General features: G+C 48.2%; 1 protein-coding gene across 5 annotated transcripts; it reads right to left on the reverse strand.

The window, feature by feature from the left end:
- Positions 1 to 2,811: 2,811 nt before the first annotated feature.
- ZNF496 (zinc finger protein 496) lies at positions 2,812 to 39,604 on the reverse strand. 5 transcript variants are annotated; one of them, XM_053905357.1, is made up of 9 exons: positions 39,513 to 39,604; positions 37,591 to 37,695; positions 36,813 to 37,239; positions 36,355 to 36,538; positions 32,540 to 32,616; positions 13,385 to 13,517; positions 12,643 to 12,750; positions 11,530 to 11,643; positions 2,812 to 6,005 (listed from the first exon to the last, which is right to left on the reverse strand). In XM_053905357.1, exons 3-9 carry the CDS (start codon positions 37,200 to 37,202, stop codon positions 5,269 to 5,271), a joined length of 1,743 nt encoding a protein of 580 aa, XP_053761332.1. In that variant the 5' UTR covers positions 37,203 to 37,239; positions 37,591 to 37,695; positions 39,513 to 39,604; the 3' UTR covers positions 2,812 to 5,268. The 5 variants fall into 5 exon arrangements, with proteins under 5 accessions (XP_053761332.1, XP_053761363.1, XP_053761351.1 ...); XM_053905388.1 differs by lacking the exon at positions 39,513 to 39,604 and adding an exon at positions 38,881 to 38,994 and having other exon boundaries at positions 13,385 to 13,496; positions 32,564 to 32,616; XM_053905376.1 differs by lacking the exon at positions 39,513 to 39,604 and adding an exon at positions 38,881 to 38,994 and having other exon boundaries at positions 32,564 to 32,616.
- Between the last annotated feature and the right edge of the window lie 21,344 nt (positions 39,605 to 60,948).

Below are 60,948 nucleotides of genomic sequence, written 5' to 3' on the forward strand. Positions count from 1 at the left end.
TAATTAAATTAAGGTTTTTGACATGAGACCCTCAAGGATTACCTGGGTTGGTCCTAATTCCAATGAGAGTTTATAAGAGCAGAAGATGTGAAGAAGAGGCCTTGACAAGACAGAATTTGGGCTGATGTAGTCACAAGCCAAGGGATACCTGGAGCCACCAGAAGCTGGTATAACCCATGGATGTCACAACAAATTATCACAAACTGGGTGGCTTAAAACATCCAGAATGTGTCCTCTCACAGTTCTGGAGGCCAGAAGTCTGAAATCAAGGTGTTGAAGGCTCTAGGGTCTGATCATTTCTTGCATCTTCCAGCTTCTATTGGCTTGAGACTTTCCTCAGCTTGTGGCTTCTCACTCGATCTCTGCCTGTGCCTGATATAGCGTTCTCCCATGCGTCCCCCCTGCTGTGTCTCTTAAGAACACCTTTTGGATTTCAGGCCCACACACGTAATTCAGGATCATCTATCCATAAAATTTTTAACTTCATTACATCAGGAAAGACCCTTTTTCTAAACAGGTCATGTTCACAGGTTCTGGGGGTTAGGACATGGACATATCTTTTTGAGGGACAAAACTGAGCCCTTTCATCCCCATACAGTTTCCCAGTGTTTTCTCTTACATGGGGCCATGTTTTGTTTTTAAGTTTTTATTTTAATTTCAGTTGGTTAACATGCAGTGTAATATTAGTTTCAGATGTACAATATAGTCATTCAGCATTTCATACAACACCTGGTGCTCATCACAAGTGCAACCTTGATCCCCATCACCTATTTAACACCTGGGGCCAGGTTTTAACTCCATTTTATATGCAGTTTGTTGTTATCTTGCTTATACCAGATTCTCAGGAATCCTGAATGACCGTTCTTTCTCCCAAGACTACTTACTCTAACTTGGGATTTCACTCCTAACAGTGAAACCTATGGAGCCTCAAAATTAACAACTCAAGAAATAGGTGTTGGCAAGGATGCACAGAAAGGGGAACCCTCTTGCACTGCTGGTGGGAATGTAAACTGGCACAGCCACTCTAGAAAACAGTATGGAGTTTCCCCAAAAAGTTAAAAATAGAGCTACCCTAACATCCAGCAATTGCACTGCTAGATATTTACCCAAAGGATACAAAAATGCTGATTCGAAGGGACACATGCCCAATGTTTACAGCAGTGCTATCGACAATAGCCAAGGTATGGAAAGAACCCAAATGCCTGGATAAAGATGTGTGTATATATATACATGGATTATTACTCATCCATAAAAGAAAACCTTGCCATTTGCAACAATGTGGATGGAGCTAGAGTATTATACTAAGTGAAATAAGTCAGTCAGAGAAAAGTACCATATGATTTCACTCTTATGTGGAACTTAAGAAACAAACATGGAAAAAAGAGAGGCAAACCAAGAAACAGACTCTTAACAACGGAGAGCAACTTTATGGTTACCAGATGGGAGGCTGGTGGGAGATAGCTTAAATAGGGGATGGGAATTAAGGAGAGCACTTGTAGTAAGCACCAGGTGTTGTATATTAGGTATTGAATCACTAAATTCTATACCTGAAACTAATATTACACTATGTTATCTAACAAATTTAAATAAAAGCTTAAAAAAAAAAAAAAAAGGAAACCTATGGAGCCTCGCTGGTTAGTGAGGGTGAATCTTGTGGCTACTTTAGGTACAGGGAGTCCCAGGAAGAGCATTCAGATGTGACCACTGGCCCAAATGGTCCTGCACTATGTATCAGCCACTGGGGTCTTGCTATCAGAACCCTGACCAGGGCGTTTATGAGTCTCACATTCTAATGCTCTACTTGCTGGCTCTCCATGAGGCAAACTCCTTTTTTATCTCCTTCCTACTATTTCTATCCCTTGAGACTTTTAATAATGTGTTCCTGTGCTTGGGGATATGCTGAAGGTCTCGTTTCCAAGGGTTTTGTGGATAAACTGTGACTTGAAAATGTGTTGGAAGACCTGTTGCCTGGGAATAGGAAACTGAGTCAAATAGATGAACTTTGGCCTAACTTATTTCATGTCCTAAAAGCTTCTGTACCTTATCTGCTTCAGAATGAGGTGCTAGACAATCTCGGACTCTCCCTGAATCTCCTACCTTTCCTGTGACTCTGCTACTTGGTAGAGAGCTTTGTGCAATGTGGCATCACGAAGATTCCCCAGTACTCCTTTCCTGGCCAGCCTGCCTTCATGAGCACATGTCTTAACATGTAGTCTTGATGCAAGGAGCACCAGTGGGCCGCACCATCACTTTTAAGACAAAACAGGATCAACTTTTGTTGCCAAAAGACAACGTGCCTGGGCTTGAGAGGATTGGGGGTCATCCAATCCCCTACATTACACTGCAAATAGAAGAGCTTGTGCATGGTCCAAATTCTGCTTTTGGTGGAGGAAGGAAACCATCTCAGGGAAGAAGAGCAACTTGGACCAACGTCCAAGTCCAAGTCAGGTGTGGACTTGCACCTTCTCTCCCATCAGTGTTACAGCGTGACTTAGGAATGGCAAGAGTTCAGGAGACAAAGGATGCACTAAAAAATGGCCAAAGTTCAGTGAAATAGCTATGGTGTAACCAGGAGTGCAACTTACCCTTGGTGTAGAGAGAGTGGCTTCCTTTCTCTTCCAGAGAAGGCTCAGATCAGGTGACGGAAACTATCTGAGACATAAAGGTTTCACACGTGGATGTCTGATGTCCAGAAGGAACATTTTCAAGATCATTATACCTGAAGCCCTACTGTTCTGGCCTGTTGACTGACCATCTCTCCCAGCTGTGCATTTTACTTTTTTAACTAAAATTAAAAGTCTAACACGAATATTAATTCAGTGAGTTTTTATTATGCACCTGTTCAGTTTGTGGGAACAATGCCAAGGGATCAGAGGAACAGAGAGGGCAGATGCTTCTCAGACGAGAAGTCTCGTCTTCTGAACCTCCATGGCCAGGTAGAGACCCCTCACCTGCCTGCCCAGTGCCCACAGAGGGAGGGAGGAACCAAGTGGGCCAGCCCTCCTATTACCTGCAGCTTTCCACAATGCAGGCAGCCCTGGCTTCTTCTGCACAGATGAACCTGGGATTTGAGCTACATCACCCATGACGGTTCCCAGGAGCAATGTCAACTCCTGGTTTGCTGGGCGCCTTGGTCAGCTTTGGGTCAGGGAATCAGAGGCTGCCTCACGATGTCTGATTGATACTCAAGAAACACACAGCCTCTCTTTAGGTTTCAGTTCTGTTACATTCCACTTGTTCCTTACTTACAATCAGATTTCACATGTAAAATACACCAGGTAAGTGAAGCAATGCTCCTTGTAGACGTGTCTTAAGTGGGTGGGTTAATACACTCACCAATGGACCTTTGGGCAAAAGCACAGCTGGACGAGACAAATGTGCACAGCGTCTGGCTTCTATTTGGAATTTTCCACTTTCTTATTAGCCTTAAAAGATCTGGGGGGTTTATTTTCCCCGTTTCCTGGCAGATTGATACAAGAGGCAAATTCTTCTGAAACAAAGAGCCCCAATAGTTTATTTATTACTGAGGGTACGACCAAATGGTTTTATGACACTTACTGTTCCTGGGTATGAAGCTGCCCTTACACAGGCACAGCCATCATTTAACTGTAGGACCTTGGGACTCTCTCATTGGGTCTGGGGGAGTGGTGTCTTGACAGGACAATGAAGTGAATGACAAGGAGACACTGGCAGGTGTATAAATAATACAGAACACCTGACCGGTTGCTGGCTTTTACAACTGGCCACAGCTGCTCACCAGTCCCCAGGCCTTCTCGTCACTGGGCCTAGTGGACATGGTCAGTTCTCCCAGAAGCATTAAGACCACAGCCATCCATGACTGAGATTCCACTCCCCATCCAGAATGCCAGGCTACAAACTTTGAAGGCTCTTGTGCAGAGGACACCCCGCCCTGAAAGCAGCAGCTTGGGTCTGAATCGTGCTTCCGGTTGAAGGAAGAGCTAGCTACAGTGTTTGTATTGGTTCTTGTGTGGATTGGGGATGAGACCATTACGTGACCATGTGGTATTGTGGGCTGAACTGTGTCCCCAACCCCCACAACTCTAACCCTGGCACACTGGAGTGTGACCTTCTTTGGAACTGAGGCCACGGCAGGTGTAATTAGTTAAGATGGGAGTCTACGGGAGTAGGACGGGCAGACCTTAGATATGGATGCAGTCCTTCCAGAAAGGGACAGACACACACACAGAGCACCATGTGAGAATACAGCAGAGCTAGGGTGATGCTTCTGGAAGCCATGCAGTACCAACAATTGCCAGCAAGCCCTGGGATGCAGGGACAGGCGACAGGCGACGCATGAAATAAACCCTCCCCTGGGAGCGGCCACCCTGATCTTGGACTTGTGCCTTCAGAACTGAGATGATGCCTTTGTTGTTTAAGGCATCTGGTTTCTGCAGGAGCCCTTGCAAACGACCACAACCAGCACACTAAGTCACATACGCAGAGCATGAGCATGACTTCACGTGAGGTTCTGTTTTCCCGGCTCAGCTCACCCAGACAAACACAACAGGACACCCTCACTGGGGGCTGAGCGTCCCCCCCTTCTTGGACTTGATGGACTGCACGTCCACCCAAAACCACCTATGGAGACCCTTCAAGGGTACAAGGAAACAGCATTTAGGGGCGGGTGTGCTACAGTTTAAAATGGGGCTTTGCCTTAGATAAGCTCCTGTTCCCTAATAAGCAGACACCATCACAAATAAAAGGGTAGGAGTTTCCCTTTTGCAGGAGCTATAAAGCCCCCCAGCACGGTTTGAGCCTGAAAAGGGCTGCCTGATAGCAGTGGGTTGTTTCTATGGGCCAAGAGGTGATGGAGACTCAGCCTTCTGATGACAGGATGTGGCCTGGTGTGTTTGGCCCTGTGGTCACAGGCCCACAGGCCCTGCCTTATTGCCACCCTCAGCCCATCAGCACACCCCAAGCTTCTTGCTGCCAGACAGCAGTGCAGGTACCCCCAGACCTCAGTACAGGGGAAGGGAGTGTACTTGACACTGGCTGGCAAGGGCCAGACCCCGGGGGGGTGGTCCCATCCCTCCCTGCCAGGGAAGCTCTGGAGTGACTGTTCTCTAGGACCTGCAGAGATGAAGAGTCACAGCTGGTGGAGACGCGCCCTCCCTGCTTTTTGGCACGGCCGAGACAGAGCGCATGCTCAGTCGGCCACTATCTCATTTCTACCTGAGAGCGAAGAGTGGGAGGACGGAGCTTCTGTCCCGGGCAGGTGCACCGCGGGAGGGGCCAGGCCGGGCCGCCTCAGTAGGAGTTGAGGGCCTGCTTGGAGCGGCGCTTCAAGTGCAGGCGCTGGTGGCGAAGCAGGTCGCAGTTCTGAGAGAAGCTCTTGACGCAGTAGCGGCACTGGAAGGGCTGCGCCGTGCCCCGCAGGTGCGCGCTGCTGCGGTGCCGCGCCAGGTGTTCCGGCCGCTGGAACGCCCGCCCGCAGTCGCAGCACTGGAAGGCTAGCAGGCCGTCCGGGCCCCCGCCCACGGCCCCCGCCGCGTTCGGCTCGGTCTTCGCCACGGGCTCCAGTCCACCCGTCGGCAGGTGTATCCGCCTGTGCGACAGCAGGTGCGAGTTGAGGCGGAAGCTCTTCCCGCAGGCGCCGCAGCGGTAGGGCTTCTGCGCCTCGTGGCTCTCCAGGTGCCCGTCCAGGTCCTCGCTGTCGCTGAACAGCTCCCCGCACACCGAGCACTCGTGCGGCTTCTGCTCCCTGCGGCTGCGCAGGTGCCGGATGAAGTTGACCCTCCAGCGGAAGATCTTCCCGCAGTTGGGGCAGATGTAGGACTTTTTGGATGACGTCTGCACCTCGTCCCCGGGCTCTGCGCCGCTGCGGTGGGAAGCGGGGAGGCTGCGCGGCTTCTCGGCCGGGCCCCGCGGCTCATCAGTGCAGTAAGGGCCGAGCTGGGAGTCCTCGTCTCCAGAGCTGGACAGGACGATCTCGATGGTCACCTCCTCGTCCAGGCCGTTCTCGGGGGTCAGCGCATCCCCTCCGGCTACAGGGAAGCCACGCGGAAGTTCAATCAGTGCTGCTGCCCATGCCACAGCTCTGCCCATGCAAAGGCTCCCCAGGGAGGTTCAGAGTAGATTCTCTTCCCCTTCCCTGTCCTGATCCCTTAAGGCCCCATCACACAATTCTTTCCTTCCTCCTTTTCTAGGCAGAGACCCCTACAAGCTCTAAGGACTTTGTATTTGTCAGTATGAAGTCTTGGCCATTTACACATCAGTTAACACCACTTACCTAATGTCATAGGGCACGTTAAAGCTGTCAGGAAAGAGAAAGACACCATATTCTAGAAAGGCAGTGCCAGGAAGGTACCAGCTACCATGTGCTGAGCACTGACAAGCTCCAGGGGCTCTGTGGCACTTGTGACATAAACAGCCCTGTTTATTCCTGGACATAAATCACTCATGTATTATTTGCCAAATTATATACACACGCAAACTTGGGTGACACACTCTGGGCTCAGGGTTGAAGGGGAGTCAGGCTCGTTGTGCTGACCTCAGGGCTGTTCAACAGTACCCTACACCCAGGTCAGCTTTTCCTCAGTGTCACCTCTGACACCTGCCAGCCGCCCCCAGTGGTGATGGGTAGAGCTGCTCTGTACTTTAGACTGCAGTGGGCAGACTCCATGAATCCTGAGTCTGTGATGTTGGAAGATGGGTGGGGAGTGGGGTGAAGTCGTAGCCCCAGGCCCACCACGTAGCTCCCCATCTGGTCTGTTTCCTCACTGTGTGAGATGTGGGACTGAGGTGGGGCGGCGGGGAGTGCTGCGAGACCCCCTTGAGGTCTTAGCAGGAATTGAGATGTTAGCAGAAATATGCTGATTCTGGATTTAGTCTCTGGAGGAAGGAGCATTCTGTGAGGTTAGGGAACCTGAGGGTGGGTGGAGCTGGAGAGACAGAAGCAGGGCAGCAGGACCCAGGAGCCACAGAGCATGGGGCAGACACCAGGCAGCAGCAGGGCCATGAAGCACTTGTTCCTAAGGGGACTAGGGTAAGGGGACACAGCACAACATGAGACTGGGGAATAAAGACTTGAGAACCTGGAAAATTCCCACTTTTATCCACACTGAAAAAATTACAAAGTATGCTCTGGAGAGAATGCCCAAGTGGCCGGATAACCATTTGGTAAAGGGATTCTGGGTGTAACCCACGGAGGGGAGGCAATCCAGGGAAGAGCTGTGGAGGACCCTCTGGTCTGGTGACCTGAATGCCTGTGAACTGCACTGTGAGCAGGGATGCTGCCAACTCAGACTAAAAAGCAAGAGACCTTAGGAAGGCCGTCAGACTCCTGGGATTCCACAGAGTAGGCCAGCAGAGCTATCTGGAGACACATGGGAGTCAGCCTTGATGAAAGAGGGCTGGTTCCAATGGCCGTCCCCAGGTAGACAGGATGCTACAGTGGCCTGGGGCCCAAGGGCGATCAGAGTGCTGGCCAGAGATTGATCCCAAGCCTTAAGTTCAAGTTTATTTATTTTTGAGAGAGAGAGAGAACGAATGAGTGTGCACATGAGCAGGGGAGGGGCAGAGAGAGAGAGAATCCCAAGAGGGTTCTGTGCTGAGTCAGCACAGAACCCAACTTGGTGCTCAAACTCATGACCATGAGATCACGACCTGAGCCAATATAAAGAGTCAGACATTTAACACACTGAGCCACCCAGGTGCCCCAAACTTTCTTTTTTTTTTTTTTAAATTTTTTAATGTTTATTTTTGAAAGAGAGACAGAGTGCAAGCAGGGGAGGGGCAGAGAGCGGGAGGCACAGAATCTGAAGCAGGCTCCAGGCTCTGAGCTGTCGATACAGAGCCCGGCGTGGGGCTCAAACTCATGAACCACGAGATCATGATTTGAGCCGAAGTCGGACCCTTAACCAACTGAGCCACCCAGGCACCCCAAGCCTTAAGTTCTAATGGAATTTGCCCTACTGGGCCTCAAACGTGCTTGGGAACCTTTCTTCTTCTTCCCAATTTTCCCCTTTTGGGATGAAAAGGTCTATCCTGTGCCAGCCTGAGGACTGCACTTTGAGAAGTACAGAACTGGACGTGTGGTTTCACAGATTCACAGCCAGAGAGGATGTGCCTTGGGTCTCACCTCTACCTGATCTACAGGACATTCAGATAAGGTTACGGATGCAGAGCTGGTGCTGGAAGAGATTAAGGGATGTCCAGAGAGGGTGAATACACTTTGCATGGGAAGAGAACATGGACTTTGCAGGACACGAGGGTGGAATGAGCTGAACTGCAGCCCCTTAAAAACCCATAGATCCAAGTCCTGACCCCAGTACCTCTGAATATGAGCATATTTGGAAATAAGGCATTTCAAGAGGAAATTAAGTTAAAATGAGGTCATTAGGGCAGGACCTGCTCCACCAGGTGTCCTTGTAAGAAGATTGGGGCACAGACACTCAGAGATGGATTGCGAGAAGACACAGGGAGACCGCCATATACAAGCCAAGAAGGGGGAGGGGGGCTCAGAAGCCCACCATGCGGCCACCTTCATCCTAGCTGTGCGGCCTCCAGAATTCTGAGAAAATCCACCCTTGTTTGAGCCTCCCGGTCTGTGGTATCTTGGTATCGCAGCCCTCCGACACTAATAGAATGCACATGGGAGGACATCCACTCAGATCAGAAAGTTAACAAAAATAGACGTGGAGCTTCTGAAGAGGGAGGAAGAAATCAACAGTAATGCTGTTGCGTGTCATCAATACAACAATGTGAAGAATCCCTAGTAGGTAACATGAGACTCCGAGGTGTGCCCAGAGCAGCAGGAAGAGAGTAACAGGGGGGCTCTTGGCTCAGCACTGATGAGTAACAAGGTGTGTGGGGGCGGACGCAGGGGCGCTGAACTGAGTAGTAGGGTAACGGTGGGGTAACAGGCAAGAATTACTGATCTATCTACGTGCTTTTACATGAACTATTTAATCCTCAACAACGAGTCCATCTGAGGGCACCCGGGGGGGGTGGGGGTGGGGCTCAGTCCTTTAGGTGTCCAGACTCTTGAATTCAGTTCAGGTCATGATCTCATGGTTTGTGGGTTCAAGCCCCATGCTGGGCTCTGTGCTGACAGTGTGGAGCCTGCTTGGGATTCTCTGTCTCTCAAAATAAATAAATAAACATTAAAAAAAGGAAAAAGAACCATAGTAACCCCACCTGGCAACTATGATGATTACGCCGTTTGGCAGGTGAAAAATTTAAAGCAGAGGGAGAAAGCAGCCCTGGCTTTCAGGAGAGCTGTGGCCAGGCTGTGCTGCAGGCAGGAAATGGCCAGACCGGCGTGTGAGCCGGGAGCAGAGGCACATGCCTTGGCTCGCAGCTGACATGTCCTGAAGAGCACTCTATGCACTAGAAATGAACAGACCCCCAAGAGCCAGAGGGGCTGAGGGGCAGCGTGGACTGAAAGTAAATAAAAAAAAATAAAGGCATTATAAAAAACATATTCGTAGAATGTTAGAATGGGGAGGCTTACTTACAAGACAAAAAACCAAACAGGAGACGATGAATAAATTTACATTTTTAAAATGCAGAACAAGAATCACAGGCTGAAAGACCTAGAAAGTTTAAAAAAAGTGGGAAGAATCGTGTGCATATATGTAAGAGGCCCTTAATGTTGAGTTTCTATGAAATTCTCTCAGAGAACACCAGCTTGGTAATGTGAAGGGCATAGCCCAGATGTTGTGCATCTGACCACATGGCTTCATATCTGCAGTGCAGGGTGTTCCTGGGCCCCTGACTTTGGACCACGTGCCCCAGATGCACAACAGAGACATCACAGTACCTCTTACGGGCTAGATATCTGTCTCCCCCAGTACTCATACTTTCGAGCCCGCGTTAGGCAGTGCGGCCTTTGTGGGGGGTGGGGGGTGGTGGTGGCTAGGTTTAGACAGTGGGACCTAATGGTATTGGGACCCTTGCGTTGGGATGAGAGCCCTTACAAGAAGAGGAAGAGACAGGACAGATCCATGCTGTCTCCTTCCAAGAGCACACAGGGAGAAGGCAAGCGTCTACGAGCCAGGAAGAGTCCTAACTCCTTACAGGATGTGCTAGCACTGCCATCTCAGACTCCCCCCACCTCCAGACTGTGAGAAATAAATCCCTTTCGTCTAAGGTGCCCCATCTACACTGTCTTGCAGAATCAGCCTGTGCTAAGACAGTATGCATCTTGGAAGGTGCCAGAAGGACCCAGTGCACACAATCTCGTTGAGAACTTACAGTAGTGCTGCACTTGGGCCCTAAACAGAGCTCACCAAATGTGAACAGGGAAAAGCCAACAAAAACAAGGATGAATGAATATTAACTAGTCGACACACAGAGGAAACGTGGGAAGCAAAAAGACATGTTCCATCTCCGTGCAGCACTGAGACGCACTGGTGATTGGCACGAATGGACGGGCCCATAGCATCTTGCGTGGGCACGGCTGTGCAGGTACAGACCCTTCCCCTGATGTCACACAGCATGGGCCACCAAAACAAAACCAGTGCCTGTTCCTGGGAATCCAGCACCTCCCCAATCTCAGATGGCAACCTTGGATTGTGCCATTTCAGAAGAGACTCTGTGTCAGGACCCAGGAAGGGGAGTGGAGGTGAGAGCACTCCATGTTGGTGAACATCCGTCCCCCTTGTGAAATGACGCCGGTGGGGGTGAGACACACTGTGGGCAGGGAGGTGCCAGCAAGGACCCAACATGCCTCTGGGGGTATTGCTGAAGCCTGCATGAACGATCACCCTCAGCACACAGATTTACACAAACACACACATAAATGACTGTGGGCCCTGCATGAAGCTGCATGGAAATACCACAATCCCACGCAAGTCTTGCCTCCAAATGCCACCACGGGTCAAAGAGATCATGCGTTAGCCCGTCTTCCTAACTGAGGGAAATCTCCATGACCCAGTGGGCTCTAGGGAGAACCAGAGCTTGGGTCTGATGTTTGGAAGAAGGTCTGAATCCCGAGACCAATAAGGCTGGCTGTATTTTAGTCCTTGCTTCTGCAGGTGGTGACTTTCACCATCACAGCTCAGAGTGCATGCTGGCCACTCCTGTGAGGCTCTGCCTCCTTGTCCAGAGGGCCCCTCAACTCGGCCATCCCAGACCTGGTCTTAATTCCTGGACTCAGATCGGGGACTCTGACCCTACATCATAGCCCTGCTTCAACCCGCAGAGGGAGGGCAAGGAAGGGAGTTTCTCCAAACCTGAGGGATCCAGGCAGAACAGAACCAGCCCAAGCAGCTGCAGCTGGTAGGGATCCCGAAGAGTCCAGTTCCTGACCCCACCCTACCTCCCAGCCGCACACACGCACCACACTGGACACTACACACACGTGCACTTTCGCATGCCTCACACCGGATACCAAGTGCACAGGCATGCACACATGGACCCCACCACACAGCACACAGGCAGGTAGACATGTGCTCACGCGCACCACACTACACACCAGCACACACCATGCTACAACCCCTACCATGTACATTGTTGCTCGCATACACACTGCACACCGCCCCCCAGTCTCCCCACCCCCTTTACCTGGGCAGGTGCTCTGGGTGAGTGCCGTCTGCTGGCAGGTCTGGAACTCGGGCACCTGCAGCTCATCCCGTTTCCTTCTCTCTTCCACCTGGAATGGCTGGAGACCTGGGAAGTCTTTCCAGAGAAGAAAATGGAGAAAATGATTTGCCCTGCAGTTGCCAGCCTCACATATGCCCTGCTGTGATCTGGAAGCAGCCCTGGGCAGCCGCTTGGTAAGGCAGAATGGCCAGCAGCAGGAACATGGGTTCTGACACCAGACAGAATCCGTGTGGATGTGGATGCCGTCTGGTCCTGAGGGCATCCCTGTGCTCACCGCCACTCTGTGGTGGGGTTTGTGCAGGCTTCAGCACGGGGCCCTGCACCCACAGATACAGACCCAGCCAGGGCAGAGGGAGCACAGGGGCCGCCGCCTCCATGTGCCAGAGAGTCTGCACCTCGTCCCAGCTGGGGGTGGTGAGCCACAGCCTGGTCTGGTTTGCCAGCTTCAGGTCCCAGAGGGGCTGAGGTGTGGAGCTGCTGCCCATACTGTGCAAAGCGTGTCTCCCTGAAGGGGTGGACATCTCATGGCATCGGGGCACGGAGTTCTGGTGACATGGACTGCCCCAGGGCAGGGAGGTTGTGGGAAAATGCTGCTGAGCTGTGCTGCTGTCCACTAAGCCCCAGCACCTCTCTGTGCCTTGGTTTCCTCACATAAACCAGACTGGCCAGGCATTCAGAGGTGCTATGCCTGGTGCCTGGCCAGGAGAAGCTATGGCCTCCTCCTCCTCCTCCTCCTCCTCCCCGGCCTCAGTTCTGGAGAGTACCTGACCTCACATGTGGGAGTTGGGGGCAGGGGGGCACCTGTTCGGCACAAACCAGCACTGCTTACAGTGAGAAGAAAGACTTCTGTCACACCCTGGACTCTGGCTGAGGGCAGAGTGATCCCCACACCCAACAGAACTGAAACCTCACAGTGTTTCTGGAAGAGTCAGGGAAGAGGCCAGGCATGTTCCAGCAAGACAGAGTGTGGGATGGGGGGGAGGGGGAGGGACACTGAGCTGCAGAGGGAGGCTGGAGAGGCTGGCCTGCCCTGGCCAGCAGCAAACTCCCCCCAGCTCTGCAACCATCACTCACCCAAGTAAGAAACCTGGGGCACGTCCTTCCCTTGCAGATCCTGCAACTCTGGAACCCGGGGCTCGTTCTCCTCTCCCTGGGAGAGATGCAGCTGGGTGCCCGGGTCACCTGTTCGTGGAGAGGAGGACACAGTTGTCACTGAGGTGTCTGCACAGGAGCCCAGGCCAGATGGAGGGGGGGGAACTCCGCATCAGGGCAGACGCACCCGCAGGGGCCATGAGGGGCCATGGGGCACACAGGGAGGGAGCAGGAAAAGGAGCACATGAAAGGAAGAGCTTTGGGATGAGCGCATATCCTTTGGGGCTGTCAGGAAATCAGACATGAAGACAGCCATAGAAGAATGACAGAAAACCAGGGGTGCCTGCGTGGCTCAGGTCATGATCTCACGGCTTGTGAGTTCGAACCCCGCATTGGGCCCTGTGCTGACAGCTCAGAGCCTGGAGTCTGCTTTGTGTGTCTCCCTCTCTCTCTGCCCCTCCCCCACTCATGCTCAGTCTCTCTTGCTCTCTCAAAAATAAACAAACGCTAAAAAAAAAAAAAAAAAATGGCAGAAAACCAGACACACAGGAAACATGTTGCATTTGGTTTTGTATGAAACAGCCAGGCGAGCCTGATCTACATGTAGCAGACAGAGGGTGGGTGATGGTCAATCTGCAAAGTGCCCATGAGGTCTGGGGGTGAAAAGCAATCAGATGCTGGCCCCCCCAGTCTCTGGCCTCAGGAGAGAGGGGGGAAGTCTTACTTGGAGGCAGCGAGACCCCACAGTCCTCCCCGATGATGAACTCTCCATAGAAGCCCGTCTGCGCAGGGTCTAGAAGGGACCAGTCCTCTTGGGAGAAGCAGAAAATCATATCCTTGAAAGGAGAAACCCGGTTCTGAAACCACAGGGGGACAACGAGGATGCCTGAGTCCAGGGAAGCTCTGAACCAGGGGAAAGCAAGCTGGGATGGAGGGCAGAGCCCCTCGAGACCCCAGCCGCATGAGCCCCAGGAAGGGAAGGCAGAGAGGCTGCCCCAGCTGTAGCCTGAGATGACCTCACACGGATCGGGTTCAGCATAATCCCAATGGCAGATGCCTCTCGGGGACAGGATGGCCACGGATCATTCACTGGCTTCCTTGTCAGTGCTGGGGCAGCCTGACACCTTCAGCTCCGAGGTGGGTACACGGGGGGGTGTCCAACTGAATCACCAATGCAGACATTGCATTTTTAGAGTTTACGCTGCATATGTGCAAAGTACAAGCTTGTTCACTGCAGCATTAATGATTCCAGGTGACAGTGAAAGAATCCGACATCTGTGCCCAGTGTCACAGAACTAAGCTACTTCCCAGCAGGAACATCACACACCGGTGAGGAGGAACGAGGGCCTGTCTGTACCAAGAAGGAATCCCTCTAAGGGATTCACCCATGGAAAAAGCACCCATGTGGAAGGTGGTCTAGATGGTCCCCATGTGCCAAGTGTCCAGAAGTCTGGAACGCTGCCTGCTGCTATAGAGGGGCCTATGGTTAGTGCTACGTGGAGACTTTGCCTTCTTTCTTTCTTAAAAAAAAAAATTATTACTGTCTTTTTAAATTACATAGGCTCCACACCCAAGGTGGGGCTTGAACTCAGGATGCTGAGATCAAGTGTTGGATGATCCACCGACTGAGCCAGCCAAGTGTCCTGACAAGGAGACTTTTCTTATACTTTGAGTCATGAACCATGGCAATTTTTAATTTAAAAAGTGATAGCATATGCATATAATACCAGGATACCATAACAATAAAGAAGGGCACCTGGGGGCTTAGTCGGTTAGGCGTCCGACTGCAGCTCAGGTCGTGATCTCGCAGTTTGTGGGTTCGAGCACCATGCTGGGCTCTGTGCTGAGAGGTCAGAACCTGGAGCCTGCTTCAGATTCTGTGTCTCCTTCTCTCTCTGCCCCTCCTCCGTTTGCACTCTCTCTCCCTCTCAAATATAAATACAATAAACATTAAAAAAATAAATAAATGAAGATATCCTCTGCAAAATGGAACTACAAGATCTCTGCCAGCTGAAGCATGAAGTGAGGGTTTCAAGTTTCCTGTGAATGTTACAAGACAAATGGATGGTAACAATAAATGTCATGTAAACATTGTTCATTTTGGGGGCACATGGGTGGTTCAGTCGGTTAAGCATCCAACTCTTGGTTTCAGCTTAGGTCATGATCTCACCGTTTGTGAGTTTGAGCCCTGCATCAGGCTCTGTGCTGGCAGCTCAGAGCCTAGAGCCTGCTTCAGATTCTGTGTCTCCCTCTCTCTCTGCCTCTCCCCTGCTCATACTCACTCTCTCTCAAAAATAAATAAAACATTAAAAACATGAAAGAGAATTCATAGTATTTCTTTCATTATTAATTTTTTAATGTTTATCAACACATTTCTGAGAGAGCGACAGCATGAGCAGGGAAGGGGCACAGAGAGAGGGAGACAGAATCCCAAGCAGGCTCTGCACCATCAGCATGGAGCCCAATGTGGGCCTTGAACCCATGAACCATGAGATCATTACCTGAGCCGAAATCAAGAGTCGGATGCTCAACTGATTGAACCATGCAGGTGCCCCATAAACTCTTTAAAGGTCAATCATCAGGAATATAAGTGAAATTTAACAGTCGTAGGTTTACAATTACTTCTTGGTTTTTCTTTGCCCAAGCAAAGGTTAAATCTGATTAAAAAGATTATAAGTGTTATGCTCCTCTGGGTCCTGGAGGGTGTAGGAAAACGGGTCCTCACACGTGCTTAGCAGAAATGCATGTTTCTGGACATTTGGGAGAATGCTAACAGAAGCACACCCATTCTACTTCTGGGAAATTTTCCTAAGGAATCCTCAGAGATATATGCAAAAATGTGTGTGAAACAACATGGAACACGCTGTTTGGGAGAATTGTGCGAGGATTCTTTCATTCTGCACACTTTTCCCTAGTGGCTGAAGACTGCCCTGAGCGTGTAGTATGTAGCTAGCTCTAGGACATGGACTTATTTCAGAGTATGGTTCTGTCAATAACGTTCGGGTTTTCCCCAATTCTTTGCCACTAAGAGCAACGGTCCAATGAACTCCCTCATCAGTCTCCCTGCCCACGAGCAAGTGTCTCCAGGGTCGACATGAACACACCTCTTCCCCAATATTAAATATTCCCACATCGTTCTTCCAGTGGGGTACCCACAACTGTACTCCACAGGCAACACACCTGTACTGTTCACCCACACCTTTGCCAACACCTGGCAAGGCCACGTCTACGGTTCTAATGACACTGTGGGCAAGGAGCAATCAGCAGTGGAACTACCCTTTTCTCGATGAACATTTTTCTCATGGGTTTATGGGCCAATCTGCATCTGTCTTCTTTGAAATCCTCGTGTGTTTTCTTTGCACGTTTTTCTATTTTCTCATGGTTCCTTTTCCTAATTTTTTTAACCAGCTTATTTAAAATTGCAGACATATGTGTCTCTTATAAAAGAAAAATATTATTTTAATTTTAAAATTAAAAAAAAATCCAATGTGTTGCATTAAAAAAATCAGTAATATTAGTGGTATAGAATGAACTGTTTGAAAAAACAGAACAAAACACAAAAACCTCACACCTCATGACAAAAACACAAAACAAAAAAAACCCCAACCAAAACCAGAAGAACAAAAACAACAAAATCTTGAAATGAATCAAAGACCCATATGGAAAAAATCACAACTATAAAATTTCCAGAAGAAAATTCTGTGTGACTCTGGGGTAGACAGATTCGTTAGGACATAAAAAGTATATATTACAAAAGAAAAACATGGGACCTCTGATGTCCAATCTTCATAAGACATCAAAACACTGAAAAGGCAAACTGTAGAAGAGTGATAGAAAATATTTCCAATAATACATCAAAGGACTTTTATCCAGCATATATATATACACACACACACACACACACACACACATATATATATTTTTTTACAAGTCCTTTTTAATTTAAAAAAAAATTTTTAAGTTTATTTATTTATTTTGAGAGACAGAGACAGTATGAGTGGGGGAAGGGCAGCTAGGGAGGGAGCGAAAGAATCCCAAGCAGGCGCTGTGCTGTCAGCACAGGGCCTAATGGGGGGCTCAAACCCATGAAGCCGTGAGATCATGACCTGAACCGAAATCAAGAGTTGGATGCTTAACCAACTGGGCCACCCAGGCGCCCTAAATTTAGTTTTTATTTGAGAGAGAGAGAGAGAGAGTGTGAGCAGGGGAGAGGGACAGAGGGGCAGAGGGAGAGAGAATCTTAAGCAGGTTCTATGCTCAGCACAGAGCCTGACACAGAGCTCAATCCCATGACCCTGGGATTATGACCTGAGCCGAAATCAAGAATCAGATGCTCAACTGACTGAGCCACCTAGGCACTCCTATTTTACAAAGTTCTTGAAACACAGTAAGATGGTGGGGGGGGGGGGGGAAGGGCGCCTGGTTGGTTCAGTTGGTATGCATGCAATCTCAGGGCCATGAGTTTAAGCCCCACATTAGGTGTAGAGCTTACTTAAAACAAAACAAAAAACTGCAGTAAGCAACCCAGTAAGCAGGGAAAATATTTAGGCACTTCACGAAAGATTAAAAGAAATGATCCACAGCACATGGAAAGATGAAAAACCTCATTAGTCAACAGGGAATTGAAAATTAAAACCATAATAAGACACCTATTTTAATGGGCAAAATATACACTTTTTCTTAAAAAAAAAAAAAATGACAATACCAGTAAATGGTGAAGATGTGTAGCAAAAGGAACTCTCATTCATTTAGGTAGGAGTGTTGAGTGGTAAACCACCACAGAAAACAGCCATTTCTCATATAATCAATCACATCCTTACCCTACAATTCCACTTCTGGATAATCGCCCAAGAGAAATAAAAACCTGTATCCACAAAAAGACATATAAGTGTTCTAGAAGTCTCACTCATAATGGCCAAAGTGGAAAGGACCCAAATATGGGTTGACAAGTGACTGGGTAAACCAGCTGTCAGTGTACAATGGAATACTACTCAGCAATAAAAAAGGAACAACTGATAGACACGTGAGTGATGCTGAAATCACTGGGCTGAGTAAGAGAAGCCTGGCACAAAAGACCACGTGCTGTAGGATTCCATTTACAGAAAATTCTAGAATGAGAGAAAATCATCTACAGTGGCAAAAGGGAGATCATGGCTGGCCTGGGTGTGAGAGCAGGACTTGCAACGGGCACAGGGGAACTTCTGGGATTTGATGGAAAGGAGATGTTTTCTATGTTGACTGGGGTCATAGTTATGTGAGTGCAGACACTTGTCAAAAACTATCCAAACTTGGGGTGCGTGGGAGACTCAGTCAGTTTTTAAGTGTCCAACTTCAGCTCAGGTCATGATCTCATGGTCTGTGGGTTCAAGCCCCATGTCGGGCTCTGTGCTGTAAGCTCAGAGCCTGGAGCCTGCTTTGGATGCTGTGTCTCCCTCTCTCTCTGCCCCTCCCCTGCTCATGCTCTGTCTCTCCCTCAAAAATAAACATTAAAACATTAAAAAAATAAATAAATAAACTAATAGAGTATTTCAAAAATGTGTGAAGTCGAATCAGGAGTTTGAAACAGGCTTCTCAAACTCACATATGCCTACGAACCACCTAGGCATCTCAGTAACGATGCACTCTGCATCAGTAGGTCTATGGAGGAGTCTGAGAGGCGGCATTTGAACAAGCTGTAAGTGGCTTTGCTCCCAGAAGAGGTCGGTATGATGGAAGCCTGTCCTCCCAAGACGAGTTCCACAGGATGGAAGATGGAGCTGAGAAAGCCATGGGTTTGCAGGACAGAATCTGATGTTGGTTTCAAAGGGGATTAGAAGGTCCATCCCAAATACACCACTTTGGCATTAGGACTTTCAGTCAACTGAGAAACAGGATCACAGAGAAAGTTCTCTACTCAGGGCGCCTGGGTGGCTCAGTTGGTTGAGTGACTCTTGACCTCAGTTCAGGTCATGATCTCACGGTTCGTGGGTTCAAGCCCTGTGGAGGGTGTGTTCTGTCAGTGCAGAGCCTGCTTGAAATTCTGTCTCTCTCTCTTCCCCTGCCCCACTTGCACAATACTTTTCTCTGTCTCTCAAAATAAACATTTACAAAACAAAAGCTCTCTACTCTCCCCCATCTGCCTAAATGAAGGACATGAAGCTTCCCTGTGAAAAGCACCCTGGTCTCCTACCCGCAAGGGCAAAATTACTCTTTATCTCCAGAGAGGACAGAACTGGACTCTTACCAGACCAGAGACAACAAAACACACTTGACCAAGTAACCCTTGTTTTCCATTACTCTCCAAATACTTGCCTTCCCATAATTTACCAACGCTCTGAGCTAACAATCCCTTTCCTCTGTCTTGTCACTTCTCTGCAATTACCGCCTTGGGTTAAAATGGTGCATCAGTCAGCCTGCGGATCTGACTGCCTTCTTGGGGTTTTCATTTCATTTCTGTGAGGCAACCCACAGGCACAGGAAATAAATCTTTTTAATCCTGTGACTCTGCATTGTGTCAATTCAATGTACAGGGGGCACTGAGCCTAACAGAGTGGAGGAAAAAGGTTTTTTTTCTCCTTGAAGGTGGTAACTGCCCCTGTTGGTAAACAGTTGAGAAATCAGAGCTCTCAGGGGCACCTGGGTGGCTCAGTCGGTTAAGCATCCGACTTTGGCTCAGGTCATGATCTCACGGTTTATGAGTTAGAACCCCGCATTGGGCTCTGTGCTGACAGCTCAGAGCCTGGAGCCTGCTTCGGTTCTGTGTCTCCCTCTCTCTCTGCCCCTCCCCCAGTCACACTCTGTCTCTCTCTCTCAAAAATAAATACACATTAAAAAAAATTGAAAGAAAAAAAAGAAATCAGAGCTCTCAGATGGCAGTGTGGTTCTGGTTCTGCAGATTCTGAAGACAAAAGTGGAGGAGATGTAGAAACTGCTCACTTTAGCCTTGGATGGGTGTCTGGGAACAGACCCCAAGTGGAAATAGGAACTAATCACAGTGGACAAAGTTAGCATCATGGAAGCAAACCCCAGTGCCAGGGCCAGGTGGTGGATCTGTGATGCTCTACTTGCTGACAGAGTCTGACACAGTCTGACACAGCCACCCTGGGACCCCCGGGGACTTCTGTCTCATATGGGGAAATGCTCACATGTCAGGGAGAAGCAAGGATGTACAGCATAATCCCTGCAAGGGAGAAAAAACTGGCACAGGTAACTCTGGGCGCAAGTTCAACAAAACATTTGAAGATCTTCACAGGAACTGGGAACATGTAACACACTCCTGTGCTAAATCTTGCTCATTCTTCTTCTTCTCCTTTTTTTTTTTTTTTTTTTTTTTTTTAGTGTTTATTTTTGGGAGGGGAGAGAAAAACTCAAGCAGGCTGTACACTGTCAACACGGAGTATAATGTGGGGCTTGAACCCATGAACTATGAGGTCATGACCTGAGCCAAAATTGCGAGGGACGTTTAACCAACCGACCCACTTAGATGTCCAGTCCTGCCAATTTTTATAAGGAGAGTGGATGGAGTACATAAATATGTCAATTTAAAAACAGAGCTACTTTTCCCTGATTCCTGCCTCTAAGAATAGCTAAAATCCCAGCCCCCTGATGCATAAAACACACATGGGAGTCTGAATGGGGAGAGGAAGAAGGCTGGCGTGGACCCTGAGGAATCTCAAGGTGACGAGCTCTCTCATTCTTTATGTCTCATGCATCCCAACTTGAAGTGAACGCAGAGAAGCTGGCAAGCCAGAGACACCCCCCCTCTCCCCACCCCAGGTGCAGAGAAAAACAAACCCGAACAAAGCTTGTGGTCTCAGCCACAAGACCAGGAAAGGAGCAGCTGAGCCAGCCGGCATCACTGTTCTCCTCTACCCAGCACCGCAGAAAACACCACAGCCCCCAGCCTGCTCCTGTGGCAGAGAACAAACACCCTCATGAGGCTGATGCCAGGCATCCTGACACCCCACTGCTGGGTGTAGTGGCCTCCGAGAGGGCTGAGCAGAAGCCAGGGCTCCTGTCCTGCTGGCTGGAACAGTTCACCCCTCCCCGCCCGCCCCCACACCTGTGGTCATCTAGGGAGACCACGTGGTCAGTTGGAGCTCTGCTCCAGTCAGGAGCCCCCCTCCCTGGCAGGAACAGGACAGGACAGCCCACCCTGAGGGGTCTTCTGCTTAAGCAGGGGTCAGAGTGAAAACCCACCTGAACAGGTTTCAAGGGGACCCAGAGTGTCATAACGTAACATAGAAAGTCAAGGGCACCTGGGTGGCTCAGTTGGTTAAGCATCTGACTTTAGCTCAGGTCATGATCTCAAGGCTCCTGAGTTCGAGTCCTCTGTCAGCTCAGAGCCTGGAGCCTGCTGCGGATTCTTTGTCTGCCTCTCTCTCTCTCTGCCCCTTCCCCCGTCCCCATGCTCGCTCTCTCTCTCTCTCTCAGTCTCAAAACTAAATAAACATTAAAAAAGAAAGAAAAGAAGAAAGAAAGGAAGAAAGAAAGCAAGAAAATCACTGGCAACACCAAGAACCAGAACGATCTCAAAGTGAGTGAAAACGGAAGATATAAAGAGCAAGTAAATGGAAATACAAGAACCGAGAACCTGAGAGCTCAGGGATGAGCTCAACAGCAGAATGAAGGGCACAGGACAGTCTGTCAACCTGTGAAGACAGGAAAAGCCAACTGTGGCGGAGATGCTCTAACAGTCTCCGGTGCCTGTGGGACTGCAAGAACATGTCCCAGATGGGCACACAGCGTAGGGCCGAAAAACGCCTCCAAGAAACCAGGCCTCAATAATTCCCTTCTCTGGAAAAAGACGTTAGACCAGCTCATTCAGGAAGCAGAGCCAACCCCAAACAGGTAATCCAAGGAAATCCACACCAAAACACATCCTAATTAAACTTCCAAAAACAGAATCTGAAAAGTGGCTAGAGGAAAATGACAGCTTCCCCACATGAGGGAAGAAAATCCCCGTCTCTGATGAGAAACCACGGAGGGCAGGCAGAGGGGGGCCATATGCTTCAAGTACTGACAGGAATCGGGGCAGTGTGGGGCCCATGTCGGGAGAAAACACCTGCAGGAATGGAGGGATCCAGGCATTCTCAGATGGATCACAACCAAGTCCATCTTGACCAGCAGACTCGCCCTGTAGGAAAGGCTGAAGGAAATTATCTAAGTGGAAAGGAAGCCAGAGAAGGAACCAAAAGGAAGAAAATGGTAAGCAAAAATAGGAGATGCACTAGGCTTTCCTTCTCCATTTAAGTTTTCTCAATAACTGACAGTCTGATGTAGTTCTAAATGTATCTTGGGAGGCGCACTTGGGGGCTCAGTCAGTTGAGCACCTGACTTTGGTTCAGGTCATGATCTTACGGTTCATGAGTTCAAGCCCCACGTCAGGCTCTATAGTGATAGCTCAGAGCCTGGAACCTGCTTCAGATTCTGTGTGTGTGTCTCTCTCTCTGCTCCTCCCCTGCTCGTGTGCACACTCTTTCTCTTTCTGTCCAAAAAAAAAAAAAAAAAAAAGTGTCTACAGGAACTAGTTAAATCACCTTTTAAAGAAACTTTATTTTTTTATTTTGGAGAGAGAGCACAAATGGGGGAGAATCTCAAGCAGGCTCTATGCTCACTCAGCACAGAGCCCGACATGGGACTCAACCCCATGACTCTGAGATCATGACCTGAGCCAAAATCAAGACTCAAGACACCCAATCAACTGAGCCACCCAGGCAACCCCTAATCACTTTTAATACAAAAGGGGGGGGGGATGAAGGGATGTTAAGGGCTGTGATAAGATAAATATCTCTCTATATATCTATATGTATAATATAGAGGTATATCTGGATATGGATATATTGATTTCTGGTTTGAATCAATAAAATCAATACATATACATCTGTATACATCTATATGCACACAGATATATACATATATATGTATATATATAGATAGATAGATACATACATACATACATAATTTAATACCCACAGCAATCACTAGAAAAGCTGCATGACAGATTCTTTGATTGACCAAACTTTAGTCAGGCTCCCGAATCTTCTGGGGCCATCTGTGGCCCTCCTATAAGGCACCTCCTTATAAAACACACATTTTTGGACACCTGGGTGGTTCAGTCGGTTGAGTGTCCGACTCTTCAATTTCAGCGCAGGTCATGGTTCGTGGGTTCGAGCCCCATGTTGGGCTCTGCACTGGTGGCATGGATCCTGCTTGGGAGTCTCTGTCTCCCTCCCTCTCTGTCCCTCCTGAGCTCACGCACACGCATGCTCTCTCTCTCAAAATAAATACATATTAAAAAAAATAAAAACTCCTTTAAAAGCTTTTTAAAATTGTAGAATATAAAACAAAACGCATGTTTAGTAAGAACGCTGATAAGTCAGTTTAACCAGAACCCCAACCCTTGATACCTGATTAGGTTCCTTATTGTCCATCATCCCTAGGTGAAGTCTGATCTCTGTGGCCTGCCTTTGGTGAGAATCCTGTTAGGTCAGTTTAGCTGGAACCCCATCTTATCCCTGATGTTTCCTCCTAGTAATGTTCTGTCCACAGACCTCCCTACCCCATGCTCCCCGGCTGTAAACTCCCACTTGCCATTGCTGTATTTGGAGGTGAGCCCCAGCTCTCTCCTCCACTGCACGATTCCTGTCATGTTCCCTATGTGGTCCTGAATAAAGTCTGCCTTATCATCTGTAACAAGTGTCACTGAATATTTTAACAATATAAAGACATATACTTGACAACACACTAGGTAAGTCAAGATGGAAAGCTACAGAATGTTCAGGTAACCCAGAGCAAGGCAAGAAAAAAAAAAAAAAGAGAAATGAAAAACAGAACAAATGGGAAAAAAGGCATGTCAATAATTACATTAAAATATAAATGGTCTATGGGAATGCAAACTGGTGCAGCCACTCTGGAAAACAGTATAGAGGTTCCCCCCCAAAAATAAAAATAGAACTACCCTACGACCCAGCAATTGCACTACTAGGCATTTATCCACGGGATACAGGTGTGTTGTTTCTAAGGGACATGTACACCCCCATGTTTATAGCAGCACTATCAACAATAGCCAAAGTATGGAAAGAGCCCAAATGTCCATCGATGGATGAATGGATAAAGAAGATGATAAAGATACACACACACACACACACACACACACACACACACACACACACACACAATGGAGTATTACTCGGAAATCAAAAAGAATGAAATCTTGTCATTTGTAACTACGTGGATGGAACTGGAGAGCATTATGCTAAGTGAAATTAGTCAGAGAAAGACAAATATCATATGACTTCACTCATATGAGGACTTTAAGAGACAAAACAGATGAACATAAAGGAAGGGAAGCAAAAATAATATAAAAACAGGGAGGGGGACAAAACATAAGAGACTCATAAATATGGAGAACAAATAGAGGGTTACTGGAGGGGTTGGGGGAGGGGGGATGGGCTAAATGGGTAAGGGGCATTAAGGAATCTACTCCTGAAATCATTGTTGCACCATATGCTAATTTGGATGTAAATTAAAAAAAAAAATTTAAAAAATATAAATGGTCTGAATAAGACCTTTTTTTTTTTTTTTAAAGTAAACTCTATACCACACATGGGGTTGGAACTCAAGACCCTGAGATCAAGAACTGATGCTCTAACAACTGAGCCAGTCAGGTGCCCCTAAATTCATCACTTAAAACACAGCGATTGGCAGAGGGGATTAAAAAACCTGATCTGGGGCACCTGGGTGGCTCACTCAGTTAAACGTTAAGCATCTAACTCTTGGTATTGGCTCAGGTCATGATTTGTGAGATGGAACCCTGAGTTGGGCTCTGTGCTGACAGCATGGAGCCTGCTTGGGATTCGCTCTCTCCTTCCCACTCTGCCCCTCCCCCACCAGTGCTTTATCTCCCCAAATAAATAATAAAGTAAATTTTTAAAAAATTTAAAATATATATTTAAAATTAATAAAAAACAAAAAACCTGACCCAAATATAGGCTATCTAAATTTTTTTATGTTTATTTATTTTTGAGGGGGAGAGAGAGAGAGAGAGAGAGCGAGCGCACAAGTGGGAGAGGCCCAGAAAGGGGGAGACAGAAGACCCAAAGCAGGCTCTCAAGTGAGCGCAGAGCCCCACGTGGGGCTCAGTCTCACGAACCATGCTATCGTGACCATGAGCTGAAACCAAGAGTCAGACGCTTAACCGACTGAGCCACCCAGGTGCCCCTAACTATATGCTATCTAAAAGAAACTCACCTCAAACATGATGATTTGGCAGGTTGGAAGTAAAAAGATGGAAAGTATATATTACATAACCATTAATCAAAAGGAACAAGAGTAGGTATATTAATACCAAATGAGATACAGCAAAGAAAATTACTAGAGATGTTATATAATAAAAGGGTAGTCCGTGAAGGCATAGCAATCCTAAATGTGTATGTACCAAACAACAAAGCTGAAAAATATACAAGGCAAAAACTGACAGAACTCAAAGGAAAACAGACAAATCAATTACTATTGACTTCCATATCCTGCTCTCAACTGACAGAAAATAAGAAGTAACTTGATAGCACCACGAAACAAGAGGTTCTGATCAACTTCTATAAAACACTTCACCCAACACCAGCAGAATATATATCCTGTTTTTACGTGTGCACAGGACTATACCAAGACAGACCATACACTGGGTCATCAAAATCCTGGAGGGAGAGGAGAAACTCCCAACAAATTTGAAAGAAATACAGAGTATATTCTTGGATCATAATGGAACCAAACCAGAAATCTATAAAAGAAAATAAAGGGAAAACCTTCAAGCCTTTGGAAATGAAATACCACATTTTAAAATAATCCTTGGGTCAAAGAAGGCTCAAGAGAAATTAAAAAATACACTGAAATAAATGAAGGTAAAACCACATCATACTGTAACTTGTAGGATACGGCCAAAGTGGTTCTCAGAGGGATATCTACAGCACTAAAATGCTTATATTAAAAAATGCTTACATTTATTAACAAAGGCAAAGCATGGAAAGAGCCCAAATGTCCATTGATGGATGAATGGATAAAGAAGACATGGTATGTATACACACATGCACACACACACACAATGGAGTATTACTTGGCAATTAAAAAGAATGAAATCTTGGCATTTGCAACGACATGGATGGAACTAGAGGGTATTATGCTAAGTGAATTAGTCAGAGAAAGACAAATATCATATGACTTCACTCATATGAGGACTTTAAGATACAAAACAGATGAACATAAGGGAAGGGAAGCAAAAATAATATAAAAACAGGGAGGGGGACACAACATAAGAGACTCTTAAATATGGAGAACAAACAGGGTTACTGGAGGGGTTGTGGGAGGGGAGATGGGCTAAATGGGCAAGGGGCATTAAGGAAGACACTTGCTGGGATGAGCACTGGGTGTTATACACAGGGGATGAATCATTGGATTTGACTCCTGAAATCATTATTGTACTGTATGCTAACTTGGATGTAAATTAAAAAAAAATGCTTACATTTGAGGGAAAGTCTCAAATCAATAATTGAAGCTCCCACCTCAGGAACCTAGAAGGCAAACAGTAAAATAAACCCAAAGCATGTAGGAAGAAGAAAAGAGTCAAGATGAGAGCAGAAATCAATGAAACTGAAAACAGGAAAATAACAAAGAAAAACCAATGAAACAATGAACTAGTTCTTTGAAAAGGTCAGTGAAAGTGAAAACCTCTAACAAGACTTAAACAGAAAAAAAAAGAGAGAGAGAGAAAACACAAATTTCCAGTATCAGAAATGAAACCGGAATATCACAGACCATGCCCATACCAAAACGATAAAGGAACACCACAAGAAAGTCTACATGCAATACATTTGACAATTTCAATGAAATGAGCCAACTGCTTGAGAAGCGCGTACTACCAAAACTCAACCACTATCAGATCACATGAACAGCTCTGTAACCATTAAGGAAGTTGGCTCTATAATTAAAATACCACTTCCCCCCCACCCCGACAAAATCTCCCATTCATATGGTTCCACTATCGTATTCTACCAAATGTTGAAGAATCAAAACCAAGTCTAGGGGTGCCTGGGTGGCCCAGGGTTGAGTTTCTGGCTCTTGGTTTTCAGGTCAGGTCACAACCCCAGGGTCGTGAGATTGAGCACCAGGTCGGGCTCTGCACTGAGCATGGACCCCCAGATTGGGATTCTCTCTCTCTGTCCCTCACCACCTCATGTACACTCTCTTTCTCTCTCTCTAAAATAACATTTAAAAAATAACAAACAAATAAATAAAACCAATTCTAAACAATCTCTTTTAGAAAATAAAAGGGGACACTTTCTGATTCACCATACTCACCCATGAGTATAGGTACAGAAATTCTTAAAATGCAGGTGACCCTTGAACAAGTCAGGGATTAGGGGCACCGACCCTCCCCCACTACAACAGAAAATCCATGTATACCTTTTGACTTCCCCAAAACTTTACTAATCACCTGCTCTTTACCATAAGGAAAACTTACCGATGATATAAACAGTTAACCCATATTTTGTATGTTATATGTATTATACACTGCATTCTTACAATAAAGTGACAAAAGAGATCATTATTAAGAAAATCGCAAGGAAAATACATTAAAGTACTGCATTTGTCAAAAGGAAATCTTTGTATAAGTGGACAAACAGTTCAAATTCATGTGTTCAATGTTCAACTGTAAGTGCAAATAAAATCCAGTAATATATCAACAGAAGAAGGCGTTTATTCCATGGCAAGAAGACGTTTATTCCAGGGAGGCAAGGCCGGTTCAATATTCAAAAATCAATAAACATAATCCACAATATTAAGAGTCGCAAGAAAATTCATGTGATCAATGGAAACAAAAACACGTAACATTGGACAAAATTCAATAACCACCCATGATAAAAACTCCAGAGAAACAGGAATTGAGGAGGTTTCTCAAGTGGATAAAGAGAATTTACAAAAATCCTACAGCTAACATACCAAATGGTGAAAGACTGAATGCTTTCTCTCTAAGATTGGGAACAAGGACATCTGCTCTCATCAGTGCTTTTCAACAACATGATAAGAGTCCTCACCAGCTGAATGAAGCAAGAAAAGGATATAAAGGCATATAATTGGAAAGAAATAAAACAGTTTTTATTTGCAGATAGCATGATGGTTTACATAGAAAATCTAGAGGACTCTATTTAAAAACAAACCAACAAAAATCCCTCCTTAAACAATGTGTCAATCCAGCAAGGTCACAGAATACAAAATCAACATACAAAAAAACCAACTGCATTTCTTTTTGTTGTTGTTGTTAAGTTTATTTATTTATTTTGGGACAGAGAAAGCCTGTGCGCATGAGCAGGGGAGAGTGGCAGAGAGAGGGAGAGAGAATCCCAAGCAGGCTCCACAATGTCAGTGCCGAGCCTGATACAGGGCTTGAACTCATTACCCTGTGATCATGACCTGACCCAAAATCAAGACACTTAACTGTCTGAGCCACCCAGGCTCCCTTCCACTGCATGTCTTATACTAGAAATCAAAATTAAAAAAAAAAAAAAAAAAAAATAGTATCATTTATAATTGCTCAAAAAATGAAGTACTTAGGTATGAATTTAACAAAACGTGTACAGCTACTTACAAGCTAAGGAGTACACAGTGCTAATGAAAGAAATCAAAGAAGAAGTAAGTAAATGGAGGGGTGCCCACTGGCTCAGTTGGGGAAGTGTGCACCTCTTGATCTCGAGGTCGTGAGTTCTAGTCCCACACTGGCTACAGAGATTACTCAAAAAAAATAAAAATAAAAAAATCTTAAAAAAAAAAGAGAGAAAGAAATAAGTAAATGGAGAGGCATCCCACATTCACAGACAGAATGACTCAGATGGGTGAAAATGTCAATGCTCCCCAAACGGATATACAGGCTAAACAAAATTCCTATCGAAATCTCTGTAAGACTCTTTGTAGACATGGACAAGATTATTCTAAAATTTACAAAGAAAGGCAAAGGGACTAAAACAGCTGAAGTAATTTCTGAAAACAATACAATGGGAGGAATCAAGGCCGCCACTTCCAAGACTTAGAAAATAGCCGCAGTAATCAAAGCTGTGCAGTATTAGTAGAGACAGACCTAGGTCGATGAAACAGAGTAAAGAACCCAGGAACAGACCTATAGAAATATGCTCAACAGAGTTTTTGCTTTTTTTACAGAGAGAGAAAGCGTGAGTGTGTGCACGAAAGGGCTGGGGCGGAAAGAGAGACAGAGAATCTTAAGCAGGCTCCACACCCAGCATGGATGTGGGGATAGATCTCAGGCCCTGGGATCATGACCTGAGCCACAATCAAAAGTCGGACGCTCAACCAACTGAGCCACCCAGGCGCCCCTCGAGTGATGTTTGACGAAGGAGCAAAAGCAATTCAATGGAGGGAAGAAAATCTTCCTTTTTTTTTTTTTTTTTAAATGTTTACTTCTTTATTTTGAGAGAGCACAGAGGAGGGCAGAGAGAGAGAGGGAGAGACAGAATTCCAAGCAGGCTCCATGCTGACAGCACAGACCTGATGGAGGGCTCGATCTCACGAATTGTGAGATCATGACCTGAGCCAGAGTCAAGAGTGAGACCCTAAACCCACTGAGCTACCCAGGAGCCCCGAAAACCTTTCCAACAGATGGGGCTGGAACCAGACATCCACTGGCACAAACAAATAAGCCACAACTAATGTGTCACACCTCATTTATAAGTTAGAGATCACGGGGGCGCCTGGATGGCTCAGGCGATTGAGTGTCCAGCTCAGGTCATGATCTCGTGGGTTTGTGGGATGGAGCACCACATTGGGCTCCACAGTGTGGAAACTGCTTGGGATTCTCTCTTCCTCTCTCTCTCTGCCCCTCCCCTGCTTTCTCTCTCTCTCTCTCTCTCTCTCTCTCAAAATAAAGAAACTTACATACATACATACATACATACATAAATAAATAAGCTACAGATCATGGACTCAAATCCAACTGGATCACAGATCATGGATTAAACCAATCATAGACTTAAAATGGAAAATGTTTAACTATATAACTTTTAGGCAAAAATATAGGATGAAGTTTTTGAGATTGAAGACCAGGCAAAGAGTTCTTAGACTTTACACCAAAAGCACGATCCTTAAAAGGAAAAACTCACAATTTGGAGTAAACGAACACTAAAAACTTTTGTGCTTCAACTATACTTTAATAAAAAAAAATAAAATAAAAATTAAATACAGTAAAAGAAAATGGATGAAACCTTGGTTGGGGGCAGGGGGGAGGGGGTGGGAAGACCCTGTCAAAGGGAAGGAAAGTCAAGCTCCAGAATGAGAGGAAACATTTATAAAACACATATCCAACGAAGGTCAAATATCTGGGACATATAAGGAACTCTCAAAGTAAGAGAAAAATGCAAATGGTCCCACTAGAACATGAGCAAAAGTCGTGATGAAATATTCCATAGAAGATGACAGGATATTCACAGGTCAGATCCGCACAGGAAAAGATGCCCGACATTATTAGCCCTCATGGAATGAAAATGTAAACCATAATGAGACATCACAGCACACCCATCAGAACAGCTTAAAAAAAAAAAACAAAAAAAACCAGTGCAAACAGTAAATGGTGGCAGTGAGAATGTAGATTACTCACACACTGCTCATGGGAATGGGATGGCGTAGAGTCCCTCCAGAAGACAAAACTAAATTTGCACTTAGCACACAACCCAGGGACTATATACCTGGGCATTTACCCCAGAGACACAAAGTGACGCTCACATAAAAACCTTATAAATATTTACAACAGCATTAGGCAGAATGGCCCAAACTAGAAAACAACCCAGAGGTTGTTCAACAGGTGCATGGGCAAAAAAATGTGGTGTATCTGGACCATGGAATTCCACTCAGAAATAAACAGCTCCTCAGACCGTGCCGACTGAACAGTCAACCCCCAAAGGCAGGGGTCTGTCTATACAACGTCCGTGAAGTTGACAACATCTGTGGTTAGAGTGGCCAACGAGAGGACGGCGTGAAGGAGCCATGGATTTCACTATAAAAAGCAACAGGAGGGATGGTCGTGGTGACACAAATGTTCTGTATCGTGTGTGTATCAACACCAGTGCGCTGGCTGTAGCCTCGGGCTGTGTTTTCACAAGACGTTACCATTTAGTGTAAAGAGTACAAGGGATCTCTGATATTTCTCACAACTGCATGCGAAGGTAGTTACTCAAAGAAAAAAGATAAACATTACATGTACCCACGTTCACAGCAGCATTATTCACGACAGCTGGACACAAACCAAGGGTCCACCAAAAATGAATAAACAACATGCATTATACACACACTATGGGATATTATCCAGCCTCAGAAAGGAAGTCCTGTCACAGGATACGGTATGGACGGACCCTGAAGTCCCTATACTACGTGAAACAAGCCAGTCACAAAGGTGTAATTCTTATGCAAGCTAGTTAGGGTAGCTGAGTTCATAAAATAGAACGGTCATCTCTCTGGGGACACGGCGAGCTATTCCTGGAACCAGTGAGGAGTTTCAGTTTGGAAAGATGAGAAAGTTTTGGAGATGGGCTGCATGACAGTGTGAATATGTGTATTACTAAACACTTAAAAACACTACAGTACATAAAAACAGTTAAGATGGTAAATTTTATGTAACATGTATTTTACTACAATTGAAACTAAGGGGCGCCTGGGGGGGGCTCAGTCGGTTAAGTGTCTGATTCTTAATTTCCACTCAGGTCATGATCTCAGATTGTGAGTTCAAGCCACATGTTGGGCTCTGTGCTGACAGCACAGAGCCTACTTGGGATTCTCTTTCTCTCACTCTGCCACTCCCTCCTTCACTCTCTCTCTCTCTCAAAATAAATAAACTTAAAAAAAATGTTAGAAAGACTGAGAAACAAAAACCTTCGTGATGAAGACTTTCACTCCACTGAGCAGAAACGATCTTCAGCAGAGTGATGAAACAGCACTGACTTACCAAAATCTGTCTCCTGTTTACTGGGGCCTTTACAGGAACGCAGAGAAATTCAAAGACGAATACCAAGGCTCATTAGATACTAAGATCACAGCATCTCTGTGTGTCATACTGGCCAAAAGTCTCAATCTTTAATAAGAAACCTGAGTTTTCCCTCCTTGGGCTCACACTTGTGCTCAGCAGCCACCACACTACATGGGAGATGCTGACACATGTGAACAGAGCCCACGAACGCAGCTCTTGGGGAAAGGAGGTGCCCCACCCCATGTGCCGGGTACCACGTACCCAGGCTTCAGGTTATGCGGGATGCATTGTGCTTAGGATTGCTGAGAGCAACCTTGGGACGTGATTACTGTGTGTCTACCAGCCTTCAGATGGCCCTCCATCTGTAAGGAACAATAACCAGACAAGGTCCACACCTTCTTGTCATGCACTTTCTCGTACAACCAGACCAGGCTGTAATACCCAAGTCGCGTGCCAGCCAGCAGACATCATTAGAGAGAAACAAAGGGGGTGTGATGAGAAACCGTGGCCAGAGGCAATGAGGCTGGAAGGAAGTGCGTGAGACCCCCTATCGGACCAGCTTTCCATTCCACAGGGACGCCCAACAAGGGAAGCCTTGCATGGCCTTGTGCAGAATCACAACAGGGAAAAACGCCCAGGAAACTCCCCAACAACATGCCCGCTTGCGTACAGCACTGACATAATCTGTTTTTCCTCATTTCCTAAATACAATCACTGTGGTTATCACTGCGTAAGACAGTACCCTGTGAAGTATGAAAAGAGAGGTCTCCCTTTTTTCACAAGGGGGAAACCCTAACACACAGGGGGAGGACATCTGTCTCCCACCATCACAGCTGGCAGGCAGAGATGGGGTTCTTCAAGGGCTGTCCACACATCACTCACCGGGGGCAGCTGCAGGGCGGTTACCTGCTGTGTGTCCCTCAGACTTGCCTCCTGAAGAAGGGCAGGCTCTTGCAGAACTGAAAGAGAAGAAACGTGGATTCATAAATCTCAGGTCTCTTCTCATCTGCAAGAGGAGGGCTGCAAGACGTCAAAGGGGTAAAGCACTTGTGAACCACAAGAATTTATGTGACCAATGAGAAGGCTTCAGCGGGGAATGCCTGGGTCATGTGCGCTAGGTCACTAGGGAGCTTTTTTGTGTATATGTGATGTTTTTTAATAAAATTTTTTTAATGCTTATTTATTTTTGAGAGTTGCACAGTGTCAGCAGGAGAGGGACAGAGAGAGGGAGATATAGAATCTGAAGCAGGCTCTAGGCTCTGAGCTGTCAGCACAGAGCCCAATGCGGGGCTCAAACCCACAAACCATGAGATCATGACCTGAGCCAAAGTTGGACGCCTGACCAACTGAGCCACCCAAGTGCCCCCAATTTTTAAACAATTTTTTAATGTTTGTTTTTGGCAGAGAGAGGGAGAGGGAGAGGGGGAGAGGGAGAGAGAGAGAGAAAGAGAGAGAGAGAGAGAGAGAGAGAGAGAGAATGAGCGGGGGAGGGGCAGAGAGAGGGGGAGACACAAAATCCAAACCAGGCTCCAGGTTCTGAGCAGTCAGCACAGAGCCCAATGCAGGGCTTGAAGTCACAAACCATGAGATCATGACCTGAGTCGGAGTCAGACGCCTAACTGACTGAGCCACCCAGGTGCCCGTTTTTTAATTTTTTTTTAAGAGAAAGAGTATGAACAGGGAGGGGCAGAGGAGACAGAGAAAATCCCAAGGAGGCTCCACGCTCAGTGTAGAGTCCAACATGGGGCTCAAACCCATGACCCTGCGATCATGACCTGAACTGAAATCAAGAGTCAGATGCTCAGCTGACTGAGCTACCCAGGTGCCACTATTATTTTATTTTTTTAAATTTTAATTCCAGTATAGTACACATACAGCGTTATATTAGTTTCAGGTGGACAATACAGTAGTTTAGCAAATCTGTGTATTTACTCAGCTCATCAGGATAACTGTATGCTGCCATCAGGTAGCTCTGCAACTTTCCACGGGTGCAGGGATCTCAGCTTCAACCGCGATATGGGGGAAAATAAAGGTTAAAGCTCTACGGGGCTGTGGTGCCAGTAAGAGCTGCTAGTAATGAACATGATTGTAGACTCCGCTATCATCTATAGATTTTTAAGTTCATAAATTGCAAAGCTGCATGAGGAAGCAGCTGTGAGGTACTCTTGGAAGAGCTACTGTCACATGAAAGTGCAGAGTGTGTGATTAGAGTCATCTCACCTGCCCTCAACTTGAGCTGCTGGGACCTCTGCTGTATTCTCCTATGACGTCCCTCCTCTGGCTGGGACTCATCGCCTGCCTCAGGCTTCTGCTAGCAGGGGGGGAGCCATGTACCTGGCAGGGAGTTGCTGTGTGAACCCGAGCTGTGTTTTAGAATGCGCTCCTTTTGGGGCGTCTGGGTGGCTTAGTCGATTAAGTCTCCAACTCTCGATTTTGGCTCGGGTCACGATCTCGCAGTTTATGAGTTTGAGCCTCACATCGGGCTCCGCACTGATGGTGTGGAGCCTGTTTGAGATTCTCTCTCTCTCCGAAAAATAAGTAAACTTTAAAAAAACAATATGCTCCTTTTACAGAGTGAGACTTGGAAAGCTGTACTACCATCTCCTGGTTGAGAGGAAATCCCAGAGGCTGACCCTAGGTCATGTGTTAAATCACTGCCAAAGCTAACATTGGAAGCCAGTGTCCCTCACCTTTCGGACCTGGGACACGAAGCTTTCGTCATGGCACAGGCGAGACACCGGGAGGGGAGCCAGTTTAGCCTGTGGTGACGTCTGGCTGCCCCAGCTGTGGAAGCTCAGGATTCGAGTAGGGGGTGATTTAATATGCTCTCTTACCTGCTGCCTTCTGAGGGAGGGACTACAGCCCTGCCTTACATGTCCCCAGAAGAAATGAGTGCAGGGACACTACACACATCCCTCTGCAGAGCTGTCTCCAAACAAAATCTAGCTTTTGAGGAAGACCTTCAAGATTAGCAACTACACTGGGGTGCCTGGGTGGCTCAGGTGGTCAAGTGTCAAACTCTGGATTTCTGCTCAGGTCATGAGCTCACGGTTGGGAGTTTAAGCTCTGAGTCAAGCTCCGTGCTAACTGTGCTGAGGCTATCTGGCATTCTCTCTCTCACCCTCTCTCTGCCCCTCCCCTGCTCATGCTATCCCATTCTCACTCTCTAAATAAATAAATAAACTTAGAAAAAAAAAACAAAAAAAAACAACAACATAGGAACTATATAGCTGCTACTGGAGGCTCATCCCCACAAGTCAATGATGAATTTTAAGGTCTTCCTGATAACTAACTCGCATCATGCCTACTCTATCCATTTACTGTTGCCCGGGGAAATACTGGAGCTGACCTATCTGACCCAAAGCCCCTTGCAGCACCCGGCTCACCTGCCTGGGCTGGTGCAGCGCCTGGATCTCCTATTCGCCCTCCTGAAGACCCTCCCAGGGCACGACCCAGGCTGTGTACACACACAAGGTTTATCTGGGAGAATGAGTTCTGGGCTGAGTTGTGTCCCATCCCTAGTACCTCAGAATATGACTGCATTTAGAGAGGTCTCTCAAGAGGTAATGAGTTAACGTGAGGTCACAAGGGTGGGCCCTGCTCCAACGACTCGTGTCCTTATAAATAGAGATTAGGACAACCGTGTGGAGATGCAGGGAGACCACGGTGATCAACAAGCCAAGGAAGGAGCCTCACGGGAAAGCGAGCCTGCCTGCACCTTGGTTTAGAACATCTATCCCGCAGAACTCTGAGGATGTAAACCTGCATTGTTGGGCCTGCCCAGTACAATGCTTTGCCAAGCAATCCCTAGCAAACTAACACAAGGCCAGCGTGCCTGGACATCTGTACTAAAGTCAGATTAATTCCACCCAAAAAGAAACTTAATATTTTTTTTTTTTTTTTTTACTGAAAAGCTTATAAAGGATCACTTCTGTGAGTCACAGGAGTGCACTCCCGGCTTCCTATGGCATATGTAACTACAGTACAACGTGGGGAGTCTGCCCACGCCAACCTGCACCCCACAGGGGTCACTCCTCTCAACCACAACTTCCCATGGTGGTTACCGTGACCAAAAGTCAAGAGGGGCTCAGGGTCTCCCCTCTCAGCATTCTGTGGGTAAAGTCCTTTAATTCTCAAAAGACCCATATGGATGATGATTATCCCCAAAGGGTGGGCCAGGAAACCAGGACTTGGAGAGTGCTCTTGGTCATAGCTAGAGGAGTCAAAGCCACCTGCCTCAAGCCACCACTGGCACTCTTTGTACAGATAGCCAAATAGGTCCAGGCGACATTCAGGCCTGAAAAACCCACCCTGTTCCCTCTGAAGCACTTGTAGATTTCCTTGCAGCTTCCTAACAAATCTGGAGAGCAGCTATTTCTTCGCTGGGGAAGGAGGTTCGGAAACACAAGATGTGGCTGTGCTCAGCCACCCACACAGGCGTCTCCCCAAACCGACCGAGCCTGGAGATGCACCCTCAAGAAGAGGAGATGGTGCGGCCTCAGACACCCACCCACAGCCCTGGTCACTCTGTGTGGATTTACCACAGTGAAGGGGGCACACATCCTCAGGAGATCCTGACTGAATTGCTCTATAGAAGGACCCAGACCATGGAAACAGTTCACGGCTCTTCAGGGGATGAGCAAGAAAAACCCAAGCCCAGAGCCAGAGGCACAGGGAGGGGTAACCCCACTGAGTACCTGGATCCCCACCGGGCTGGCCCGGGGTTCTGCTCGGGAGCCCAGGGCCCTGTGCTACGGCCGTGGGCTGGCTGTCCTGGCTCTTTGCAAGGTCGCTCTGGGCTTCTGCCGGCAGCCGCTCCGGCTCTCGGTCTGGAGGGCCTTCGCCATCATCAATCACCACGGGGTCTTCACAGTGCTTGAGCTGCAATCCCAGAGAGGGTGCTCAGGGCGAGGTGGAGAGGTCCTGCTGACCATCTGCACAGTGACCGCCATAGGCTCCGCCAGGGCCCCGCATAGGACAGAACCATGCCCCAAAGCAGGACCTTCAAGGAATGGAACCTGCTTTCTTGGGAAACCAAACTCCAGTATGAGCCTTGCTGAAGCGTGGGGCTCTACACAGAACTTCTCCGCAGCCAGGGGCCACGAGGCACCCTCCCCACCAGTGCTGCCCAGCCCCGCTGTGTTCCCCTGCTCACCCACTGCCAGGGCCGCCCAGGTTCCCGCTCCAGCGCCTCCACGGCCGCCACAGCCTGATCACCACTCTCGGGCTCCTGGGCCCGCACCCAGCCCTGGATCTCACGGGGCAGTATGGCCAGGAACTGCTCCAGCACCAGTCGCTCCAGGATCTGTTCCTTGGTGTGTCTGTCGGGCCTCAGCCAGCCCTGGCACAGGTCCCAGAGGCGGCGCAGGGCCTCCCGGGGGCCCGCCGCCTCCTGGTAGCGAAAACGGCGGAAGAGGCGGCGGGAGGACTCGGGGCTGGGAAGCTCGCTCTGGGGGCTAGGGTTCTCTCCTGGTGGGCTCCTCATTTTCCTGGGCTCCTCGCTTTCTTTCGGAGCCAAGACTCGGGGGCACAGGGCTGTGGGCATGATGGGATTTGATGGGGGTCAGCAGCAGAGGACGACCCTATTTCCAAACAGAAATCACTGGCTTTAATGTTCTGGTCTCCTGTGGCAGTTTTTTGGGGGCAGTGATGGGGAAAGTGACAAAACCCGCAGAGACCAGCCCATGGGACAAGTCCTCGGACATGGGACAAGGGTCACTGTGGCTGGCCCTTGCACAAGGGGAGATAGGGAAGACCCCCCCCCCCCCAACACAACAGCATCATGACAGGATTTCCCTAACGGGGCAGCCAAATGAGGCGGAGGATCTGGGAGAGAAGCACTAGCATATCAACACGTCACGGGCATTTCAGGCATCCAGGGAGCCCGACAGGGCCACATGCAGGGCAGAGATTGAAATGAGACTCTGTGGTACCTTCCGTGGCCAGGTCCTCCTGGACAGGACAAGTGAATAGGCCGCTATCTTGAGGCTTCGCAGCCAAAGTCCCCGTTCTTGCCCTTGAGACCTTTACAAAAAGAGCTGGAAAGACACAAACAGACATGCCTGGGGTGCCTGGGAGGAGCCTTCAAAGAGGATCCAGGACCAGAAATCAGCCATGCTGGTGCCCAGGGCCAGCCATCGGTGCTGGATCTGCTGGACTCACACAGAGCAAGAATTAATGGCACCCAGCAGAATCCAGGGGGATAAAGCACACAGCCCAGATGATGCCCATGCATAAGATGGGAAGAGTCAAAAGAGGCAGGTACATCCTGAGTGTAGAGCAGAAGGTAACTACGTATGTAAAAACATCAGTGCTTTCAGATCAGCCTCCACCCAATTTGCCCCCAAGTCTGGATGGCAAACTTTAGGATGTGTTTAAAGATGCACTGGCCTTCCATCAAGCCTCTAACCCACCCCCTTGTCCTCTTCAAACCATGATGAAGGCAACCGCGTACTGCTCTGGCGCAGTCACACCTGCACCTCCCCAGTGAACACACACAGGGCGACATCAGGGAGCAGTAGCCCTGACTCTGCACTGTGGGACTCAAGGGAAGGGCGAATAGGGAAACATGAGGGCCTTGGACTCCAGTCTGCATAAGGCTCCAGCTCACTCCCATTTCACAGGAAGACCAGTGAGGCCAGGAGAGAGAACAAAGGCCACTGAGTGGCAATCAGAAACACTCCAGTCTCTGGGCCCCCTTGCTCTGCAACATAGAAACCAATACAGAATGACACCAAAGTATTCCAAGTGTGTCTGGGTGTCCTCCCGCCTCCAGCACCTGGAATACAATCTCTCCTCCACCTGCCCCCACGTTCCTTGAGTTCAGCCAGCGCACACCTGCCGGGCTTCTATATTGCTCAGACCTGCCCCTACGCTTGGGCGGGGGCTCGGGCCCCACCTTCTACACTCTGTTCGCAGCGGGGCATCCCGCTCAGGGTCTGTGCGGATCATCCTAAGCAGACAGCCGGGTCTGCCTTTGTCACCCCGGGACCTGGCACCTGGCACGCAGGCGGCGCAGAAGGATGCCTGATGAATGAGCTAACTTAAGTCCCGGGGGCCTTCCCGAAGGGGGCGGGGCATGCCTGTAGCAGCTCTCGGAGGACAGAGCCCCATCAGCAGAAAGGAAGGAGGAGGGCACGCTAGGCCAGACAGAGAGGCAGGCTGTCCTCGTTCCCCGCCTACCCCAGGCGCGCCTCCAGCGTAATCCGCTCCAGGCTCCTCACCTCGCAGCCCGGACCTCCTTCCCCGAGTCTAACTCCAATCCCTCTTGCTGCTGCGGAAGTCTCCGGCAGCAGCTCCTCATCCTTCCAGCCCGGCCTCCCGGGCGTCCTTCCTGAGGCCGAGGGGCTCTCTCCTTGGTTGGTCGAGCCCCCTTCTCCCGCTCATGCACGAAAACGCGGCTGAACTAGTGCGAGCAAATGGAGGCGCCTGCAAAACAGCATTCGTGCAGCCTTACAGCCCCGCCCGCGGAGTCCCTGGCGCGGAGAGACCTGGGCTGCGGGCGGGGAGACCCGGGCGCGTGGTGAGGCCGGGGCGCGCGGAGAGACCTGGGCTGCGAGCGGGGAGACCCGGGCGCGCGGGGAGACCGCGACTGCAGGCGGGGAGGCCCGGGCTTGAGGGGCCGGTAGCGGGGAGCGCGCGGGAGGTCAGGGCGGAGGCGGAGGACGGGGCTGCGGGCTAGGAGGCGGGGGCGCGGGGAGCCCGGGGCCGGGAGCGGGGAGGCCGGGGCGCGCGCGGAGGCCGGGAGCGGGGCGCGGGGAGGCCGGGGCCGGGAGCAGGGCGCGGGGAGGCCAGGGCACTCGGGAAGGCACCGGGCAGAGCGCGCGGGCCCCGCCGAGCTCCGGGCCGCACTCACCGCCGCGGCGCGTCCCCTTTGGCGGGCCGCGCTAGCCTGGCCGCCGCGGAGCCCGCCGGACGCGCAGGAAAGGAAAGGCCGGAGCCCTCCGGCTCCCTCCCCTGGGACACTTCCTGCTCCGCTCTAGGACTGGGGAGGTCTCCGCATCTCAGTGGTCGAGGTGTGCGCGGGGGGTGACATCCGACACCCCCCGGCCGGGCCCGGCCCGCGCGCCCCGCCCCGCTCCGCGCGCGCGCGCGCGCGCCCGCCGGGACACGGGCGTCCGGCCGGGGGCGTTGTGGGGCCCACCGCTCGGCTGCGGCCTGGACCACCCAGGTGTCGCGCTGGGGACGCGCCTGGGGGCGGACCGGGGGCTGGCCGGGGGCCCGGGGACGCCGGGAAGGGCCGATCCCGATCCCGGAGCCGCACCGGAATGTTGGTACTGGGAGGTGGCAGCGGAAGGAGGACGCTCCCGCGCGCCCTGGGCCACTGCATTCCCGGAGTCCTCCTGGGACCCTCCCGACCCAACCCCCCTGCAGCCGGAACCCCTCCCTCACGCCTAGCTCGCGGCCGCCGGGGACGCCAGGGCTGCAGAGACGGAGACCCCTCCTCCCCGTCGCAGCCCGCTGCAGCCCGCGCTTTCCAGGGATGATTCACAGTTTGAGATACGGCTGCCCGCTAAGGCCCTTCTGAGCATTAGGACAACCCTGGGGGATGCGCAAAGGGGCTGTGGGGAATCCCGGCCACGAGTGGCTGATCGGGAAGCTCATTCCTCGCTTCAGCGAAGGGTACGGCTAGATGTGCATACTGTGCTGGGGAGAGAGGCGAAGGGTATTTGAAGTCAGGTAACAGGGGCGAGCAGGAATTAGGGCCGTCGGACGCCCAGACAGGGCCACTTGCCACAACCCTATGCTGAACATAGTCTGGTGGCTCAAAGGGGTCTTCCTGCGCCCATCCCTAATCTTCCAGGCTCTGGAGCCTGGGAGAAGGCATGTCCAGGATCCCTGAGCAGACCCGATTCCCACCAGCCCTCTGCATCGTCTGCTCCATACCGAAGTTGGACTTTCCCACAGAAGAGAAGGCAAAGAAAAGGTTCCATCTACCAGAGCGGCGCCTGACGACACAGAACCCATTTGCCTCAGATCCTGTTTGAAGGCCAAGCAGAAATGAAATCAGTTCCCCTGAAGAAAGTGGCCTGGCAGAACAAATGGGTAGAAAGTGGATGGACTGAGGAGAAACCTGGATCCCTTAGCTGTGTTGGTCGCACTTCAGGGCCTGGGCACCTCCTGTTTCCTATAGACTGTAAATCATCACTCCTGACTAGTGCAGTTACTGGGATCCACCATTTGTCAAATACCTGGATTCGACTTTAACAGGAGATGCACCAAAGTGAAGCAGTGAAGTTCTTTGTGAACAGTGAGTGTTCCCCCAAATGACAGATACATGCAGGGCCACCCAGGTATCTTATGTGCAGCCACCCCCTTCAGGTTTTCCCTGGACTCACGGTTAGCAGGAATCAGGCACACTCAATTTCAGAAGCACCAGCCAGCAGCTTGGCCTGGACCAAGGCTAGCCCAGGTAGTTTGGGTTGAGGTGGTCTAGCCAGCAGCCCACGCCCACACCCTCTGCTGGAGCTCCTAGCCCTGTGACTGGCCGGAGATGCTGCTGTGGAGTGCTGGGAATCTGTGCTCACAATTCTGCCTAGGGCCAGTGGCCCTGCGGCAGATGAAATGCAGAGCCTAGAGATGACTGTGTACAGCTTCAGATCATTCCCTGCTGCCTACTCCATTTCCCTCCCCCAAACTGACACCTCCCTGTCACCTGTCTGCCCTTCACAGCTTAGAATATGCCCTCACTCTACATTTCACTCAGCCCCAGGGTTAGAGCCAGCCTCTGGGGTAAATCCTGCTTCATCAGTTCCTGACCAGGTGATCTCAGGCATGCTTAACCTTTCTATGCCTCAGTTTCTTCATCCAGGAAACAGATGAAGCTGCCTACCTCATTGGGTGCATGTTTGGGATCGTTCAGGCATTTAGCAAACTTACTGAGCACCTACTAGGCACTTCCAGCACTCAGGCACATCCATGCACACAACCAGCTCATGGGGGTAGGGTGCAGGCAAGCACTTGGTGCAATCAGTAACGTGGCTGCTATGTTGGATCCGTGTTGCAGAAGTGGAGCAGTGTCGAGGCTCCATCGTGACTGTGATATCTGAGAGAGTCAATCAAGCTCCAGCAGGGGTGAGAACAGGGTCCCCCGTGGAGGCCACCGTCACCACGGTGAGCTAAAGGAGTGGGGTGTTAGAGAGTGAGCAGGTAGGTGCATAGGCCTGGAAGCCATGGAAATGTCTTTTTTTTTTTTCTGCACCATACAGGACTGTGTCGGGGACCACAGCGTGAAGCACCATGGTATGAACCCTGCACATAGACTCTGCTCAAGGACCATTGGCCATCTTGCATCAGTGTGTATGTTTATTCTGTTTATGTTACTGTTGCTGATTGATTGAAATACTTTCCATCTGCTACTAGTTCTTCCATTCTTGTGGTGGATGGAAAATCCTGGTTTCTGGAATCTTGAAGGGAAATCAGATAATAAATAAATGCCTCTGTGATATAACACTATTGGTGATAGATGCCATGAAAATAAAAATAAAATAAAATGAAACAAAATAAAATAAAACCCAGGTAAGGAGGAGCCTGCCGGGGCAGTCTAGAAGGACCTCCATGAGGTGACATTTGAACAGAGAGAGTATGGAAGTTTCAGCAGGTGCTCTGAACAAGCAGAACAGAGGTGTGTGGGGAAGAGCACTGCAGCAGAGAGAACTGCATGCAAAGGCTGTGAAGCAGGAGTTTGTTTCCCTCCGTGCACGCATGGTGAGAGAACAAGGAGCTGGAACAGTGACTGGATTTTACCTTCAGAAGTTTTCAGGAAGGGGCATGGCCTGATGGGACTTTCCTACTGTGATCACTGTATGCAACAGATTGGAGGACACAGAGAGCAGGGGCTGAGTTAGAAGCCGCAGGGGAAACAGGCAGTAGATGGTTGATCTGGCAAGCTGTGGCTGGGATCCCCCTGATGTGCTGTGGATGTTAGAGGAATGAGGAACGGTGTGGTTTGGACCTGAATTGGGCAGCTGAAGGGTTTGTCTAGGAAACAGTGAAGCAGGTTTCTGGAAAGGGCTTGGGAGGCAGTTGTGGAATTTTGTACTTGCTGGGTCTGAAATGCCCAAGAGACAAGTAGTGATGACCCTTGGGGGAGAACATGGAGGCTGGAGGTGGAAATGTGGAATCACAACAGCAGTGACCCTGGGATAGACAAGTATGAGTGGGTGCAGATGCTGCCTCTGGGAAGAGCAGGTAGAACTGGGCCAGGGCAGCTTCCAGATCAGGAAGAGAGTGGGGAGATGCAGAGGGGGAGGGGGAGAGGGAGGGAGAGGAAGGGAGGGGAAGAGGAGGGGGGAGGGAGGAGGAGAGGGAGGAAGGGGGAGGGGGTGGGAAGAGGAGAGGAAGAGGGAGGAGTAGGAGGAGAGGTGGGGGGGAGCAGGAAAGGGAGGAAGGGAGGAAGAAAGGGAGGAGTAGGAAAGGGAGGAGGAGGGGGAAGAGGAAAGAGAGGGGGAGGAGATGGAGGAGGAGAGGGGAAGGAGGAGGGAGGGGAGGAGATGGAGGAGGAGAGGGGAAGGAGGAGGGAGGGGAGGGGGAGGAGGGAGGGGAAGCAGGAGAGGGAGGAGGGAGAGAAGGAAAGAGAGAAGGGGAGAAGGTGGGGGAAGAAGAAGGGAGGGGAAGGAGGAGAGGGAGGAGGGAGAGAAGGAAAGGGAGGAGGGAGAGAAGGAAGAAGGGAGGGGAAGGAGGAGGGGGAGGAGGAGGAAAGGGAGGAGGGGAGGAGATGGAGGAGGAGAGGGGAAGGAGGAGGGAGGGAGGAGATGGAGGAGGAGAAGGGAAGGAGGAGGGAGGGGAGGAAATGGAGGAGGAGAAGGGAAGGAGGAGGAAGGGGAGGAGGAGGAGGGAAGGGAAGGAGGAGAGGGAGAAGGGAGAAGGGGAGGAGGAGGGGGAGTAGGAGGGGGAGGAGGAAAGGGAGGAGGGGAGGAGATGGAGGAGGAGAGGGGAAGGAGGAGAGAGGGGAGAAGGAGGGGGAGGAGGAGGGAGGGGAAGAAGGAGAGGGAGGAGGGAGAGAAGGAAAGGGAGAAGGGGAGGAGGAAGGGGAGGAAGAAGGGAGGGGAAAGAGGAGAGAGAGGAGGGAGAGAAGGAAAGGGAGGAGGAGGGGAGGAGGAAGGGAGGGGGGAGGAGAAGGAAAGGAAGGAGTGGAAGGAATGGAGGAGGAGAGAGGAAGGAGGAGGAAGGGGAGGAGGAGGGGGAGGAGAAAGGGGAGGAGGAGGGGGAGGAGGAAGGGAGGAGAGGAGGAAGAAAGGGAGAGGGGAGAAGGGAGAAGAGGAAAGGGGGGGGAGGAGGAAGGGGAGGGAGAGGGGGAAAGGGAGAAGGTGAGGAGGAGGGGGAGGAGGGGAGGGGCTGGAGGAGGGAAAGGGAGGGAGGAGGAGGGGGAGCAGCTGCCCTGAGGTGGAGGGAAATTGGGCAGTGCTGAGCCTTGGAATCCCCCATAGGTGACTGAAGAATGGGGTAATTGCTGCTGGCAGATCACACCCCATGAGGAACTAACACCCTCCTAGGACTGGGTAGAGGGGCTGGGCAGGAGCCAGGGGCTGTGTGGGAGCAATCTCCAGCAGCAGGGAGGGGGCTGGGGTCCAGGGCCCAGGGGAGCTACGAAGGGAGGAGGATAGGGAAGGTGGCCTCTGGTGACAGAGTGAGAATGTGTGGCTGTCTGGGAGTCCATGGTGGACACTGTCCAGTAAGATGAGAAGCAGGGTGTGATGGTATATTTTATGTGTCCACTTGGCTGGGCCAAGGTGCCCAGATTTTGATCAAACACTGGTTTACATTTGCTGTGAAGGTATTTCTAGATGAGATTAACCTTGAAATCAGGAAGCTTTGAGTAAACCTGGTTAGTGTCCCTCCATAATGTGGTTGAACCTCATCCAGCCTCCAGAGGCTCCAGAGCCAATCCCTTATCTCTAAATCTGTCAATCTGTACACTTATCCTAAATAGCTCTCTACATGTATACATATGTTAAATCTCTTTCTCTGCCCTGGGGCCCCTGGGTGTCCCTGTCCTTTGGGCTGCCCACTCTTGATTTCAGCTCAGGTCAGGATTCCAGGGTCCTGGGATCCAGCTGCCTCGAGGGCCCGTGCTGGGTGTGGAGACTGCCTGGGATTCTGTCTCACTTTTCCCTCTCCCCTTCTCCCCCATTCGTGTGTGCGTGCTCTCTATCTAATATATCTCCTAAATATCTTTATACATACATACCCTAAATGTCTCTCTGTGTACATACCCGACATATCCTAAATCCATACATATCCTAAATCCGTCTCTCTGTTTTCATTCTCCCCACCCCCCACCCCAATGCAAATGCCATTGGTCCCTGCCTTTGGAGAACTGCCCCTCCCCACCCCACCCCACTGCTGACAGGGAGGAGAAGGAGGGTGTGGATGCCTGAGAGCAGGGAGGACTTGGTATTTCATGCTTGTGTTGCAGACTGGGACAGCGAATGGGATATAGCAAAAGACTTGACAGATGTTGCCAAACGCAGGAAGTGAACTGTGCACGGTGAAGTGTGATGTATATGGCTCTCCTAAAAACCCAGGGTCTGCACACAGAAGGGCAACACTTAAGGGCACCCGGGGGGCTCAGCCAGTTAAATTCGCCTCAGGTCATGATCTCACAGTCCCTGTCTCTCTCCCCTGCCTCTCTTTCTCTTTCTCTCTCTCTCTCTCTCTCTCTCTCTCTCTCTCTCTCTCCCCCTCCCCCAAATAAATAACATTGAAAATAAAGAGAGAAAAAGAAAGGCAACAATTATGCCTTCCCTTGGGGTTCAGGTCATGATTGCACAAAATATGCTTGTGGACCTGTAACAAATACAGGTATGTATGCTGCCTCCCATGTAGTCCTACACCAGCCGCATCCACATTCCCTGGAAGCTTGTTAGAAATAGAACTCTCATGGGGTGCCTGGGTGGCTCTGTCGGTTAACCATCCATTTTGGCTCGGATCATGATCTCATGGTTCATGAGTTTGAGCCCAGCATTGGGCTCTGTGCTGACAGCTCAGAGCCTGGAACCTGCTTCCGATTCTTTGTCTCTCAATCTCTCTCTGCCCCTCCCCCGCTCACAGCTCTGTCTGTCTCTCAAAAATGAATAAATGTAAAAAAAAAAAAAAAAAAAAAAATGAGACCTCAAACATTAGCTTTTGGGAGCTGTTTGTGAGCCTCGGGATGTTAATGCCAACATAGCCAGGTCACCAGGAGCCAGCCTGTAGTTTGACAAATTCAGATTAGCTGAAACAACCAGATTTCTGGGCTTGTGTCTTGAGGGATGATGCCCAGAGGAGGCTAGAGTGAGGCTTGATAAAAAAGGGGAAGAGAGTAGGTGATGGGCATTGAAAAGGGCATCTTTTGGGATGAGCACTGGGTGTTGTATGGAAACTAATTTGACAATAAATTTCATATAATAAAAAAAAAAAAGACAAAAAAAAAGGGGGAGGAGAAAAGTCTTTTGTAAGGTTTGGTTCCAGCTGAAGGAAGGAGGAAGAGAAGGGTATCAGGGACACTGCAGTGTGGATGCCATTTAGAGGTGGGCTCAGGAGAGTGGGGGTAGCTAAGGGTCCTGGGCTCTTAGGAGAAGAGGATTGCTTAACGGTGGAGTCACAGCTAAGTATAGCAAGTAGATCTGGGACGTCTCAGGTAAGGAAGTAAGTCACACCGAGACAGGTGCATTGTGGCATTTCCCAGCCGCTGTAAGACCCTGGGGACCTGTGAGTCCGTGTTTCCTGGGGACACATAGCTTCTCTGGTGCATCCGTCTTCCCTGCCCATCTCCTTCTTTCTTTTTTTTTTTAAACTTTTTTTTCTTTTAATGTTTATTCATTTTTGAGAGACAGAGTGTGAGTGGGGGAAGGGCAGAGAGAAGGAGACAGAATCCAAAGCAGGCTCCAGGCTCAGAGCTGTCAGCACAGAGCCTGATGCGGGGCTCAAACCCACAAGCCTCGAGATCATGACCTGAGACGAAGTCAGATGGTTAACCGACTAAGCCCCTCAGGTGTCCCTGCCTGTCTGCTTTTTAGTCCTCACTGATCTTCATGCTTTTCCTCCTAGACAGGTTTTGACTTTTTCAGCAGGTAAACACTGGTCACTGCAGTTCTTTGGATGTTTCCATTTATGCGTATTTGTGCTTTCTGACCTTCCTTTCTGCATGCTCAAGTCCCGATGGCCACTGAGGCTCAGGGAGAGGAAACTGGTCAAGGAGCCCATATTACGTTGTGTGTGAAAGAGAGAGATAGAAAGAGAAGGAGAAAGAAGAAAAGAGACATTACACAGGTTACATTTGGCATCTGCTAGGCTTACCACCTGCGTTTATCACCATGCTCACTGGAGTCCCAGGAAGCCTGAGCCCTAAACACCACATAAAGAGTTTGAAGTCTGTCCAGCAGAAAAGAAGGGCTCACTGCATGCTGGATCCCACATTCCGATGCATCCCACCACGTGTGTGTCCTGATCCCCTCTCAGAGCACAGACCCTGTCCTGTTCCCTCCATCTTTATACAGCCTGAACCCTGAGGTTCAGGGTTATAGTTTAAGTTCTATAACCCTGGTGTCCTTACCTTGGGTATTTTCTCTCAGTCCCAGGCACACAGAAGTCCAGTATCTGCCTCCTTGCCCTGTAATTACTTAAATGCTGGGAGGCATAGATAAGTTTCTCCATGCAAGAGCTGGTGATTCTACTCCTGCCTCACAGGGATCAGACACAAATTATTTTATATAAGTTCTCCAGCACACAGCCAGAGATACTGAAAAGTTTATTTTGAGAGAGAAATACAGAGAGAGAAACCCGAGCAGGCTCCACACTGTCAGCACAGAGCCTGATGCAGGGCTCGAAACCACGAACCGTGAGGTCATGAACTGAGCCGTCCAGGTGCCCCTGAATAGGTCCTTCTAATTCATCCTCTGCCATTAGTTGCATGGGAACCTTTCAACTGTTTTCAAGTTTGACATTTCAGTGTGTACCAGTTTACTTTTCTGCTGTTAAACACCTGGATCCATCTACATATTTTTGCCCCAGACATGAATTCTGTACTCCAAGTATTTCGGGTATTTCCTGATACTCTAGAGGCCCCTCCACTTTGCCAGCCTCTCTCTACCCCATTCCCTCATGCTCAATGTGCTTAGTGTGCAGGTAGGGGTGAAACCGAGGGCAGAATGGGTGGAAATGTGTCCCCCAGCAAGATATGTTTAAGTTGTAACCTTTGATTCCTGTGAATGTGACCTTATTGGGAAATAGGGTCTTCAAAGATGTAATCAAGTTCACACAGTTATATTGAACTAGAGTGAGCCCGAAATGTCATGATGCCTTGTAAGTAGGCCATGTGGGGTGCCTGGCTGGCTCAGTCGGTAGAGCACGTGACTCTTGATCTCAAGATTGTGCATTCAAGCCCCATGTCAGGTGTAGAAATTACTTCAAGTCTTAAAAGGGTGCCTGGGTGGCTCTCGGTTAAGCGTCCGACTTCAGCTCAGGTCATGATCTCACAGTTTGTGGGTTTGAGCCCTACATTGGGCTCTGTTCTGACAGCTCAGAGCCTGGAGCCTGCTTCTGATTCTGTGTCTCCATTTCTCTCTGCCCCTCCCCCGCTCACACTCTGTCTCTTTGTCCCTCTGTCAAAAAAAAAAAAAAGTTAAAAAAGTCTTAGGAAAAAAGTAAGTAAGGCCATGTGAAGACAGACACACAGAAAGAAAGCCATGTGACACCAGGGGCAGAGGTTGGAGTGATGTGTCTACAAGGCAAGGAACAGCATTGATTGTTGGTAATCACCAGAAGTGAGAAGACAAGGAACTATCCCTCCGTTCATAGAGAGCATGGCCTGGCTGGTGCCTTGATTTCAGGCTGGCCTCTAGGACTCTTGCTGTTTCAGGGCACCCAATTTATTATTGTTATTTTTTAAAGTTTATTTATTTCCAAGTGAAAAAGATGGAGTGCAAACAGGGGAGGGGCAGAGAGAGAGGGAGACACAGAATCTGAAGCAGGCTCCAGGCTCTGAGCTGCCCACACAGAGCCCAGTGCAGGGGTGGAACTCACAAATCATGAGATCATGACCTGAACCGAATTCGGATGCTTAACTGACTGAGCCACCCAGGCACCCCTAAATTTTTTTGTTTATTTACTTTTGAGAGAGAGAGAGAGAATGAGAGAACGTTAGGGGGGAGGGGCAGAGAGAGAGGAAGACACAGAACCTGAAGCAGGCTCCAGGCTCTGAGCTATCAGCACAGAACCTGACGTGGGGCCCAAACCCACGAACCTTGAGATCATGACCTGAGCTGAAACGTAGGAGGGAAGGGTACCTGGGAGGCTAACACAAAGGTGAGGGGTCTTGAAAACACTTGCTGTTTGGGTAGAACCGCATGACAAACCTGGAGGTGAGGTCAGACTTCCACAACCACCAGGCAACCACCAGGCTCACACATGATGGGTATCACTGCCGGTCAGTGTTTCTCATGCTTCTTTTTGCCTGCATTCTAGAGAAGGCACATGCCTCATGAATCACGCTGATAATATCTATTCCATGTTGCTAGAAGAAGGATGAGCTGTTGTAGGCAAAGATTTTCCCCTCGACCCAACTCCTCTCAGGCTTCTCTGAGCATTTTTTCAACTTAGACCTGGCTTTGGGGGTCCATGTTCATCTGTACTGTCCAGTTTTAACAACTATCATGCTGAGTCTGGTGGCCCTGGAGATGCCTGATCAGATATCCTTCAGGTGCTGTCAGATCACCCTGGCTTGCCTTCTGCAGGAGTCCCTTTAGGTCATGTTGGCTTAGCCAGAATCCCCCTTTGCTCCTAATGTTTCCTCTTAGTAATTTTCTATCCGCTCACTCCCACCGTGCTCCTTGGCTATAAATTCCCACTTTTCCTTGTTGTATTCAGAGTGGAGCCCAATTTCTCTGCCCCACTGCAAGACCCCACTGCCTCCCTACATGTATCCCAATAGTCCCTTGAATAGATTGCCTTACGGTGTTTTAACAAGTGTCATGATTTTTTTTTTTTTCTTTAAACACTGGCACAAGCTGTAATGGGTCTTTTAATATAACAGGGTGTTGATGAAGGGTTCTCAGAAGGCTAAGAGGATCTTGACAGATATCAGACTTCAGTTAGCATTTTGGCAAAGCCCTGGAAAGAGAAGTGTGGGTTGCTGGCTCTCTGGCATGGCAAGAAAGTAGATAATTGTCAGTACAGGAATTAAAGGCTGGAAAGACCTCTGCCCCATAACGGTTACTGAATCCAGCATTCACTGAAGAGGGCCCTTGTATGCCTCAGCCACCAACAGGTTGTGGAAAGACAGTGTCAGGTAAAAGTTCTCTCCCAGATCTGTGGGATGTCTGGGAACCAAAAACTCTTTAGCTTGTAGTAATATTTTGCTTGAGAAAGAGCATCCTAAAGCCTGCATTGTGAGCTTTGGAAATTGGGAAGGTCTGTCTCCTAAATCTCACCCAGAATAGGAGCTAGAATTCTAAACCTGTGAGGTAGGTAGGTCCCAGATCTGATCACACCACTGGCCTTCACGGGGACTCCCCAGCCGTGGCAGGAGGGACACTAGTGGGTCTTAACAAATGGGACAGGTGCACCACGTGTAACTAGATGTGAAGGGCTGCCTTCCTGTATGGCTTCCATGATCCAGGTTTCCAGCTCTGGAAGTAGGTAGTTTAAATGTTTCTTACTTTACAAATTCTCATGTGGAAGGTTAGAATTTACTTGTATCCTGGGATGCCTAGGTGATTCAGTGGGTTGGGTGGCCAGCTTCAACTTTCACTTGAACTTCAGCTCAGGTCATGATGAGCCCCAGGTCGGGTTCTGTGGTGACAGCTCAGAGCCTGGAGTCTGCTTTCGATTTGTCTCCTCTCTCTGCCCCTCCCCTGCTCATGCTCTGTCTGTCTCTCTCAGCAATAAATAAAAACATTAAAAAAAAAACCCAAATTACTCGTATCCTTAGCATCTCTCTTTCACACACACAGACCTGCATGTCTCATAACCAGTTATTATTTACTCCGACTGTTTAATATTTCTTTTAAAAAGTTATTTTTTTTTTAATTTGCTACTTTTACTGAGTTAATACTATGATAAATGCTTATACATTATCCAAGTATCAAACGTCTGAATTGTTGAAACTGAGGCCTAGAAAAGTTAAGGATCTCCCCCTCTCTCCCCAAGGGCATTCGAGGAATTTCTGGGGACGAAAATTTCAATTTCCGGGCTATTTTATGGGACTGCTGCCTGGTCTGTCTAGAATTCCAGAACCTTTCCCTGGTTTCCAGCTGGACCTGCTATGACCTTCTCCTGTGCCCTCTCCAACTGGACGTCTGGCCTCGCGGAGTTCCTCGTATTCTCCACCACCCCCATCAAAGCCGGTGGCCCCCTCCGGGGCTCTGGGAGTCTCCTGTGGTCAGCACTTTGGCGCAAGGCCACGCGCCTCTCTGACTTTCCAGGGCCTCTGCTGCGGAACACCGGGTGGGCTGGCCCAGGGCAGGGTCGGTGCACCTTGTCTGGGAAGGCAAGGGTCCGGGAGGTGGGAGCACCCGCCAAGTCTGTGGGGCCCGCGCGGGTGATTCTGGCACATGGCTGGACCCTGCAGCCTCCTGCCACCATCTGTCGTCATCAGTCACCAACTTTGGTAAGAAGGGCTCGCTCAGGCTCTCGCGCGCTCCAACGGGCAGAATTGAGAGTCTCAGCAGCTCCTGCCCGCCACCCCCGGACAGATGAGAGGGAGAGGCTACGGGATCCGTATTTATATCCAGATGGTCAGGCGGGTGTTTGAAACCCGAAAGGAACCATTTCAGTCCTGCCATTTCTAGGGCGGGAGATTGTTTAAATAAATGTTAACATCGGGGCGCCTGGGTGGCTCAGTGGGTTAAGCGTTGACTTTGGCTCAGGTCATGATCTCACAGTTTGTGAGTTCGAGCCCCGCCTGGGCTCTGTGCTGAAGGCTCTCAGCCTGGAACCTGCTTTGGATTCAGATTCTGTGTCTCCTTCTCTCTCTGCCCCTCCACCACTTGTGCGCTCTCTCTCTCTCTCAAAAATAAATAATGTAAAAAATAAATAAACAAACGTTAACAGCGAATAATTGTCCTAGGACATGTCCTTTGAAAAGGAAGCTAGACTGCCCCCCGCCTCTGGATTGTTCCCACCTACGGTTGACGACGAATTACAGTAGTAACAGCCAGAGCGGAAGCAGGCCTCATGCGCGGGCTCGTGCGCAGCGGCAGGTGCGCGCCCAGCAGATGCAGCACCCTCGCGAGTGAAAAGCTAGTAAACTCACGAGTGCAGAACCACCGCCAGAGGGGGATCGCCTCCGGGTATGAACTTACGTCTCCATTTACTGCAACTCCTCACCGGGTTCTATTTGATTTGGAGCAATGCGGCTTTCCCTTTCCTTCCTCTTCCAGAAACGTCCCCAAACCCTGTACTAAGACTTTTTGGAATCTTCCTTCTTACTGGGGGACTTTTGGAAGGATCCATGAGTTTGGCGGGGGGGAGGGGCGGGTACTGCCGGCCCGCTGAATGTCGAAGAGCCTTTTTCTACACCTGGAGCCTCGCAACAAATCCTCCCAACTGGTCTTAGACTGGTGTTTCCTTTATGAGTTGTGCGTGGCTTACAGTAGCGGGTCAACGCCAGTGTTACTGTTATATATATATATATATATATATATATATATATATATATATATATATATATTTTTTTTTTTTAACTGAAAAAACTAGTGGAGATTAGATGTCATTGCCCTAGTTTTGGAAATAAGACTATGGTATTTCTGAGATAGGGTTTTTGTTTTCTCAAACTCTGCAAGAAGGAAGAATGAGGGGAGCGTCCAGCAGCCAGAAATCACTGGTTACTTCACCACTGTTCTTATCTCCGCAATTTCATGGATTGTTTCAGAGAAGAAAAGGAGACACTTCCCCACCAGAAATAGTTTGGGGATCGCCTGCCTATGTGGGGAAGTCCTCAAAAGAAAACACACAAAGTACTTTGTAAAAGCTATTGAGGTACCCATTTTGAAACCCAATCTCAAGCAACCACAGTTAAGGTGGAATACGCATTTAAAAAGCCAGGCAAATATACATTTGAAAGAGGAGTTAGAGGAGTCTGGGTTTTATTCAGAACCAGCAAAAAGAAGCAGGACTGTGGAGGGAAGAAAATGTAAGGAATTTTCTTGTGTGTTTCAACTTTTAGGACAAGCACAGTGCTGATGATAGAACTCTGTGTCAGGGTATTCTCTGAAATTTGTTCTTGTTTTACACATACATACAAATGCAATGTTAAATGTGTTTCTTTGGCTTTCCATTTAAGAAAGCATGAAAGGGGGGCTCCTGGGTGTCTCAGTTGTTACGTGTCTGACTTTGTCATGATCTCAGGGGTTCATGAGTTTGAGCCCCCACACTGGGCTCTGTGGTGACAGTAGGGGTCTGCTTGGGATTCTCTCTTTCTCTCTGCCCCTCCCCTACTTGTGTACTCTCTCAAAATAAATAAATAAACTTAAAAAAAAACCACACCAGAATGTTTTTAAAAAAGTGTGAAAGACAGTAACCATATGAGACCCTGAGTTTTTTTTGTTTTTGTTTTTGAGACACTGGTATCCTGTATAATGAAAATGAAAATGCTGATTCCTGATGCCTCCTCAAACCTTCCCAATAGGAAGTACTGGGAGAGGGCCTTCCCACCTACATTTTAGCACCATACCATCAGTATTTCTTAAAATGCAGTGTGCATATATCCCCAAGGACTTACTTATTTTGTAGCTGGAGTTTTGTAGCTTTAGGCCACATTCCCCCATTTCACCCCCCCCCCATTGTATTTTAATATGGAACAAAAGGCAAGTTCCCCAGGCTGGGAGGGACTATGAAGCCTGAAGCATCATTCTCTGGCAGAACCTCCTCCTAGGATTTAGGAGTTGCGGGATGCTGTACCCCCTCGCTGGGGAAGAAGGGAAGGCAGATGTACACGCTGGTACCCACAGTAATAGAGTGAGCTTTAATGTAAGAGCTCCCTGCACAATGCTGGATGGTTTATTAGCAACCCTGGACTCTTCTTTTTTTTTTTTTTTTTTATTTGTATTTATTTTTTTAATTTACATCCAAGTTAGTTTGCATACAGTGCAACAATGATTTCAGTAGATTTCTTAATGCCCCTTACCCATTTAGCCCATCTCCCCTCCCACAATCCCTCCAGTAACCCTCTGTTTGTTCTCCATATTTAAGAGTCTCTTCTGTTTTGTCCCCCTCCCTGGTTTTATATTATTTTTGCTTCCCTTCCCTTATGTTCATCTGTTTTGTCTTTTAGAGTTCTCACATGAGTGAAGTCATATGATTTTTGCCTTTCTTTGACTGACTAATTTCACTTAGCATAATACCCTCCTGTTCCATCCATATAGTTGCAAATGGCAAGATTTAATTCTTTCTGATTGCCAAGTAATACTCCATTGTATATACATATACATACACACACACACACACACACACACACACACACACACACACACACCCCACGTCTTCTTTATCCATTCATCCATCGATGGACATTTGGGCTCTTTCCATATTTTGGCTATTGTTGATAGAACCCTGCACCCTTCTAAAACTAAAGTGACTTGCTGGAAGACTGAAAAAGACTTTATAAAAGAAAAAAAAAAAGTAGTGTTCTGTGCACACTGCCTCCCAGGGGAGATCCCCAGAGCCGCCTGTGCCTGCCTCCCTGGCCTGTGGTCCAGGAGTGCCTTTCCTGCAGTCTTTGCCAGAGATTATCCTGAGGAGTTCAGGGCATCGGGGCATCTGTGCCCGAATGCACACCACACGTCCTAGAAAACAGGACAACATGCAGGGGGACTGGGTGCAGTCCACTGTGCTAGTGGGTCCAGGCTGCAGGGGCACTGGTGAAGCACAGGCGCCTTGGAGAGGTCATGTCCACAGCTGGATCGGCTAGGGCAGGCACATTTTTCCAAAAGAGGTTCTAGAAAAGATGCCTAGGACTTGCCCAGCTGACATCAATCCTGTACCTCTTAAGTCAGAAGAAGTGGGGGGAGGAAGAGGAAGAAGAAAGGAAGAGAAGGGGGTGAGAGAAAGGGAGGAGGGGGAGGGAGGAGGAGGGAGAGGATATAGAGGGAGGAGGAAGAGGAGGTGAGAGAGGGGGAGGAGGGAGAGGGAGAGGATGAAGAGGGGGAGGAGGAGGAAGGAGAAGATAGGAAGAGGAGGGGTGAGAGGGGAAGGAGGGGGAGGGAGTGTTGGAGAAGTGGATAAAGTACTTCAAAGATGGCTGATTGGACTAAAACAAACTCTGGTCTCTAGCTTAGAGACCCCTCCTGGGGGGGGGAGGTCCTTCTTCCTTGTATGCTATGCACACAACCCCCCCCCCCCCCCCACACACACACAAATATGGAGGCTGATAACTATAAATTACCCTTCCTGCTCGCATTCGGGGCTCAGATCTTTGGAGAAATGGTCTCCTCTGAGCCTGCTGGTGTTAAATAAATCTCCAATCCACCAAGGTCTCCGAGTGCTGCTTGGTTTTCCCACCAGCATTCCAGCCTGATCCCATAAAAAATTTGGTTCACTGACCGGAAACCCAACCGCATTGGCCCATTGTTACCACTGGTTTGGGAGAACAAGAAGGTGGTGACAGAATGAGGGATCACAAGGGAGAGTGCCTAAATTTTGGCAGTCTCCTTCTCTGTCCCCTTCAGGCTGGCCCACTCTGCTGTTTCCACAGGACTCGAGGAGACTCGGCAGATGAGGTCCTGGACCGGAGGGTCGGAACCGGTAAGGCTGGGGTCCAATCTAGTCAGGCCCACTGGCAAGAGTGGAAGGGAGGACCTGATCACTCCCTGAGACTTCAGAGGTCTCACAGGTAGGGATTCTATGGCAGGGAATATAATAACTTCTGGTGTGTATGTGAATGTCAATGTGTGACTAGGTCTAGCTTGCCTGCCGAGTTCGATTCTGTGGCTCCATGGGCGGGTGTCCTTGGGGTCCCCAGGGGGCCACGGAGTCTGAGTGGGCCCATCTGCGATTTCACGATGGATGGCGCTTACTCTGTGGTGATATCAGAATGGTTTCTGATCATGGGTCGCAGAGTTGGGACCTGTGGGGCTGAGCGTTGCCTAGGTTCCTTCAGGACACAGCCAGGCAGGCATCTGGCTGGTCTCCTCATTGGAGGGGGCACCCCTATCCCCCTGTCTTTGTAACTCTGCCTCACAGGAGCATTGTGGGGTTGGGATGGGGCAAGGAGAGCCAGGCAAAGGTTTTAACCACTTTATCTGGAGACTCACCCAGGGAGCCAAAGAAGCAACTGACCGCTCACCTAATGTTTCCCTCTTCATGACTCTTTAGGCTCCCTCCCCCCTCCCCTGAGCTTGAAACTCCTCCCTGGGAGGACTTGCTGCTGCCACCACTGACCATTTCTCTTCCCCTTCCAGGCCAGAGAACCCTCCTCCACTAGGCCCTGTGGCCAGATTGCACCCTCAGCCAGGCGCAGGCACTCTCCAGATGCCAGTCCACATCCGCTGATATCAAAAGGCTCTCAGGGGGATCAGAGCAGGGGGCTGAGAAGGCCATAAATATGCCCAGCAGCAAGGGGGGAGGCCCAGAACCTCCTTAGCAAGGGGTCAATGAACCTACTGCAGGGGAAAGGACATTAAAAAGAATAAGTGTCCCAACTAGGGGAAGTCCCAAAACCCAGCCGAAATCAGGAGGAAGCTCAAGAAGGGGACCTTAATGGTCTAGCCAAGATAGAACCAGACTAAAAGGGGACACTGACTCTCCCTCCCTGTTCCTCTGCTTAATAGATAGATGTGAGGGATTCTCCCTCATTTCCCAGGTTAACAGCTATAATTGGAGCCAACTGGGGTTAGTCTACCTCAGGACAGGGTCTTTAAGGAATATTCCCAAGCAGTTGCTGCTTCAGCCTTCCCCTCCCCCTCATGTTTCTGCACCAACTTGGGTGTGGTCCTATACCATCCTCAGTGTCTCAGGCACCATTGGTTCCTCCTCCCACCTTCCAAATCAAGGAGCAAAGTGCACATCCCTTGGACCACCCATTTCAGATATCTCCACTGGTGCCCCAAAATGAAAATTGACAATGGGGAAAAATTCATGGACTTTTAGGTGGAAACAGGTGAAACGCTGAATGTTTAAACTAATTTAAGTTTACTGGACCTGTCTTTAAAGTTATCAGCAAAGGTCAAATAAGCTCATGTTATCTCTGTTGCAATTTGTTAATGATAGTTAATTTTGTCTGTCTCAAAGTTTTCATGGGTAATTGTTAAGATAACTTTCAAGGTCCTTGGTAACCTGAAACTTTCCAAATAGGATGGAATGCTAAAGCTTTGATTACTGAACATAGGTGTGTGTTTTTAACTTCTTATTGCTAAGAAATTAAGGCTATTTGGACCTATTGGAAAACATGCTTTGTACTTAATTGGTTCATGAATTTACCATCTAAAAAATTTCTGATGTAAACACCTCTCAATTGGTTACTAAGTCCTCAATTGGAGACTAAGGTTTCCTAAGAGTTAAAATTCTGCTAAATGTACTTAAGACTGATGAAAATAAAGAAAGCAACTCTGTAGGAAAATAGGAGGTATATAAGAAAGATATAAGGAATGGAAATACAGTTTCGTTGAGGGTAGAAGAAAGTAATTTTATACTAAATGAGACTGGTTATTTGGAAAGAAATGGCTTTGGGACAAAATTTAGAAGCAAAAGAAAATTATAGAAGGTTGAGATGAATGGAACTTTAAAAGTACACTAGTATAAGGTTGAAATACTGCTTTTCTCTCTGCTCAAATGACAAAGTTTTCTTGAACTGTTGATCTGCTTTTGATAAGACAATGCAAACAAAGATTTATCCTCCGGGAAAATCAAAGTTTTAGGTCTCATATCTATCAGGTCTTTGATTAGTTAGTTAAAACTTCTGAATGTCAAAGGAGCTAGGTTTTGATAACAACTATATAATGCTATACATTCACCTTTGGGATCTTTTATTGCCACTTTGGTTGAATAAATAAAATTGTAAGATTTGTAACAATCTGTAATCCTATTTAGGATGTACTTATGACTTCTGAGGTTTTAACAAACTTCTCAGGATTTAAATGGTAAAGGAAGTTTTCTTGACCAATTAGGCCCTTTTATTTGGGATGTTAAGTTACTTGGAAAAGCTCTGTTATATAGTGGTAAACCTTAGATTGTATTGCACAGGTAAATGCTGTAACTGCCCAAATATATGCAATTCCTAAAATTTTAATGTTTTGATATAAGGTCATCACTTAATATTCTGATTACTTGAGATGTTATGTGTCACAGAAATAACCAAATTTCTTTGTCAATTGCATCATAATGAACTCTCATCAAATCTTCAATGATGTCTATTTCTGAGATTTTGCCATTTATAATTATTCTTATTCTCTCACAAAATGTGTTTCTTTTTCAAGGAGATTTATAAAAAGGACTTTGGGGATAAATACAGGTATTCAACATCTTTAAGATTAATACTAAAATGTGTAACAATTTCCAGAACTAAAAAGCTGAATTCAAATTGAACAAGAATTAGAAACATGGGATTAAATGAACTGAGGAAGATTATACTTCTGTGATTCTTGTTGAAAATATTGCTGGTTCTCTAATGTTTCCTCTCCCAGATTAAGGAAACTTTCTCTTAAGATATCTATGATATACAAAAATGTCATAAAGTATTCATTTATAAACTGAAGCATTTATCTTTTCTCTCTACTTAATTCCCCCCAAATTCAAAACTCTCAATGAGTATTCTTTCTTTCATGACAATTACAATTGTTTGCATAAGTTCAATAAGAATCTATTCATCTTATAACAGGTCACCATTTGGAAATACTGGTTATTTTACCAAGGTGTTGACTGGAATGTCATATTTGAGGATGACATTCATAGACTCAGATATGACCAGACAGCTTTAAGGAATTAGGGTTGGCTTTATAAAACATGGAGCCATAAAGCCCCTTAGAAAATGCTGGCTTGGTGCCTTGCTTACAGAGTTCCCAGCAGCCTCACCAGGTAAGTAAAGAAGGTCACTTCCTGTCAGGTGCAGGAACCTCAGGATATCTTGGGGACCTCATGAAGAGGAATTCACCCAATTCTGCAAGGATTGCAGGCCTGTCTGATGGCAAGTATTTGGCTTGGCTTCTGGCCTGGAGAGGCTACTAAAATTTCAACCCGGAGATTCCTTATAAAAGGTTCCAACAAAGCAGACTTTAAAAGATCCTCATGATCAACCTCTATTCTTGCTGAGCTTATGTAAATAATTAGGCCAGATTTGTTAAGACTGGATTTGTTCTACAAGTGCATTGGTCTCAATTTTGCTATCTCTGGAAAGGGTGGGTTTTAGAGAGAACAACTATGTTTCAACAATGCACAGTTATGGATGTTAAATGCTAGTTATGATTGTCTTTAAATGTTTGTTGTTTGCCTAAACTAGACAACTTGAGGTAAACTTCAGAAAATTGTTATAGTATTTCATATATAGGCAATCTTCTGTGCTTGTTATTCTATGGGTATAATAATAAGACCCCATGGGCATATGATTATTTAAGCAACTGGACAGGATGGATCTCTAAATATGCAAACCATATCTTCCCTAAACCTGGTCTGACAGTTACCAGAAACCCACCCCTTTCAAAGACTTGGAGGTGGACTTTACAGACATACAACCAAATAGAGGATTCAGTTTCAGGTATCACCCCATGGGTCTATCACTCCAGAGCTAAGAAGGCCAACTCAGAGGAACCCTCAACCTGGCAATGTGACCCAGATCCAGTCAACCCGCTTAAACTGACCCTCAAAAAGACACTGGCCCCTGAGATCTCCAGCCCTGCTCTAGCCACACCCCGGAAGCTGGCTGGTCTGTGCATGACAGAAGCTTGAGGAATCAACATGTGGACCAAGCCCAGGGGTTTGGATGCAACTCTGCCAGCCCTTGCCCCTTACTGGTGCCATAGCCCTGATCTTAATTCTTACTGTTGGGCTGATAGAGAATGCACCAACAAGCTGGACATGGGACAAAAGATGCATGCTGGGTCTCACATACCTCCTCTGAATGGGAGAATTATTAAGTATTGCCTTTATATTATGATAACCTATCTCACCCTCACAACTGCTGCTTACCCACTTTGCCCCCAGGATTGTTATATGACAATAAGGGGGTCAAGGGCGTTGAGCGCCTTCACCTCCCTTCACAAGATTGCTACAAGGGAAAAACACCCACTCTCTGTCAGCCACCCGGTGCCCCAAGGACTAAGTACTGGACCGTAGAGATAACCCTACGGTTGTTGCCTCTGGTAACAAATTTGATCTTTTCCTGAGTTGTTGTTGTTTTAGATTCCACATAGAAGTGAGATCATACAGCACTAATCTTTCTCTGTCTGACTTATTTCACTTAGCATAATGCCCTCAAGGTCCATCCATGTTGTTGCAAATGGCAGGATTTCCTTTTTTTTTTTTAAATGTTTGAATATATATATATATATATGTATATATATATATATATATATGTATATATATATATATATATATGTATATATATATATAGTGATATCTATGTACCTATATCTGAATCTATATGTATATGTATATCTATATCATCTATACCTATATATCACATATTTTTTATCCATTCATCTATTGATGGATGCTTAGGTTGTTTCCATGTCTTGGCCTTTGTGATAATGCTTCAATGCACATGGGGATACAGATATCTCTCCAACATGATTTTCATTTCCTTTGGATACATACTCAGAATTGCTAGCTTATATGGTGGCTCTATTTTTAATTTAAAAAAATTTTTTTTAATGCTTATTTATCTTGAGAGAGAGAGAGACAGAGTACAAGCAGGGAGGGTCAGAGAGAGAGGGAAATGACAGAATCTGAACAAGGCTCCAGGCTCCCAGCTGTCAGCACAGAACCCGATGCGCGGCTCAAACTCGAACTTGTGAACCTCGAGCTCATGACCTGAGCTGAAGTCGGACGCTCAACCGACTGAGCCACCCAGACACCCCTGTTTTTAATCTTTTGAAGAACTTCCCTATCTGTTTTCATAGTAGCAGTACTGATTTACAATTCCACCAACACTGCACAGGGTTAAGCAATTTCTTAACACTGGAAAATCTCCACAGCCCTGGAATCAACTGAGTACCCTTCCCCTGCCTTTTTTTTTTTTTTCTTTTGATGTGCTAGACCCAGGGGTTTGTGGGTGCCTAGCGATTTTGCATTTGTATTCCTCATATCTGGATTAAAATTGGAAGAAACGAGCACCTTCCTTCAGTCATGGAGCAGAGGGCTTAGGCAGGAGAACATGGAGCAAA

The sequence above is a fragment of the Panthera pardus genome, unplaced genomic scaffold, assembly GCF_024362965.1.
Source record: "Panthera pardus isolate Hobbes unplaced genomic scaffold, ASM2436296v1 HiC_scaffold_1, whole genome shotgun sequence".
Lineage (NCBI taxonomy): Eukaryota > Metazoa > Chordata > Mammalia > Carnivora > Felidae > Panthera > Panthera pardus.

Coding starts and splice junctions, on each gene's coding strand:
- ZNF496 (XM_053905357.1), bottom strand. CDS start 37,202: ATGCCCACAGCCCTGTGCCCCCGAGTCTTGGCTCCGAAAGAAAGCGAG. Junction 36,539..36,812: donor CTGGGCGGCCCTGGCAGTGG/GTGAGCAGGGGA, acceptor CTGGGATTGCAG/CTCAAGCACTGTGAAGACCC. Junction 13,518..32,539: donor CCGCCCTGCAGCTGCCCCCG/GTGAGTGATGTG, acceptor CTGTGGTTTCAG/AACCGGGTTTCTCCTTTCAA.